The 70,432-nt window shown below is 39.9% G+C and overlaps 5 protein-coding genes across 9 annotated transcripts in view; 2 read left to right on the plus strand and 3 right to left on the minus strand.

The window, feature by feature from the left end:
* Positions 1-3,661: 3,661 nt before the first annotated feature.
* Positions 3,662-17,326, minus strand: LOC140306856 (uncharacterized). Its single transcript, XM_072385469.1, has 4 exons — positions 17,088-17,326; positions 5,876-10,049; positions 4,431-4,493; positions 3,662-4,320 (listed from the first exon to the last, which is right to left on the minus strand). Exons 2-4 carry the CDS (start codon positions 10,014-10,016, stop codon positions 4,199-4,201), a joined length of 4,326 nt encoding a protein of 1,441 aa, XP_072241570.1. The 5' UTR covers positions 10,017-10,049; positions 17,088-17,326; the 3' UTR covers positions 3,662-4,198.
* Positions 17,327-32,546: 15,220 nt separating this feature from the next.
* On the minus strand, positions 32,547-40,391 carry slc41a2a (solute carrier family 41 member 2a). The gene is made up of 10 exons (XM_072385177.1): positions 40,053-40,391; positions 39,316-39,423; positions 38,767-38,838; positions 38,480-38,624; positions 37,921-38,067; positions 37,560-37,707; positions 36,908-36,987; positions 34,046-34,177; positions 32,807-32,955; positions 32,547-32,723 (listed from the first exon to the last, which is right to left on the minus strand). The coding sequence occupies exons 1-10, from the start codon at positions 40,341-40,343 to the stop codon at positions 32,547-32,549; spliced, it is 1,449 nt and encodes a 482-aa protein (XP_072241278.1). The 5' UTR covers positions 40,344-40,391.
* A 3,486-nt stretch (positions 40,392-43,877) lies between these two features.
* On the plus strand, positions 43,878-56,301 carry washc4 (WASH complex subunit 4). Of its 2 annotated transcripts, none has more exons than XM_072385470.1 (33): positions 43,878-44,009; positions 44,895-45,034; positions 45,143-45,196; positions 45,286-45,351; positions 45,527-45,572; positions 45,674-45,741; positions 45,828-45,910; positions 46,722-46,764; positions 47,788-47,891; positions 48,828-48,948; positions 49,104-49,227; positions 49,331-49,458; positions 49,549-49,709; positions 49,841-49,967; positions 50,510-50,635; positions 50,722-50,829; positions 50,931-51,077; positions 51,167-51,246; positions 51,523-51,628; positions 51,741-51,857; positions 52,397-52,565; positions 52,686-52,840; positions 52,916-52,990; positions 53,072-53,176; positions 53,270-53,404; positions 53,627-53,735; positions 53,825-53,891; positions 54,003-54,089; positions 54,330-54,477; positions 54,566-54,662; positions 54,746-54,942; positions 55,094-55,190; positions 55,347-56,301. In XM_072385470.1, exons 1-33 carry the CDS (start codon positions 43,949-43,951, stop codon positions 55,409-55,411), a joined length of 3,516 nt encoding a protein of 1,171 aa, XP_072241571.1. In that variant the 5' UTR covers positions 43,878-43,948; the 3' UTR covers positions 55,412-56,301. The 2 variants fall into 2 exon arrangements, with proteins under 2 accessions (XP_072241571.1, XP_072241572.1); XM_072385471.1 differs by having other exon boundaries at positions 55,350-56,300.
* A 974-nt stretch (positions 56,302-57,275) lies between these two features.
* Positions 57,276-66,404, minus strand: cnot2 (CCR4-NOT transcription complex, subunit 2). 3 transcript variants are annotated; one of them, XM_072385474.1, is made up of 15 exons: positions 66,340-66,404; positions 63,649-63,774; positions 63,496-63,568; positions 63,227-63,374; positions 62,933-63,115; positions 62,724-62,803; positions 61,522-61,647; positions 61,232-61,356; positions 60,967-61,084; positions 60,449-60,605; positions 59,138-59,199; positions 58,943-58,992; positions 58,749-58,849; positions 57,933-58,077; positions 57,276-57,829 (listed from the first exon to the last, which is right to left on the minus strand). In XM_072385474.1, the coding sequence occupies exons 2-15, from the start codon at positions 63,760-63,762 to the stop codon at positions 57,743-57,745; spliced, it is 1,569 nt and encodes a 522-aa protein (XP_072241575.1). In that variant the 5' UTR covers positions 63,763-63,774; positions 66,340-66,404; the 3' UTR covers positions 57,276-57,742. The 3 variants fall into 3 exon arrangements, with proteins under 3 accessions (XP_072241575.1, XP_072241573.1, XP_072241574.1); XM_072385472.1 differs by having other exon boundaries at positions 61,510-61,647; XM_072385473.1 differs by lacking the exon at positions 66,340-66,404 and adding an exon at positions 66,048-66,318 and having other exon boundaries at positions 61,510-61,647.
* Positions 66,405-68,238: 1,834 nt separating this feature from the next.
* Positions 68,239-70,432, plus strand: part of lrrc10 (leucine rich repeat containing 10) — a 2,526-nt gene continuing 332 nt past the window's right edge. Inside the window, exons 1-2 of one of the 2 annotated variants that reach the window (XM_072385178.1) lie at positions 68,239-68,390; positions 68,601-70,432. The exon at positions 68,601-70,432 is cut by the window's right edge and continues 332 nt beyond it. In XM_072385178.1, the coding sequence (XP_072241279.1) occupies positions 68,751-69,575 (825 nt within the window). In that variant the 5' untranslated portion in view covers positions 68,239-68,390; positions 68,601-68,750 and the 3' untranslated portion in view covers positions 69,576-70,432. The remainder of the gene's footprint in view (positions 68,391-68,600) is intronic. The other variant, XM_072385179.1, reaches the window with a different exon arrangement.

Raw genomic sequence — 70,432 nt, forward strand, 5'->3', positions numbered from 1 at the left:
TTGCACTGTCGCCTCATGGCAAGAGGGTTACAGGTTTGAATCCCAGCTGGGGGCCTTTCTGTGTGGAGTTTCTTTTACAGAGCTGGCACTCTCTGTGCATGTGCCCTGAGACAGGTTTTTTTTAAGTATTTACAAAAAACCCTCCCATCTCTTTTCATTGGTACATAATATTACTCTGACTCTGTGATGTACTGCGACCTGACCAGGGTGTACCCTGCCTCTCGCCCAATGATGGCTGCGATAATAATGATAATTATAATAATAATAATAATAATACATTTTATTTGTTAGGTGCCTTTCATGGCACTCAAGGTCGCCGATAGGCTCCAGCCCCCCCTGCAAACCTCAAATTGGATTAAGTGGGTATAGAACATGGATGGATGGAAGTCATGGGTGTAGACTAAGTGTGAAGAACAAATGGCCAGGGGTCACAAGAAAGCGCCATGCTGTGTGGGAAACAGACAACATTTTAAGTCTCGTATGAGTATGGCTCAGGGTGCCGGACGGTGCCTCCTTTTGCCAGGTGTTGCCAGCACTACAAGGATTTGGGTGGCGTGGGGGAGGTAACAGACATCTGGCTCTCTCTGGCTCATACCATGAGGGTGAACGTGTGAGGGGGGTCACAAGAATGCACCATACTGTGACACTGAACGGACGATGGGGTGTTTATAGCAAATAGAGGTAGGTTTAAATTACACACAAAAGAATTTAGAAAATGATAATAATAATAATAAAAAAAAAGGTTACCCTCTTAGTTTGCACTCATGATGCATCTTGGCTATCATGTATTGTTACCTGACTGGCCATTTGTTCTTCACACCCATCTACACCCATCCTACGATTAGAAACAGTTGTATTGATTCTGTTTACTTGTGAAGTAAGACGCAGGGTGTTTCTCACCCAGTATGGTGCATTCTTGCGACCCCCTGCAGTTCAGTCTCATGGTATGAGTTGATCGGTCAGAGAGAACCAGATGTAAACTTTATGGGCAACCTGGTCTATTAATGAATTCTCTGTAGATCAACCCTTGATACCAAATGCACCATGAGTGCAAACTAAGAGGGAAACCTTTTTGTGTAACTTAAACCTACCCCTATTTGCTATAAACACCCCATCCTCTGTTCAGTGTCACAGTATGGTGCATTCTTGTGACCCCCCCCTCACACGTTCACCCTCATGGTATGAGTTGATCAGTCAGAGAGTGCCAAATGTCTGTTACCCCCACCCACACCCAAATCCTTGCAGTGCTGCATTCTTGCGACCCCCCCACACATCTAATTATTTTCTCATCTTTACCTTACAGGGACCGGTCTTTGAAGCTGTTAAAATGTTGACAGCTTCTACAACTTAACCTTTTCTATTAACCCTAACCCTTTCTCTTATTTAAACATTCAACTAATATATTTCTCACAACCGCCTGACTTTAGCTGTAATCATTCTTCACCCTACCCATAAACTCCCCCTTCCTTAGATGTCAAAGGCCTCCTGAACAGATGGCTGATCTATGTCAAACAAAGGTCACACGTCAAAATAGCTTGATCGATCGATAAGAGGTCAAAAGTCATATGCCCAGATGTCAGCAAACGGATGTCAAACAAAGGTCACCTGTCATATTAATTTGATTGATCGATAAGAGGTCAAGGGTCACCTGTCAAAAAGAGTTTGATCGAAGGGAGCCTATTTTCTCTCTTACTGAGTCCCCCTTTATTTTCTAATGGCTCCTGTAATAGTCTGGCACCATATTGGGTGACAGCACCTGCTTCCCATTACCAGTAAGCATTTGTCCTTAATCCATTATCGCTACATGAACATCTGGTCATTGATATTCCCTCTTTATCTCTCTTTCTTATGAGCCCTTTTGGCCTCGAGCACCACATCAGGATTCCCATGACAAAGTTTAACCATCTGTACCTTGTCAATCTTCTTAGATAAACAACTTTTCTCTCTCCCCGTAGAGGAATGGAGTGACAGGTTTGGATGAATACATACAATTTACTTTGAACTTTGTTTCCAGAGCCTTTTCTGAAGGTCTGCAGCTGTATTTTACACCTGCAATTATTTTCTTTTGTGGTCAACCAAGTCTTTTTATCAGTTTAACTTTAGATATTGTTGAAAAGGGAGCTGTTGAATTATATCTTTGTGGTATTCAGCCAAAAAATATCACAGACATTTCATTAGACCTCAGAAATTGTGTGAACTTGTGAAGTAATTAAGTAAAAACTGAATAACAATTGACAAAGAGTAACACCCATTGACAAGATTTCTTATTAAGTTCTTTCGGGGATTTAGAATTAGACTCCACATTATGGTGACAGACACGGACTCGTTTGATCAAACTCTTATTGAGCATTTTCTCTAGGTCATTTTCTCTAGGTCATCTGCTAGTTTGGACATCAGGAATCATCAAAAATAGTTGTATCAGAGGTAGATGTGGAATCAGGAGACAAAGATGAGGCAAAAATGATCTTCTGAAGACAACAATGTGCAAGCAGGGTGCTTTTCTGTAGCCAATATTAGAAATACAGGCCAAACATGCAGTGAGACCAACCCTGTGATTGACTGACTCGCTCTCTCTGGGTTCTTTTTTTTATTCTCTAGGGGGCTCCTCCCAATCTCCCCCCTTGCCTTATTATTTTTGCAACTGCCTGTGACCTTTACACCATTATAAATCAACCTTGAATTTTAACCATGTATTCTACTACATGAATTTTTTTTAAAGGCCACCCTCACTATAGCATGGTCATAAAGGGTATCGCTATATATCATCTTCCAAGGACATTCTTGAGATCATCATCTTACAAAACTATCATACACTTGAACTCTTCTGTGATTTGGCTAGATTTACATGTACGTCAGTTAGAGAAGGCCTCAAGCAACAGAATGTTTTGATCATCGTCTGGGAGTCCACAGCCTTGTTGAGAATGGACCCATCTGTAATACCTTGTGTACCATATCTGGGAAATGGACAAATGGACAAATAAAGACTGAGTTGAGCTAATGAGTGTTCACCCTTAGGATGGCATTGGACAGATTACATTAAGTTAATAATCAGAGAAGTTCATTAAGGAATATGGAGACGCGGGGCCAGTAATGAACAGAGAAGACAGTAATTAAAATATATGAAGACACTGGCCTACCTAGCCTAAGGGTTTGGACACTCAAATGCTTTTTAAAAAAGAAAAAAAAAAGTAAAGTAGGTGAAAGAAATACACGGATATATTCTCATATTAATTTAACGTTATAGGAAAGTAACTAAGAAAATGGGGAGAGGGGCAGAAACAAGGTAAAGCCCTGGGAAAAACTAAGGGGTTGTCTCACTGTATGTTTAGCCAGTTTTTATTTTTTATATTGGCTAAGTGAATGCATCCTGCTTGCTCACTGCTGTCCTCATCTTATCCCCTGATTCTACATTTGTCACTGATACAACTGAACGACTTTTGAGTACTTTTAGAGCCGAAATTACTCCTCCGATCCTGACCGACTGAGGTGATCAAGTTGTTGTTTCCTACAACAGCATCCAAATCCAACATATGGCTGACACTACACATGAGTAAAGAGCTTAGCTCTGCTGCTAACTGAGCAGAGTGGAAGCAGATAGAAGGGTATCCCCCTGCCATTCCTGTGTTATAATAATAAAACACCACACACAAAGTCAATGATTAACTGTAAACTGATACATTTATTTGCACATCAATAAAGAAAATTACTGCATATTAAATAAGACTGCCCTTTAAAGTTTGAACATAAATCTAGAGACAAATGTATCTGTTTCCCAGAAGCCTCCTCAGTCCTACATGAATGACTCACGAACTGGGAGGCAGGAAGTTCACATTAACAAAAAATATAAGTTTAAAGAAGGAAATGAAAACTTAAAATACAATAAAAAAATAGATAATCTCTTGGTATAAAAAAGTAAAATAAAAAAATGCAAATATTGCATAACATAATACTGATGTTGATATGAAATATAGATACATAGCATATTCAGGTCCCAGTCTCAGTGTACAAATTGTGTACAATTTTTTTTGAGACATTAGTAAGTGGACCTGAAGTGAGTGAAACTTTTACAAAGATGTAAACAATTTTCAACAACTTTATCCAAAACTGGAGCAGCTTAATTTACCTCCTGTAACAATCTTGGACATTTACATTCCAAATAACTACCTAAGTAAAGAAAACCTCATTTAAAACCGCAAGATTATTCATCTGTGGATGACGGGTTCTTCTCCTTATACATCTTCTGATACTCATGGAAAAGGCTGATGGTCCTGGGAATACATGTTGGCTGATGCTGCTTCTCAGGAGGAGGATACCAAGTTCCTAGTGTAGTGTGCAGTATGTACACAATTAGTATTTGGGCATCAGCTACAGTTTCATTAGAAAAAAAAAAACAAAAGTCAAATTCATGTTTTTAGTTTAGTATTTGCTACCTTTAGATTGAATGACATCTTTGTTCGAGGTTTGGTCTTTTTCTTCCACAAGTTCTGGCTTATCTTAAAAGGGAACATTGAAAAAAAAAAGTAATTAAAACAAATCAACATTCATAAATTATTTTTATGACATAAAAAGCTTCCTCTGTACATACAAAACCTTCCAGATTCATGAGTTTATGTATTGGGATAAAGCATCTGCTTTTGTTCTTCAAAATGTCTTTTTTTGCAGAAGAATTCAGACCTAGAAATAATGTGTTTAGCCATGATTAGCCACCACCAAATTTGGCAGTGCACAATCATATCACCCTCAGATGCGATCTGAGCCTTCAGATCTGAATGCTGTAGTCTGCGGTGTCCATTTGAGATCCAATCATGAAGCACACACGTCGGTACCAAACGTAAACCGTCTCTCAAAGCTGCTACACACTGTAGCCATCATGCAAGTTCACCGCAAGCCACAGTGTGAAACAGGCCTTTCTGATAAACTTGGATACGACATGTTTGATGTGTGCAAACTGTACAATCATGCTTGCTGATTTATAGTAGGTGGCAACTAAAGAGCGCCACACAGACTAAGCACCATGTTAATGCAAAATAAGTTTTTTGGACTGGCCCAGTTTACTACGGTCTGTACTAATACATTCACTGGTTTGACACTCGCCACATTTTCCCAGTGCTGGATTTTTCTTGGTACAATCATGGCTTAAGATGAAGAACACTGCTGCCACAACTGAACTAAATTAATTGTTTGAGTTATACCCCAATTGCCCTTTAGAATTTTACACATTGGTGCCATCATAGCTTTGATCAATTCCTCATTCCATGCCACATTCCTATTGGATGGTTCGAAGACACAGGTCGTAGCAGGAGTCACACTCAAGAACAACCATACCAAATGTCTCAAACTGTCAGAAATTTGTTCGTAGCCCTCTTGATCGCAAAACTGTGTCAAAGGTTGTCTTTCAACTATTTTCATTGTGTGATGTAGTACTACGGATACTGTTACGGTTACGGTTATATGGCAAAAAATATCACAATATCATTTTCTATATTGATTGATCCAAATAAAAGTATGGATCACAAGACTTGTAGATGTAAATCATGTCTTTTGCAATGAAATATGAAACTACTGTTTAAATCTCTTTGCCTCGTTTTGAATGCTTGTCATGTGGGGTGGCAGCCACAGATGATGAGATGATGCTTCTCTGTTTGATGCACCAAGTCGAATCAGCATTTTCATACTTTCTGCACAGTCGTTGGGGGTGATACCTTTCCAGGTAATTTGTACATTGTATTAATCTATTCTATTCGTTTTATTGAATCCAAACCAACAAATTAAGATTTAGCACTGGACTGAAGACCTGGGTAACATTGTGGTGGTGGTTTGAATGACATGTTTCATATATATATAAAAAACACAGCTTTTCACTCTCAGTATTTACCTGTAGCAGCATCAGCGGTTTCATTTCTCCCACGGGACCCATCTTTGAAGTCAAAGGTGTTGGGTAGCACACTGAACTTCAAGACTATATTCTCTTGGAGAGGCATAGCACCCTGGCTTTCATTTTGAGTGTCACTTCTCTCTTGATCAACAATCTTTTCAACCATGACGCTGTACCTCCTCCTCTTCCCCTCTCCAACTCGGAGCCTGTTGGAGAGGAAGTTCCTCTTATTCAGCCTCAGGTGGGACTTGCTACTTGCATCAAACGCTCTCATTTCAGATGAAACTGACTGTTTCTCCCTCCTCAGACTCCCCCCAGATAGAGGGACAGAAAGTTGTCTTTGCATTTTCAGTTTGTTTCTGTGCCTACCTACAACTGAGAAACTCTCTGTTGGAACACTTTTCCTCCATTTTTCATAGATCAACTGTTTGACAGAGTATCCCCGTGTGGGAGCAGCTTTAGTGGAGTCACTTTTCCAGGAGTCAAGATTCACAGAGAGAACTTCCGGAGGCCAGTTTTTCTCAGAAGACAGACTCGTTGGAGATGAACAATGCCTCATTCTGTTTCCAGATACAGCAGACTTTGCTTGTTTTGGTGTGCCAAACAGAACCAGTTCTACAGTTTTCCCTCCTGTGGTTGAATGTTGAGCTTTGGGCAGCTGCTTTGAGTCCAGCTCAACAGGAAGTTTGCATTTCTTTGAATCCTTTAGAGGCGGGAAAAAATCATTAAGACTTTTTTGTCTCTTCCAAATTTTTCCAAGGTTTTTGTGTTTATCATAGTGACCAGAAGATGCCTGATGGGTAGTCTTTCCACCAATTTGAGTTTCTTCTCTGGTTTCTAAAGTTGACTCTGCCTTATCTTTAGATTTTAGATGAGCTTGTCCACAATCCTCTTTCTGGTCTGACATCTGGGGACCAACTTCAGTTTCAGTGCTGTATACATTTGGAATTTCTGTTTGTTTGCCACTGCTGGCTGAAGTGCTCAACTGCAAGGTTTCTGTTGATTTTAACTTTTCTTCTGCACATTTGTCCTCAGATTCTGTCATGTCAATGACAAGATCTGGCATCTCATTGGGAAAGCCATATTCACTGTTGGAAAGGTTTTCATTCTCTTTGTCACTTATGCTGACAACATCTGACTGGCTGCTGTTGCATATCTCAGAAATGGCCTTTGGCTCTTGATCAGAATCTGAATTAAGTTTGTCCTCATTGTCAGTTAAGTCAATGATTTGACAGAGTTCACTGCAGAGCTCAGGGCCACCTAATGTTATAATTTGACAATCAATGTCCTGCTTGCTCTCTGTTGGTTCATCAGACTCGGGGCTAACGGTCGTGTCAGTACATTCAGTAAAACTTTGCTCCTTTTGGCACAGGCATTTCAGAGCTGGTGTAGTTGGTCCAAAATTCAGTTCTACCAGCCTGGCAATGCAGCAAATTTGGTCAATTTGATCAGCTGGTCTCGTCGATCCGATCAACTCTTTCAGTGAGTCATCTATACCCTTGGATTTCTCGCTCTGTACAGAACTACTCGCAACTGTCTCTTCCTCACAAACAGTACTTTGATGCATCTTTTTCTGTACTTGGTCATAGAGAACTTTGGCTTCTTCTGGAGGTAAAATCTGGATTTTAAATGAGTAAGGTGAGTCAATGGAATTGTCCCTTTCGGATTTATTCGGGGAGGCAAGTGGAGTTGAAGGCGTCTTGACAGACTGTTTTTTTTCTTCAATCAAGTTAACAGATTCAGGCTCCGTCTGTGACAAGACTTTGTTTGGCACCTCATTTGCGATTGGCTCAGCAGCACTATTACCTGTTTTTACTCCATCCATCTGGTTATCAGTCTCAAGCATATATTGACGTTGCTTCAAAGCCCAAGGGAATCCAAATTCTTTATCTATGTCATCTAGCTGATCATTCACATTCAACCAGGAAGATTTGTAAGGCAATTCTGAATAGACTTCACCGTCCTTGAGGATATGGAAGTGTTTGAGTTGGTCACTAAAACCCAGCTTAACTTTTGACAGTATAACAGTATCTGGCGTAATGTGTGTGCTGCAGAATTTTTCAACATGTGAGAGTAAATCCTTTTGACAGTTTAAGTTTGATCCATCAAGCAATGTTCTGTTTTTTCCAAGAACACCTTTTTTTGCCTTTGACTGAACTTTTTCATTGTCCAGTATTAAATTAGTTAGAGCTTCAGCTGTCCAAGGGGTTGTTGGGAGGGAATTGAGGTCAAGAGCAGGTGGTGATGGAGGTGTAACGTTTTTATTTTGCCGTTTAGGACAGCTTTGACTTGCTGGTACTTCTGAGGCTTTTTGTACAGTTGGTGCAGTATTAATATCCTGCCCGGATTTTCGAGTTGAGTTTAAATGTTCTGAATCTGAAGCAAGCAAAACTGGGCCATCATTGGACATCGCTCTCTTGGACTTCGTTTGATTAGAGTTTTCTAGGTACAGATTTGATTCTTCTCTGAAACAAGCCTTGTCTTTGTTTTTTGCCACATCAGGTGAAATGCATTCTTTCTCTGCGTTACTTGCAGATTCACAGGATGTGCTGTTAGAGGAGGTTTGGCAGTGCTCCTGTGACAATGGCTGCACAACAGCAACAGCCTTTGGGCCTGGATGACCAGGCGTAGAGTGAGCAAAGCCATCATTTTGTTTGAAAGACGGAGGCAATCCATGTGGAAACGGATGCTTTTCTGCAAAGGATTTGAGCTCCTTTCTTTGTGATGACACACTCACTGGTGCTTGTAATTGAGAAGAACTGTTTAGTGATCCAACTGGACTCCCTTTTGAGGTCATGTTACTGTTTGGAAGAAATACGTTGTCTGCTTTACCTCTTCCACTTGCATCTGTGGCTGTAGTGACACCTAAGGTATCAGGGAAAGAGTTTTGTGGAGGTGGCATATTTATAGGATGCTGTACTCTTGACATAATACTTTGGGGCAAAGACTGTCCAGAGGGGAGTTGTGGTGACTGGCTGGTATTCAAGTTACAATTTTTGAAGGACACTGATGTCACAGGTTGCATATTTTGAGTAGACACTCTGGGTATGGTGACAAAATGCTTACCGTTGTAAGATGGAGGAATATGCTCATCAAAGCCAGCAGTATTCGACTTTCCTAAACTGTCTGGGCTCACCCTGTGCCTGAGCATCTGCTGTGGTGCAACGGTAGGATTTTCAAAAAAGTTTACCGATTTTGTGTTGCTAGAGTTCGTGACATTTCCCCATGTATTATATGGTGAGCTAAGTTGAGCTGTATGTTGCTGAGTTTTGTGACTTGCATTGGAAAAGTACAAACTCTGTGCATTTGATGGCTGTATTGTCATGCTGTTGTTTCCAAAAGACTGAGATGTTGCCATAAGACAACTTGGAGGGTAGTTTGGAGGAAAGCTACAATCGGTGCTGTTTTGTCTGGAAAACTTGTTATAAGCTGTCTGAACAGGCTTTCCATTGTGTGCAGCTGTAGTCACGAATGTGCTGGGGTTAAACACTTGTTCATGAGGAAGTGAGGCAGTTGCTGTAGTGTAACCTGAAACAACTCTTTTTAAGCTCTCACTTGCATAATGGGCTTGCTGAATCACATTTTGTTGGGGAAAGGGCACAGTATTTCCACTCTGAACATCAATTGGCTGTCTGTCATTTACTGAAACTGATTGGTTCCAACAAGCTGACATTTGTTGCTGGGGGTTTGTGTTGATTGGGCTCTGGTTTGCTGAGTTATGCCGAAAATTTTGTTGGGTGGTGGTCGGAGATCCATGAGTAGTCAACAGAGAAGAATTTCCACTTTGTGAGGTAGTTGGTGGGTTTGGCAGATGGCGAAGCAGCATTCTGAGAAAATGATTGTCCATCCGCTTCGTGCTTTTTTGCTGTGAATTCAAGGCCTGATTAGGGCCTGCAGAGTTCTGCAAGTTTGCCGTGTGTCTATTCAAGTAAGCTCCATTGTGCAAGGCAGCATTACCATTTTGTAAGAGTTGGACTCCTGACTTTGTTTGAACATATTGATATGCCTCTTCTGTAGACCAATTTTGATTTCTTGTTGCATTATGAGCAAGCAGAGAAGCAGCTTGTGGGGCTTGTTGGGGTGGTCCAACTTGTTGATATTGTCCATTCATCGGTGCAAAAGAATGCATTTTGTCCCCCATCTAGCCTTGTGGGAGGTTGAGGTGGTAATGTTCCTGAAAGAGGGATTAAGAAAAAGATTAAAATATGTTACATCTATAGGTCTCTTAGACATACCCACAAGACTATTTTCCTTCGGTCCATATGAATGCGGGTAAGTTGGGGTAATTCCAGACAGCAGGTTCAGCAAAATGTTTTAGTTTGTCAAGTCTGAAATGTGTAAAGCTGAGTTTTCACTTCATCAAATACAGGAAACAAACTAACCCATGCCAACTGACTCTGAAAATATCAGGATGAATGAAACAGCTAAAGGTTTTCAACAAGTTCTCTTGAACTTAGACATTTCATGTACATATGTGTGAACCAACAAACGTTCAAATTGAACAAATCTGTCACTTGAGATGCTGCTTAATAGAGAGTCTTTACTTGTGTAGTGATTACACTGATGGGACATTCAAGATGAGCACTGTGTTGCAGCTGAGACAAATTCACATCACAATTCAAAATTTATCCTGTTATGTAGCAGAAAAAAAACATATTTATCATTACTACTACTATCAAACCTGGGGGTTTTCTTGCTGGAGTTACAGAAAAAGTTTGTCACATATCTGGTGCCAAATCCTGATAAAACAACTCCAACAACATAAGTCTCCACGCTGTCGGTTTGTAATAATGCAGCCGACACAAAAGGAATAATACTGCTTCGTAATTTTTCAAAACATACTGTACCGACACCATCAACTTATAAAAAAAGTGAACGATTCTTGACAAGTTTGTTTACATCATCCAACTAAAACTTCATCTAGTGGGAGAAATCTCAAACCGAGTCATGAATTGTGAAGAAAAAGAAGCACTGGCCTTTAGTTCAGCATCTGAGATTGTATTCTCTGCTGACACTTCATAAATATCTTCTAGTTTTCAAATATATGGGGATAAAAACAGAAAAAGATATTATCTTGTGGGACTTTCAGATCCAGACTGATACACTTAGTGATGGCTAACCAACTGAACATTGTGGTAGTCAGAAAAAAACTACAGAATGGATGTAGCATTCCAAAGAGACAATGCCATCAAGAAGAAACTCAAGAAGCTTGGAAACTACAAAGGGCTGACAGAGGCATCTTAAAAGTGTGGGAAGTGAAAGCAACAGTGATACTAGTGATAACTGTAGCACTTGGGGCTGTGATCCCCCAAACTGGCAGAGTGACTTTCACAAATTCCAGGTACAACATCAGAGAGCTCTGTCCAGAAGAGCAGAGTCCCATAAACAGCTATGATACTATGTAGAATCCTCAGGTTCCCAGGCTTGAGGCAAAGGACATGAGTTTGAAAGTGAGAACACCCATATGGGGTGTGAAGTTTTTAGTTTATGCCATCAGATGCCCAGCACCAGTAAAAACACTTGTCTAACGGGAACACTTGTCTTATCTTTTGATCTGGGCCATCAGGATACATCTACTGAAATTCAATAATGATAGGAGTCAAAATATGTACTAACATTTAACATTAATATTTCTACATTTGCTGTTGTAGATTTGGGATTCAGCCACCACTGTTGTCTACAAAAACCTAACAGGACCCTGTTTTAACTGTCCCAGTCCCAGATCAGGAACAGCTTCTTCCCCAGACCTGTGAAAGCAATCATTCCCCTGTAATGACACACATCCCCCTGCAGAACACTCCCCCAAGCCCCCTCCCTCCTTCAGTCACAAATCTCACACTCACTTCTACCCCCAAACTGGGACTCGCTCTAAGTGCACTTTATTCTTCCAACTATTCTATTTTACGTGTACAGTTTTGTTTTTTTTTTTTACTTTAAAGTGTGCCTTTAAGCCATGACTCTGAAGAGAATTTCATTATCTTGTATAGTGACAATAAAGACTCTTGATTCACAGCTCAAAAGTTATAGGAAATCTCTGAAGTGATAACTGTTAGGGTTTTTAACATTTATCTCATGATATACCCTGTGTTACAATTACCTTACTACGCTTTAATTGCATTTCCTACGCTATACCATATATATATCCTATATGACATATACTGCATTAGTTCCAGTCATGTGGCGAGGAAATAAGGGTGCTTGTGAACAAAGGAAGATGCCTCAGGACGGAGTCTTCCAGAGGTCAACCGAGTTCACCCGAGTTTACACTACAAACCAACAATGGCTGATTCACACTAGTTTATCGATGTATCTCTTTGTATGATTGTCGTCAAGGTCTCACACTCTAATTGGCAGATGTGCCTCCATACGTAAACGACCGACATTCTGAATTTTCTATGAAACTCTTTGTTTTGTAAAGCTCTTCCCCTTTTCTTATCTCTGAATAAAACCAGGCTGCTGCAATGAGGGAGTCGCAGATTGCTGGAGGTTGCTTAGACACATACAAACCTGTGGCTGAAGCAGCGACGGTTCTCCCCTTTTGCAAAAGCTGAACTTTATATTGATCTCTTGTGTGGTTCTTTCTGTTTAAGGTGGGACTTCGTTAGTAAGAACGAAAAACCCCATCAATAACTAAAAAAGATCATCTACAGAAAATGTTTCATTTGCTTACACCCAATTAGTGTAACAGTCGAAAACTGGGGGGAAACTGAACTGAGCTCCTCTGTGTCTCTTGCTGTGCCAATAATTAAAGCCTTATACCAAAAGCCTGAAGAGGCCAAAAAGTCAGTTGGTCCCATGACCCTCACTCAACTTGGTTGGATGTTACAAAAACATTTGGGAGGATTCCAGACAAAATTACATCTGCAGACTTTCAAAAAAGGCCAAGGACTTAACTGAGATGCATTTATTATGCATCAGAGTACAACACACGGGGCAAAACAAACGCAATGAACCAACCCTGGTAGACTGATCTCTGTTCTGGAATGGAAAATTAATTCTTATATGCATTGTATTGAGTTTTACTGTGTACAACCTGCAGATGACCTCACTGTAAGATACCACCCTGTTTTCTTAAATTCCTCTTCACAATGGCGTGCTTGTTATAATGATACAGCTGCACTTTAAGGGTAACAGGGGTGAAGGTAATATTTACAACTGTCTGGGTAACCTCAACTGTGGTTGACGTGACAAATGGGCAATATAACTAAAGTGTCTTTGCCTCAGTGGTCAGAGCAACTCTGTATTTTGTACTGTGTGGTTCTCTCTTGCAAGATGCTATTAAAGGCATCTTATAGCCTCAAAAAATAACTGACTCTGTGCCTAACTAAAATCTCCACCACAGTTCTTTGGAGCTTTGTCGAGTAACAAAATCCAGATCAGGGCCAGAACATGACTGTGGAATTATTTGTAAGCTCTAACAAAAAAAAAAAAAAAAAGCTTTCCAAGAGTAACTAGAGTCCAAAAAAAGCATTTGGGATAATCTAAATAATAGAAATTCTGAGCTATTCCTCATTCTTTCATAAACACCAAGTCCTAATGATGGAGTGTATTTTGTCAATGAGAACCCCTATAGCAGTGTTTCTCAATTCCGGTCCTCATGACCCACCGCCCTGCACGTTTTTGATGTTTCCCTCCTTCACCACACCTGATTCAAATGATCAGCTCATCACCAAGCTCTGCAGTGGCCTGATAAGGAGCCATTCATGTATGTGTGCATGAACACTGAAATAACAGAAAAAATTACTTGAACGGAAAGAAAAAAATTTAGAACTTGAGCAAAACATTTTGAGCTGCAGGTTCAGGCTCACTTAAGCATTTATCTTTATTTAATTTAGAAGCCTTTTTCTGATCTTGCATTATTTTGGTTAAAGTTCTTTAGGACTGCATTTACTTTAAATTTCTTTAGAGGAATTCCATAGTTTATATAATTTTGTTAAACTCTCTGCGTTTGTCAGCAATGTTCCAGATATTTTAAGTTTCAATGTTGTTATTATTCCAATCTGTCAAAATAACCCATTTTAGAGCTGTAACTGCAAGGCAAAAATGCACAAATGGTTGCGGTTGAGTAGAAGTATGTGTTTTGGTATTCAAAAACAGGAAATGACCTCTGGTGTGCAGCAACAGGCGAAGAAGAGTGGCAAACAACGAAATGCATCAGTAAGAGGTGGCTAAGTCAGCAAGTTATATTCTTATGTGTCCCGTGTACTTTGCCCACCTTCGTGTAACACTCCACCTCTGTATGTACTGCCACAGTATGCATATTTAATGTGCATATATTAGCAGTTGTATGTATGCATAAGTAAGTGTGTGCGTGCAAATGTATGTGTATAAATATGTGGGGCAGTATGTACATATCTGTACGTATGTAAAGTGAATACAATGTGATAAAAGAAATGGGTCAATAAGTGAGTATAAATGAAGAAGTGAATGAATACACTCACTCCTAGGGACAAAAAAATAAATCTGATTTAGTGAGGAAATTAAATTATTAAGAAATGTATGATCATATCTCAGACTAGCTTCTCTAATTAGATTACATTAATGTCATAGAAGCAGCATCTGTTTGCATTCACTGGTGGAGTGATTTTGCAATCCACAGGGCTCTGGCTACTACTCAGCATTTGACAATAAAACAGAAATCTTAATAACAATTACACTTCTTCTTTCTTGCAACCCTCCTACAGAGTTAAAAAAAATAATCTGTTGTGTTTGGTGGTCTCACTTCAGTAAGCACAACCAGAATGATAACTGATAACAAAATGTAGTACTTCTGTAATCTAATCACGCCCTGGGACAGAGATAAGAATGTTCTAGTATCTGATGCTGTATGACTTTATCTCTACCACGCAGATGTCCAACTGAACGTTTCCATTGCTTCTACAGCCACAGGCATGCATAAATATTGAGTGCAGACTCTGTGGCTGAGCATCCCAGTGCTCCATATTGTGTTGTTCTCTCTTGCTAGATTAAATAGACTTTTCTTAACCCTGTAAACCAGGGATGTCCAAATCCTGTCCTCGAGGGCAGCTGTCCTGCAAGTTTTAGATGCTTCCCTGTTTCAGCACACCTGATTCAGGTCAATGCATCATTAGCAGGCTTGTGCAGAACTTAATCTTTTGAAGAAATCTATTTGATCCAAATCAGGTGTGTTGAAGCAGGGAAACATCTACTTGTGAATTTCAATCATACTTGCAGACATAAAGACCTGACTTATACTTAACTTCTCATGCCTCATTTTCAAACCAAAAAATATTTGCTTTTTATATGGCCGAAGTCAGTAATTAACAATAGCTGAAGGTTTTTCCTCTAAATTGGTTTCAAAACAGTAATTCTAATTTCTTTAGACACTGAGAAACAAAAGGTTTGAGAGGGCTTCTAGGTTTTCCAGAAAACTCTGGTTTGTCTTTTTTAAATCTAGAAAAACACCACAAGTCTTTTTGATTTTTTAGTATTTGCTGAGGAAGCTGTCATGGCATGTATTAGTGCCTCAGTTTGCAATACCTGTTAAAGCTACTGGACCATCAACTGCTTAATTCAGTAAAATAGCTGGAAAGGTTTTTGCAAATTCTGAGACTGTGCGTGTATCATCCAGCCATCCTCCCATTTTCTATACCCGCTTAATGCAACTCAGGGTCGCGGGGGGCTGGAGCCTATCCCAGAGTCATTGGCGAGAGGCAGGGTACACCCTGGATAGGTCGCCAGTCCATCACAGGGCCACACAGTTATAAATGAGACAAACAACCATGCACATTGACACTCACTCCTAGGGACAATTTAGAGTCACCAATTAAGGTAGCATGTCTGTTGTCTGTTTTTGGGCGGTGGGTGGAAGCCGGAGTATCCGGAGAGAACCCCACACAGAAAGACACCACTGTGCAGCATATATATATATATATATATATATATATATATACATATATATATATACTAATGCACAAGAAATCAAGTTATTTAAAATTTGACCCAGTAATAATGGAAGAGAAATATGTCTGGATGTCCCCCTAAGAAATACCAGAACTGGTCCTGAGGAGGACGAGCCTCACAACATGAGATCAGCCAGGAGGAATTCAGTAGATTGGATTCCAGCTGAAACGCAACCAAAAAGGAAAAGGCTAGGCTTCACCACAAATTAAAGGGTATATAAGCCTGCACCATATAGCATAAAACAGCCCTTATTCAAGTAACTGTGAGGGCGATTTCTCAAAGTGTTGAAGACCATGCCCTGAGTCAAATTCTGGCCAAGTCTGGGACTTCATTTAATTTTCCAACATTATGCAGGTCAAGTCTCCCGTTCCTCACACTCTACTGCAGCTTAGTGAGAAATTAAAATAGTAATAAATGCAAAGCCTCAGTCAGTCACACTCAAGTGAGTTTAATCAATAAAATGTGGTCCAACACATTCAAATCAGCTTGTGCCATCAGTCTCACTGGCCAATGAATTTGCAGTATCCCTGTCCATCTACTCAGCTCCAATAAACGCCACAGTTAAAATAACGAAGAAAACATACAGCAGTAAATAAAGCACTAGAAAAAAAAGGCCTGCTTATCTCCAAGGTAGAAATTTACAGGTGTGATAAAAGTTTTACTTTTGTTCTCATGTGTAATCTGATTTGTTTCTGTTGTTTGTGAAAGGGACGGGGTGCGTTTCCCTACAACCTCCATCCACCTTAAAAAGAAATTAAGAACAAGGTTTTTCAGGAAACGATTTTTTTCTCTCAAAACAGACATTTGGGACACAAACATGTATGAACACATTTTAAAAATTGCAGTGCGAAGGGACTGTGGTCATTAAACAACAATAAGGACATTAAAAAATGTACTGTGAACATTAAACCGTCTTCTTCCAAACAGGCTCAAACTGTTCAATTTACAGACCCGCGGTCCCCCATATAAGGTCATATTATTTTACTTTTAAACTAGCTATTTAATGATATAAGACTGTGTTTAGATTATGTACATATCAGATCCTACTAATCCCATATAGCCAGGAGAAATTAAAAATTATTAAGAAATTAAGGCACAAGGTTGTACCGTGTAGCTCCAACAGCTTTACAGCATGTGAAAAGCAGCAGTCGCTTCATAAGATGATCAACCACAGCGAGCTTTAAATTAAGATACATTTTCATATTCACAGACGGGAAGGCATAATAAAATGTGACGGCTGCAGACACCGCCCTGCAAAATATACTGAATATTTAGCCGGTCGACTTACTTTTTCACGATAAATCCCACTGTAAGCTGCAGCGGTTTGAATAATTTGGAGTGTTTGTAATCAGCCCGTCTCCCTTTCCGTCATTGTTGTCCATTCGCTCTCTTAAAACGTGTTTTAGATCCATGCGTCAAGCATCGCGAATCTTAAGCGTCCGTTAGTGTGTCCTCGGGGCGCCTGGCAGAAATCCTGCCCTGGCGCAAAAATGAGTCCGCTCTGTTCAGGGGAATCTGTGAAAAGTAATTTTGTGCAAAACAATGAACAACCCAAAGAGGGGGTGGAGTTAGTTTCCTCCTAGTTTTGTTTTAATGGAGGTCTTCTGGCGACGTCTTGGTGTGCTGCCGCCACCAGTTGGAATGCAGTGTGTACTGAGAATCAAACCAAAAATGCAGTTCAATTTAATGAATTAAAACGAAACCTATTCACAACAAAAGTCACCTCAAGGCAACTAAAAGAGAAAGTAAGTCAGTAAGTTTGATACAGGTCCACTTAAATTATACCTAATTATTAAATTCATTAAACCTAAAGTTGATAGCCTTGATGTTCGTCCCATCTCTCTGGAACTTATTTTGCAAATATCCTGAAAATCCTGAGAAAGTAATTTAATTTTCAATATACACACATTAGTACATTTTTGACAGGTAAGTCTGGGAATGGTTATTATATGGATGTGTAGATGGCACAGGAAGAACTCAACTGGCACAGACTTGGTCACAGGGGTGTGGCATCAAATTCCCCCGTGACATTTTTGTGATGTGACAAAAAAGTCAACTCAACTTTGGATGGAATAGCCTTTAGTCTCTCATTCTAATTAGGCTACAGCCAAACATAGGCTACAGTAAAACACAGAGCAGAACTTTAGGGAAAAAAATATATAAATGTGGGAGCCTAAAAAGACCAGTGAAGGCGGACTAAACTATCTCGTGCAAGGGGTGAGGGTGGCTGCACTCAGACACTATATGTAGGATTAGACACTAACAATTCATCAATCAACAAATCAGATCTATTTACCCAAAACATTAAATGTACATTAGTTAGCAACATTTACTATGATCTTTTAATGATATTAACATTCAAAGGAAAAAGAATTCCAGACTCCTCTAACCCCCCACCACTTGGGGCCCTGGTAACTCCGTCCCACTTTTCACCCCCCACAATAATGCTCCTGCTTGGCTGAACATAGAAATCTTTTATTGCCAACCAGGTCCGTACCAGAATTAAAGATTGATGCATCAAATCTGGAGAGATCTTCAATTCAATTCAATTCAATTCAATTTTATTTATATAGCGCCAGATTACAACAATTATCATCTCAAGGCACTTAAATAATATAGTCCAATTCAAGCCAATTGGAATTCAATTCATTGTAATCATAATCCAATTAATTAATATAGAGCCAATTCAAAAAAATAATATCCTAGTTAAGGAAACCAACAGATTGCACCGAAACTTGTCTTCAGTCCAATCTCCCGTCCTGAGCGCGCCTGTGGCGACTGTGGAGAGGAACGACTCCCTTTTAACAGGAAGAAACCTCTGGCAGAACCAGACTCAGGAAGGATGGCCATCTGCCTCGACCAGCTGGGGTTTGAAAAGACAGAAAAGAGTCCAATGCAATCTCTCCCACACTGGGCGTGCTTCTCCCCTTAAGTAGGGTAACACTTTCTCATATTTGGTAACTCTGTAGATGCTTCGAGTCCCCGTCAACAGGCACATAGCCAGATTATACAGTAAACATATCTGGTGAGCTTCCCCCAAACGCACTTAACTGAGAAATGTGTTTACTCCAAATGTTTATGTTTTACTGTTGTTCATCTCTCATTTGGACACCCCTTCGCCCTTCTGAACCTGTTAAGTATCAGACACGTCACTCTCTAGATGGACTTAGGGGAATAAGATAAAGAGGCACCAGAAATTACTATGAAGTAAAGATAAAGAGCTATGAAGATAGTGTGCCAAGAGATGCTGATAGCGTTTTAAAAATGCACGTTGGTCAGAACGTGTTAGAGCTAATGGTTGATTTATTATGGTGTATGAAAGGGTGAGGTGGTGGTGGTGGTGACTGGGCGGAGCCTCTCTTAGAGAATAAAAAGCAAAGCCTGAGGGAGCTTCACAGTCAACCCTGAGGTTATCTCATCGCATGCTTCTCTGATGTTGGCTAAATAGATGCACCCTACTTGCATTTTGCTCTTTTTGGCAGATCATTGTAAAATTCTTATCCTTTATGCCACATAATAATTTTTACTTCTGTGTAACTGCCTATTTTGCAAATATGTACCTGTGTAATAATTACATGAGAATAACAGCTGCACCCGGCCTTGACACAGAAGTCACAACTCCCTGCTGCCAGTGTTGTGACTTTCTATCGACGTTCAATTTACCTAATATGCTATACTCAATAGTTAAAGATGAGAAGTTGTGGTGTAAGTTTACCGGGCCCTAAAAGTAATAGAATAGGGAAAAAATGCTTACGAAAGTAAAGGCTGGAAAAACCCGATATGAGGCCATGGAAAGTACCAAAGTCTAGCTCTGTGTAATGTCGAATCAATCATTAATGCCATGGAAAGTACCAAGGTATAGCCACGTCAAGCAGTAATAAATGCATGTGTAATAAAGATAGTAAACAGGAGATATGGATGTAGAGGGGAGGTCAGGAGTAGTGGATTACATGAATAAAGGTTAAAAAAAAGACAGGACAAAGGGCCCAGCCACGGGTAAACTAAGTAGATAAGACATAATGGTGGAAGATTAGGAAAAACACGCCATATGAAGGGAGGGGCCCGGGGAGGAGCATCCACAGGCCCAACTTGTATAAAAGAGGGGAACTTCCAGAAGAGACTTCAGACTTAGCCCGGGCTACTTCTCATGCATGGTCATATTGTAACACTGCAATAAACCATCATTGGACCGCGAACCAGCTGAATCTGTCTCATCTTTGATTCTTCGTGACTTTGTTGTGACTTTTTCTGGAGTTCAATTTACCTAAAATGCTATACTTAGTAGTTAAAGATGACAAGTCACAAAGTATCAAAGATGAGACAGATTCAGCTGGTTCGCGGTCCAATGATGGTTTATTGCAGAGTTACAATATGACCATGCATGAGAAGTAGCCCGGGCTAAGTCTGAAGTCTTTTCTGAAAGTTCCCCTCTTTTATACAAGTTGGGCCTGTGGATGCTCCTCCCCGGGCCCCTCCTTTCATATGGCGTACTTTCCCCAATTTTCCACCATTATGTCTTATCTACTATGTTTACCCGAGGCTGGGCCCTTTGTCCTGTCTTTTTTTAAAACCCCTTTATTCATATAATAGTCCCTCCTACTACTCCTGACCTTTCCCCTATGTCCATATCTCCTGTTTACCATCTTTGCACTTAGCGTGAACCTGGACATATGGCGCTCAGTTATCGCACATGCATTCATTACTGATTGACTCAGGGCTACACATTGGTTTTTACCATAGCATTAATGATTGACTCAGAGCTACACATTGGTTTTTACCATAGCATTAATGATTGACTCAGAGCTACACATTGGTTTTTACCATAGCATTAATGATTGACTCAGAGCTACACATTGGTTTTTACCATAGGAGTAATGATTGACTCAGAGCTACACATTGGTTTTTACCATAGCATTAATGATTGACTCAGAGCTACACATTGGTTTTTACCATAGGAGTAATGATTGACTCAGGGCTACACATTGGTTTTTACCATAGCATTAATGATTGACTCAGAGCTACACATTGGTTTTTACCATAGCATTAATGATTGACTCAGAGCTACACATTGGTTTTTACCATAGGAGTAATGATTGACTCAGAGCTACACATTGGTTTTTACCATAGCATTAATGATTGACTCAGAGCTACACATTGGTTTTTACCATAGGAGTAATGATTGACTCAGGGCTACACATTGGTTTTTACCATAGCATTAATGATTGACTCAGAGCTACACATTGGTTTTTACCATAGCATTAATGATTGACTCAGAGCTACACATTGGTTTTTACCATAGCATTAATGATTGACTCAGAGCTACACATTGGTTTTTACCATAGGAGTAATGATTGACTCAGAGCTACACATTGTTTTTTTTCATTGTATTACATTCAGGGATTGTTAGATACCCTGGTAACCAGACACTACACCAGAAGCGAATATCCCACAGCTTTGGCCCAGTAGTCACTCCTGCCTACTGCCAGAAGGGAATATCCCACGGCCTTGGCCCAGAAGTCAGTCCTGCCTACTGCCAGAAGGAAATATCCCACGGCCTTGGCCCAGAAGTTAAATAAACAACTTGTATCAGTACATATGCAGGCCTCTGTCCATTCTACCTTAGAAAGGGTTCCTGAGAACTCTGTATCTCTAAACATTTGCATCACTGCCTCTGTGTGTAAACTGTTCCCTTGCTACAAGATAATTAAATGTCCTATACTTGTGAAACTCAGACAGTATTCCTGAGCATTCATCCATTTTCTATACCCGCTTAATCCGTGGGTTGGGTCGTGGGGGGGGCTGGAGCCTATCACAGCGGTCATCGGGCGAGAGGCGGGGTAAACCCTGGACAAGTCGCCAGTCCATCACAGGGCCACACAGAGACAAACGAGACAAACAACCACACACACACACTCACACTCACTCCTAAGGACAATTTTAGAGAAACCAATTACCTGACATGTTTTTGGACGGTTTGAGGAAGCCGGAGTACCTGGAGAGAACCCACGCATACACAGGGAGAACATCCAAACTCCACACAGAAAGGCCCCAGCCAGGAATTGAACCAGGAACCTTCTTGCTGTGAGGCGACGGTGCTTCTTCTTATTCTTATTCGTTTTCCTAACATAACTAAAGACCGATTTTTGGGAATTCTTGAACCTACATTGTTCCCTGAGATCCAGACTGACTGTGGTGACTCAGAGAAACTACTGTCCCATGACATCTCATAGCACTTAAACATACATGGGTGGAACAATTCCAGTGATGGACGAGTATTCACCACAACGTCAATAAAGATTATATTTTCAAATACCACCAGATGTCTTTCATCAATGAAATGCATGGATATTATCACACTTCATGACTTGGAGTGCTTATGTGTGCATTCATATAACCACTTTTTGTTTGTATAGCCATTTGAAAGTTCCAGGGCTGGTTTGGGGCCAGTGCTTAGTTTGGAAGCGGGTTTTCTGTTTCCACTGACAAAGAACTGGCTCTGGGCCAGAAAAAATGGTTCCAGGGTAGCACCAGCTCTTTGCTGGGCTTGAGGAAAGAACTGCTTACATCAGCAGGTTTAAAAATCGCCAGCAGCCTAATATGTTTGTGAATTTGTTATGATTCCAGCCGGGGCATAACACAGGCTAACGTTAGCTCATAACAAAGGCTAACATAACCATCTCACATTCAGTGTAAGTAAGAGTCAAAACACACGCATTTCAACAAGTTCTCACACTCACACGCCACACGTGATATTTCTCACGCTGAAAAAAAAGTATAATATAAATTTCTCTGGCGCGCCGCTATCACTATGGAAACGGCAGGAAACAAGCACGTCTCCCATGAGTCTGAGCAGAGTAACACTAACAACAACACAAATAACAATATAAGTAATAAAAGACCAGTCCTTGATGCAGTGCTGGGTGTCCAACTTTGGTGTGTTCCCTTACATGTTATGTGCTGAAATTATATTGCTTGAATGGTATTATGCACTGTAGAGAGAGAGAAATGTTCCTCCTTTGCAATCATTGTTCGAGGAATATTGTTTTTAAACATTTCAATGACTTTCTCACACATTTGTTGAGCCTTTCATGGATAAATAATATCAAATCATGTTTACAATCACCTGTTGAGTCCACCACCTATACTTGAAAAATCATCATTATTATTTTTATTTTTTTAAATTTCACAAATAGCCATAAACGGCCCCTTTCAAAATTTATTCTATTTGTGTGTTTGGCCTGAAATGTAAAAATTGACAATTTCATAAGAGAAAACATGAAATAACAGAGAATAAATGAACAGGACCTTTAATCAAATTAGTTTTGATATGTGACCTTTGACCTGCCTTTTATGAAACTTTGTGACATGTGACCTTTGACCTCTAAGAGCATATCAGGAGGGGGTGGTTACGGTTACGATTAGGTCAAGAAGTTGTGAGAAATATATGCGATGAATGTATGGAAATAATTGAATGGTTAATTTCAGAATAGGAAAGAGTTAACAGAATTCTTTCTTGTTTTAACAGCATCTTATATTTTCTCCTTGTAGTTGGCACAAGAGTAAAAAACAGTTTTAGTGTCTTTACAGTCCCAAGGATCCTCCTCTGTTTTAGGGGGGGAGGGGGACAGCTGCTTTTCTTATAAGAGTTGTAAGAATCCTCCCCTGTTGTTATAGGGGGGATATGAACAGAGAAAAAAAAAAAATTGTAAGAAGAGTCCCGTGAATCTTCTTCTATTTAGGTTTATAGGTAGCCAAAAAAAAAGAAAACTGGTGAAGTGAAATAAAATGAATTACCTGCAGAAGGCGGTTCGTGGTTTTGGAGAGAAATCTGACAATACTTTCTTTAATTTGTAGTGTAGGACAAGCTAAAAATGGTTTGAAAATCTATTTGAGCAGATGCCCTCAGGACCATGATATCTGGCATCCCTTCCACCAACCTATCTTGGTTCTTCCCAAAGAAGATGGTAACAAAGGAAGGGTGTGTGCATGTTAGGTCAAGAGCTCACGAGAAGTAGGTTCCATGAAGTTGTAGGTGATGCTGAGATTTAATGGAAAAGGACATAAAATGGTTACTAAAGAAGAGAGAAAAGGACAGTGTTGGATCATGGAGACTTTTAGGCAAACGAGAAATCTGTCACGGTGGGATGGGTATTAGCTAGGAGGCACCAGTCAGGTCAGAGGACAGGAAACATATCACTGTCAATCAAATATCAGACACTTGAACACCTTTACTGTCAGAGAGTTCATTTCCTCCTCTCAGAAGTTTCCGACAGATGTTATTTCTTCTCCACCAGTCCCTGACTAACACATTGTTTCACTTTCCTTTAAGGATCCTCTCATGCATATCAGTACAGAGAAAGTCATCACATAGTTCGACCAGAAATATCTCAAACAGCACGGGATATAAAACAAACAGACATGATATTATAAGTTTTGCTTCAACTTCAACTTCTGCAAAAGTTAAAAATATACATCAGAAGTATTTTCTGGAGACCAGTTCTAACGTTAAATGTTCTTCACATGGAGCAAAGTCATTATTTGAAAAAACACTACCAATGATTTGAAATACAATTTGAAATATCAAATGATATTACATGATACTAATGATGAATTTAAAAGGTAGAAATTTTACACTATTTATTGGTGGAAACTTAAGTTTCTCTTTCCAGTGAACCCTGGTGGAATTCGCTTACAGCGTGAAATGCTAATCACTTCCTCTCCTCTTGTAATCCAGCCAACCAAAGAGAGGAAGTGACATACCCTGCTCGGCATCTGTGTAACCACAGCAGGGCGTTGTAGTCTCTCACTCTCTGCCGTCTTTTTGGTAATGCTGCATTCATCTAGTGTACAGAGCAACATGCTGGATAGCTCGTTGCCTTGCCTGCTGCTCATACTGGCAGCTTCTTGTGAAAAAGCAATTAGGTTAGGACTCCACAGTAAAGAAAGAAACACCAAGAGTGAATAGATTTGGTGTTACTCTGTTAGCCTGATTCTTTCATTGGAAACCCCAGAATAAGCTGGAGAAATCTTAAGTCAAACAAAGTATTTATTAGTGGTCACATATAAAGTATGACAGTGACAGAGCTCCTGCAGGAAATCCATCAGCCCGAGCCCCGATATCCGGAAACATTTCATATTTATGTTCACCTTTATCTCACAGAGGTTGTACTTACACTCGACTGAGTATAATTGGCCAGTTTTTAGTGGCATGAGCAGGCCAACCACCGTCTTCGTCATGTTGTTTGGATGTGATGAACAATGTGCGTGTGTGAGTGTTGTTTTAGGCGTATCTAATATACCAGACCTATCTGACCCGATAGAGACGCTTTATCTGACCCAGTTATTTTGTCCAGTTATGTTATCTTAAAGTCTTGGACCATTCGAGGATATATATTGTGTTGTATGAGCAGAGTGGAAAAGTACAAACTAGGCACATAGGTTATTTAGTAAAAAAACAGAATATGAATACATAATGTCTCAGAACAAAGCCAATTATAACAGCACCATTGTTTGTTTTTGAAAGTCACAGAAAGCCACAGAAAGTCACAACATTACCAATATGCCTCATAATTACCTACTGACTGTGAAATAGGAAAAAGGACAGTGTGGTGTATTGGGGACGGTCGCCTTCAAACAGCCTGTGTGTAGATGATGCAGGAAGAACTCTGCTGACACAGAGTTGGTCGAACACAGAAACCTTTATTGTCAACCAGGTCCGTATCAGAATTACAGAATGATGCATCAAGTCTGGAGAGATGTGTCAAGCCCGGATTCCCCAAAATCTCTCCTTACTGAGGGTGCGGTCTTCATTAAGTAGAATCTGCCTGTTCCTAGTGACCTTGAAGATGTTGCATGTTCCCATCACTAAGCACAAAGCCCGGACATGGTGCGTAATTTTGAGCCTATTCTTGGACAAACATACTGGGGTGTATTTTATTCTCAAGATGTCCTGATTTACCCATAACTCCCTTACACAGATGGCAATTAACAGATTTCTTATCATTTTCCAAAGGCAACTTTGCACAGGTGGTAAACATAAGACACTACAACAGCTCAAGCATCATTTTAAGACATTCCATGGCGCTGTACGTGAAACTCCTGGGGCCTCATGTACAAAGACTTGCGTGGATTTCCTACTGAAACATGGCGTAAGCTCAAACCAAAATGCCCTCCAATGTACAAAAATATTCGGATGTGTCAATGTGTGCGCACGCATGAATCCAAGCACATTTCTTTTGTTCGTACAGTAACTAGTGCAGAAGTGCGCCGGGGAAAAGGTTGATTAAGACATTTCACACTTTACGCACAGAGTTATTAACATTTGCACACACAGACGATCAGGGGCTTGTTAGAAAGATCTTAAGCTGTAGTTTAACCAGCAAAAAACAGCAAGTTACTAACTTTAACACCAACTATGATGCTGTGAAGACGGGATAGAAAGTGGGGGCGAACATACTCAATGCACGTCACGGGAATAATATTAGGACAATTACACGAATAAAGTTACTCACCAAGAAGCCACCCATCGCGCACAGTGCCAGCTTGTAGTCTGTTCCCAACATTTCTGTTACTGAATGTATGAATCATGCGTTGAACCAGGCCACCCCCACAAAGCATTTGCGCATCACATACGATCTGTACATTGATGGAATGAAAATGTTTCCTGTTGATATACAAATTCATCATGCGATGGTGCTTTTATAGTACCATGTGTGCAGTTGATAGCTCCAATTACATTAGGAAAACCGGCTCTTGCTTCAAATTGCGCTTCAATGTTGGCTTGACTGCATTGTGGGAATTTTATATACCTGCTGAGATGCAGATAATTCAGTCCCACTCCCACTACATTATGACTATCGGGCCCCTCTAGGGCCACGCAGCATATACAGAATTATCAAATATGGGAAGGCTTTACCCTACATAAGGGGAGAAGCACCCCCAGTTTGGGAGACATTGCAGTGGACTTTGGGACTTTGAAGATCTCTCCAGATTTGATGCATCAATCTGTATATCTGATACGGACCTGGTGGCCATTAGAATACTTCTATGTTTGACCAAGTCTGTGTCAGCAGAGTACTTCCTGTACCATCTACACATCGGCTGTTTGAAGGCAAGCATGCCTTATACACCACAAATGTTAGCCAAATTGTTCAGGATCCTTTTTGTTTTTCCTTTGATATAAATTGGGCCTTTAATTGTGCAGTTCAGAGCAGCTCCAAGCAGCTCATAGATCTCAGGCTCCGGAAAAAGAACAGGCATATAGAGAGGGTGACATGGGGACATTCAGGCTGGCCAGACAGGACCTCAAAAAGGCCAAAGAGGACAAAAGAGTATACTGGACTATACTGGAGCATGATTCAGGCATCAACGACCCTGCAGTTGTGTGAAGTACCCACTTCGTCACAATCGTCACAAACAACAAAGGTAGAAGCGCTGTGATCACCCCCTTCCCCGGACGAGCTGACGATCTAAACACCTTTCACATCCTTTTTGTTTTTCCTTTGATATAAATTAGGCCTTTAATCGTGCAGTTCAGAGCACTGTGCTTTACCTTACTCAGAACAGCTCTGCCTTTAGTATATTCTGTTTTACTTAAGATTAAACAACTCAGGTCATTTCTAATGTAACTTTTCTATTGAATCATAACACATAAATAAAACTTTTCTTACAGAATATTTCATTCATCCCATTCACATCCGTCCACATTCTGCACCTCACACTCACTCTTCTTTCTGTCTATAAGAATACGTTTGGATTATTTTTTATATGGTTTTTATCCTTATTAACAAAGTCCTACCTTAAACAGAAATTAACCACACAAGAGATCAATATTTGTTTCAGCTTTTGCAAAAGGGGAGAGCCGTCACCGCTGTATAAAACAGTAATGATTTCAAGCAACTCCTCTCTGACTCTTTCCCTGCAGCAGCCTGGTTTTATTCAGAGATTAGAAAAGGGGAAGTGGTTTACAAATCAAAAGATTGCATAGAAAGTTCTGAGCGCGTAACCTTGTCAAATGTAAGATAATGAAAGGTACTTGAGCGAATTCAGAGCGTGTGACTCAGTCAAATATTCAAATAAAGAGATACTCATGCACATTGGTTTGAATCACTTTTGCAGGGGTGCATTGCTGTTTGTTGGAAAAATTATATAGTTATACTATGAGAAAAGCTGCAAGAATAAGAGTTCTGTGATGGGGGGGAGGTTTCCTCCCCAACTTTTCTCTTCTCATAATACTATGTATCAAGTGTTATAATTGGCTTTGTTGTTAGACATTATAAATTCATATTCTGTATTTTACTAAATAACCTATGTTCCTAGCTGGTACTTTTCCACTGTGCTCATACTGCTCAATCGATGACCTTAAAAGGGTCCAAGACCTTAGAATGACATAAACAACTGGGTCAGACAAAACATCTCTAGTAGAGTAGATAGGTCTGGTACATTAGATCCACGCCTAAAAACAGCACACACACACATTGTTTATCACATCCAAAGAACACAACAAGGACAGCAGCTGGCCTGATCATGCCACTAAAAACTGGCCAATTATACTCTGACAAGTGTGAATACAACTTCTGTGAGATAAAGCTGAATATAAATATGACATGTTTCCGGATAACGGGGCTCGGCCTGACCGATTTCCTGCGGGAGCTCTGGCACTCCGAGTCCAGCGCTGCAATATACTCTACTTGTGACCACTAATAAATACTTTTTTAATAAACGATTTCTCCAGCTTGTTCTTGGGCTTCCAATGAAAAAATCGGGCTAACACAAGCAAAAGTGTTTTGACTGCATGCACTAGTCTTTCCCATAATATTAAATGGTGAGAAATGCGCCTTTTTCCATAACATTGAATGTCCCTTCCCATAATAATGAATGGCGAGAACTGCCTTTTCCCATAACAATGTGTGGTCAGCAAACATAAACAATATAAATAGCAAGAGCACCAGACGACTGACAACTCTGAGCCAGCTTCCTGACATGTTGTGCGGACTTGTCTCCTTCTTGCAAGAAATAAATGTTTTGTGTTAATCATATCCAGCAACTCTGAGCCTAATTTTGAAGAGAATTTTTCTGACACTGTTAAACTTTGTTGAACTCTGGAACACTCTGTCCTGTTCCCTTTGTCTGTACGCACATACATTTCATATCACATGAGTAGAAAAAATGCAGCATATAATGTAAATATGGCACATGGTATATCATGAGATAACAACTGAAATCTCTTTGTCAAGACACTATCATCCCTAACCCCCACCTGTTTCTCCCCCCTGTATCCTCCTGACATATTCACAGGGGCCCCAAGCTCCTCATCACAGCATGAGATATTCAGTCAGATGCAGCCAGATGTAAACCCTAACAGAATGCCCTGTCCCTTACTGAAACAGTAACAATGTATGCTTGTACAGACACTAGGATCATTATTAACTATCCTTTACTCGAAACCCCTCCCCTGTCCACTCATTGGCCCTCAAAGCCACGGATCAAACAATATCCCCCACATCTAATTATTTTCTCATCTTTACCTTACAGGGACCAGTCTTTGAAGCTGTCGACAGCTTCTACAACTTAACCTTTCCTATTAACCCTTTCTCTTATTTAAACATTCAACTAATATATTTCTCACAACCTCCGTCAAAGGCCTACATCCGTCAAAGGTCACCTGTCAAAAATAGTTTGATCGATTGATAAGAGGTCAAAGGTCACCTGTCAAATTAGTTTGATCGAAGGATGTCTTTTCATTTTCTCTCATGTAAACTCAATCATCATGAAGTCATCAGCTGTTTTGTTAGATAGTGTACATTTCTCAATATAAAACCAATATATATATATTTTACTTTACCAGTTGTTGTTGTAGTTGAGATAAAATTTGATTTACCAAGTTAAGTTAAATGTTGAACCTGTTACAAATGGATTGATCTACCGTTTCCAATCAGAGCAGCTCAGACCTCTAATTATCTAAAATTTTCTAAAACCCACTCCTTTTTACAGTTTGTTAATCTGGTTGAGTGGCGACAGTGTAAACACATTTCATTTTATTCAATGTTATACTGTTTGATTTAATTAATATTTATCTGCAGGCTTAGAAACTGCTAATAGTATTGATTTATTGTTTCGCTTGTACAACTCTCTGGTCCACTGTGGCTGTTTTTAAATGCCATGAAAACTCATATGACTCAGACTCGCTGCAGATGTCTTCAAATTTCTCTGAGTTTTCCTCTTTAAGAAAGCCATTGGGAATATCTGACTCCCGTAGCAGATTTTATTTCTTTGTTTTTGTTAATATCCTCATAATCTAACTCACTTTAAACATTTCTGTAAAGCACGTTTCTGCTAAATAGTTAAATGATTTCATGAAATCAAATAAAAATACTGATGATACTTACACACAAAGGTGGGAAATGTGCATGGAACAGATAAGATTCTTACTTACTGACTAAGTCACCTCAGGTGCACAACCAGCCGATGCAACCAGGATATTTCTTTTATAGAAAAACTTTTGTAAATCTTGTGAAAAACACAGGATGAGGCACCCGTTGTTTGTAAGAGAGAAAAACAACACCCCACACATTCCTATGGCGGCGCAATACATTTTCCATCACACAGTACACCCACAAGACACCGCAGCGGTAAGCAAATACATATCTGCAAATCAGAAAGGAAAAAGAAAGCATTCAAGCATGCATATTTAATTGCTCATCACAGCAAATAAAAGGGGTGCTGCTAAAAATAAGCATAAGGTCAAATTTAATTTTTTAATTGCTCATCATAACAGTGTGATGAGTTAATGTGATGAGTGTTGTAATGGAAAATATCTGTTCATCTGTCATTCACTTGTGTCGTACTGATGATCTTCGCAAAGATTATTAAAGAAAACTCGCTCTGAAAAGTGTGTTGTTGCAATAAACAAAGTGGTGCACTCAGTTTTGTTGGAAAAGGTACATGCAAATTTGGTGAAATATAAAACTGACTGTAAATGCTTTGCAAAATGGATGTGAACAAGTGCTGTAAGTGTATGGTATGTTACATAGATAACAGAAGCAAGAGACGTGTGTCTGTGGACTTGTTGTGCCTCGTCTCCCATTGGAAATAATACAGTGACACTCCAGGAGCACAGAGCATCTCCAGTGTCCCTCAGCAATGTCTAAACAAATTTTGTAATTAGGAACTGCTGTCCAGTTTCTGTTTAAGAAAACCCATTCAGCATCAAGTTGGACCATGGAGGATATCAGAAAACCCAGTGGGGGGGGGACTCGTACTTTTACTCTTACTTTCTCCTTTCCTCCTCCAAAATAAACACAATACATCTATGTTACTCCTCCTCTCTTTAACCTTTCATGACTCCTTCACACACACACTCACACATGTTGTTTTATATATATATATATATATATATATTCTCTCTGGATGCTTTAAAGAAGCTTTTGTCATTTGACTCCAATTATTACTTTAAAGAAGCTGTTTGGTAAATATTGAAGTAGTCATGTTCTGCCAATATGCTCCATGATATAACACTGTAACAACTTTATAAAAAGGACCATTTAAAAAGTAGATAAATACATGAATATAAAAAGATCATTACATTTATTATAATACATCTGACTGCCGAACAACAGCTAAGTAATCTAATTAACTAAATAAACCTCTGGATTATTCATTATCAGTCCGATTACATTTTGAAGAAAGAATGAATCTCATTTCTGAACAAAGGCGCATACAGATTAAAAATCTGATTAAATTGTAATGAGAGAGTAAAAAAATTATCAATAAAAAATGTCACCACAAAGAGGTAAGTGTTTGTCGTGATGGTATCTTAAACATCAGAGAGGACTGACCCAACACAACAAACTGCCTAAAGAACCACATGTGTCAATGAATGTGTCGTGAGGTCATGTGGAAAGATTGACAGCATCCAGATGTTTTCAGCTGTTAACATGAAGCAGTCCCTCTCACCCTGACATGTTGCTGGAGGGTTTGAGGGACCATGAGAAAAAGGAAAGTGATTAAGTGATTTATAACAAAGAGGTGATTACTTTTTTTGGGATGTGAGGAAAACAAGACTTACTCTCTCCATCCTTCTATTTATTGTTTTATCACTAGTAGCTGTGTTTCGTTTAACTTATTCTTCGTCAGTGTCGCAATGGGTGGTGGAGAGAGGAGAAGAATCCAAATGCAGACACAGATAAGGCAGCAAGTTGTTGTAAAACTTCACTTTATTTATTAAGAACTATAACAAAAAGCAGGGCCAAGCCAGCACACCAGAAACTAAACTAAACTGTAAAAAAAAGCAAAGCCTAAGAATTGACAAAACCTGACTGAGACAAAAAACTTGAACATGAATTAGAAATAACTGAGACGCAAACCATGGAATTGTTACAGCAAGGGTCTGACAAAGACTGTGAGAAACCAGGGAGCTTAAATACTTGAGACACATGAGCTTGGACAGATTTATTCTAATGACCAGTCAGGAGGGAACTGAGGAAAACTATGAGAGAAGGTGAAACAAGAAACAAAGTAGAACTAAGACAAGACCAACTGACCCAAAGTAAAGCTAATAAAGACAAAACACGGGAGTAACTTGAAAAGAAACAAGTAAATACGAGAATATAAAATGAAGAAAACCTTACAACCAACCCAATAACTCAAGAACACAAAACCGAAACAATGAATCCAGAAAAACCAAATTAACAAATTTACACAAACCATAACACTTTGGGCATCAATTCTTTTCTTTTCTTTTCTTCTTTTACAGACTGCCAGAGTCACTGATGCACCACAGAATGAGAAATGCAAGAGAGAGGAAAGCAGTCCCAAGAAGGTCTCCAAGGGCTGTGAGGTAGGGTATTGAGTAACTATCAGGGTCTTTGCCCCTCCGCCACAGACAGTGGACCAAACAGTCAGCTATACACAGCAGGAAGAAGACCTGAGAAACAAAGAAAGTAGAGTTAATGTCACCAGACCACTGCTGAAGTCTGCAGGGGGAATATTACAGCACAGCTAACTCACCTGGAGCAGGGAAGCAGACAAGAAGAAGACAGTGAGGAGAGGACTGGGCAAAGTGAGACCTCCTTTCATCAGGTAAATAGAGTGTAAGAAGATCAGCTGACCAGGAAGGACCAAAAGAAGTAGGACCTGAGCAGACCGGTGGTTTGCTCCTGCAAAGACAAAGCTGAACATAAGATTATGTGTGTGGCATATGGGTGTTGAGTTAGAGATGCTCTTAGTAAATTATTTGAATATCTCTAGAATCCTTTTTACCTTAGTCAAAAACCTGCAAACACTCGCTAACATCTGGCTCTCTCCAGAGCAATGTAAAACTTTAATCAGCATTAAGTCCTGTGTCAAATGACTTTGCAGTAAGGGATGGTTTTTACTGGCCCCAACTTAGCTTGGCAGTATTTGAACACAACACTCAGGTGCACATGCTAATTTTCACTAGACATCGGAAATTGAATGTCCAGTATGGAGGCATTGAAACTGATCGAAACGACTCATGGACAAAAGGGGAATAAATTTATATACTGTATCTGACAGACTCTGGGTCCCGCTGTCTGGAGCTGAAGTTCACGGTTCACTGAAAGATAGTAAACTAACCCAATATTCTGAGAAAGCTATGCTGTCTAACACAACATGTATGCAAAGCTGTCACATTGGGTGGTTAAAGTGTGCCACAAAGGGCCTCACGGTTGACTTTGTATTTCTGATTTATTCATGCATTGGACATAAATGCACTCTTTCACAATTTCAGGACACCTAATCTGATTATTCCAAAGGAGAGAGTGAATCAAACTTTAAAGACTTTGTGCTGTAAATGCCTATGTACTTGGCGAATAAAGCTGATTCTAAGAACTTTTAAGACCATAGTTTGAACCTTCATGTCAGTTTGATTGAGGTGAGGTGACGACCCACTACACATTGCACTGATTATTTGCATTTGAAAGAATAGAATCTCAAATTCATAGATAAGATGTTCAGAATGATGGCAAGTTATTCTCCTTATTAGAAACCATGCAATAAAAGTTCATTTTCTCCATGTTACATGTTTCATGCATTTGTACATGTGTTGTCTTAGTTACAAGCTTATCTCCTGGACTGGTTCGTAATACAGTATAACCTCAAAGACCACTGCGGATAAACCCACTACTACAGACAATGTGAAAGGATGTAATCAGCTTGATTTGGTGTAAGTGCCCACAGCTTAAAAACCCATTTAAACACATTACTTTTGATGTTAATCTCGCATACCTGAACCAAAAAAAGTGTGACAGGGATTGAAGCAGGTTTTACGGCCCTCAGGCACCTCTCCAGGAGAGTAATTCAAATGCAGATTAGTTGAAATGCGACTAGACTGTATGGAGACAAGGTTTCCTCCAACACCTGATAGGGAAAGAAAAAGCAAAGGAATGGTTATTTGAATTACTTAGCCAGCTGTGATGATAACGACCATGTGTCATAACTAAGGAGGAAGACTGTAAAAGTTGGCAGGGACCAACATTGATTCCACAAGGTGCACAATACCTTTGCCAACAGTATGCAGTAAAACACCGTATGAAGCAGACAAACAGTTCAGTACCAAGTTGAATACAGAGATCAATGGAATGCAGGAAAGACACCTTTAAGTTTTTTGGGGGTTTGTTACGTTGATGACAATTGCCTGGTTGTCTGGAGTCAGCAGGACACTGGTATGAAAAGATCATCATTTCCACATTAAAAAGAAAAAAGTTGTTAGATCAATGAAGAACTAATTTACACCTCACTTATAGTGAGAGGAGGCCACCCCCTCTATAACGGAAAATTTTATTTAGCCTTATGCTTGTGTCTCATCATGTTTAAATTACTTGTGAGACTTGGTCTTCTTTTCTCAAGCACAATGTGGTCCAGTAAAACTTTTCTTTTGTTCATTGTTCATTCTGTTTTGCGCAAGGCCGTCTGCAGAAACCAGACGGTTTGCAGAAACCAGAGATAAGAAGAGGTTAGCTTGCATAGTCTGGTACTTTTCTGGTACATTTTTTCCTTCTCTTGTGTTTGGGTGTAGAAAAACATGCTCTGAGCTACACTCTGACACAGGTGCTCTGTGTTGAAGTCTTGCTCTCTCTTGTGCAAGAACAATTCAATAAAACTGTCTGAGCACTTTTCACCTTAACAGTACTTGGATAATATATATTTTTTCCACCACACCATCCAACCCCCAAAGGCCATGCAGATACTCCCAGCAGAGATGTGTGGTTCCTGGCATCTACTGACTGAAAGGTCTAATCCCAGACAGCTTATGTATCTTGACTTTTACTTATACTGGTATACCTTTGTAACTTTATCTAACAGTTTGATATTATGCAATCATACAAACCGTTTAAAGTGTAACTGTTATTCTGAGTGGTTTGTTCCCAAAATCAGCACCTAACCACAGAACAAATTTTCTGGGCAGTGTTGACTTTAGCCTGTAGCCACAGCACCACCTTGTGGTTTCATCTGGTAAACCTCAGACTAGCAGATGCTGGTAAGATACAATCAACTAAGAGTTTCAGATTGGGTCATCAGTTAGGAACAGGTTGTCATGTTTCTTTTTCACACAGTGATTTGCCCTACAATCCATTGTATTGTGATGGAAAATTAGTTCTTATATGCATTGTATTGAGTGTTGCTGTGTATAACCTGCAGATGACCTCGTCGTAAGATACCAACATATCTTGTTTTTCTCTTTCCTCCTGAAAACATTGTGTGCTCATTATATGATAAAGCTGCACTTCAAGGAGGATAGAAATGAAGCAGGTGCTTCTGTGTAACCTTGACAGTAGCTTGGGAGGAAATTATAACTGAATTGTTTTTGTCTCAGTGGTCAGAGCAGCTCTGTACCTTGTACTGTGTTATTCTCTCTTGCAAGATATTATTAAAAGCCTCTTATCTCTTCAGAAAATAATCGACTCTGTGCCTTACTAAATCCTGACCATAGCTGTAAAAATGATCAAAGTTAGGTCTGTTAGTGAACTAGTAACAAAGCATGATTTTTTGTCATATCACCAAATGCAATATTACTGAAAACTAAGAGAGAGACCTTTTTATGTAATTTGTGCTTATCCCTATTTGCTACAAATAGCCATGGCCTCTTTCTGAAACAGTAACAAAGCATGATTGTCGAGACACTGATGCCCAATATTAACTGTTTCACCCCCCACCCCAAATCCTCGCAGTGCTGACAACTCCTAGGTCGAACAATACCCCCCACATCTAATTATTTTCTCATCTTTACCTTACAGATACCGGTGTTTGAAGCTGTCAAAAAGGAGGACTTTCTAAAACTCAACCTTTCCTATTAACTCTAACCCTTTCTCTTATTTAAACATTCAACTAATATATTTCTCACAACCTCCTGACCTTAGCTATAAACCCCCCCTTGGATGTCAAAGGCCACATGTCCAGATGTGAGCAACCAGAAGTAGATCAAAGGTTACCTGTCAAATTACTTTGATCGATCGATAAGAGATCAAAGGTTACCTGTCTAATTACTTTGATCGATCGATAAGAGATCAAAGGTCACCTGTCAAATTAGTTTCATCGAAGGGTGTCCATTTATTCTCTGGCAGGGTGCACCCGGGACTGGTCTTCAGTCCATAACATAAATTTTCCAGACCTTCATTATATCTGGGATCGAGGTAAGATACCAGATGTTACCCTGTGAACCTATGCATTATATGACAACCTCGCACACAATATGATGGCATGTTTGGAGAAGCCTGACTTGATTAATGCTTCGTACCACACTGGGATGGTCTAACACTGAGATATATGAGCTTTATTTTAGATAATAATCTGTTGATGTATGTCAGCAGAGCACCAGAAAGCCTAAGAGACCTTTAAGGAAACCACATGTTGAAAAACAGAACCAGAAAATTAACTTGTTGTTGTAAATTTGTAGCAGCTTTAGCCTTTAGGTGATGTTAATATGATCTGGTTAACTTAACACATGTTTCACTGTGTATATATTGTGTTGTATTTCCACATCCTACAACTGTAGTGTTGTAGATTTCCGCTGCTGACATTTGATTGATGTCGTCTCAAAAGATGAAAAAGAATTAAAAAAACAATATTATAATGAAGACAGCAACTTACCATTTATGACTGGAGCATAAACTATGATTCCTGTCAAGTTTGGATCTGACACAGTCTTCTCTAGAATAAGTCCTCCAATACTAAAAGACAAGAAATAAGTTTTAAAAATCTAAAATTTAAAAACTTCTGGTACCTCACATGCTAATAAACACGCTCACCCATACCTCCCTCCTCCCACATCATCAACATAAGAACTTTACATGAATTTTCACTTTTAAACTAGTTTAACTCTGTAAAGTTTGTCTGAATGAGGGTCCTTTCTTGTTCATGAAAATAGGTGATTGGTAGGTGGTACTGACAACTTTTTTATTACTGCATATGACTGCATAAAGATTTTAATCATGCCAAAATGAATAAAATCTTGATAAAGTCTCGATATACTTTTACGAACACACAGTTAATTATTTTTGCTGTCTATGACAGCTCCTGCGCATAGATCTTCAGATCTTCTTGTTTAAAGAATGACTGAATTCTGTAAGTGTATGAGCCAAATTAATTTGACTGTAAAGTTTATGCTTTAAAGTAGTCCGATTTTTACTATGCATGAATTATAAAAAAGTATCTGTACTTTAAATTTCACACTAAAAATATATGCTCAAAATGTCCAGGCTTCCAAAAATATGTGCAACTTGTAGATGGAGCCAGTGAGTACCTGCTGATGACCATCGCTGTAATGATTGGTTCCCAGCCTGTGCGCAGCAGGATGTGACTGGCTGGGTGTTTGGAGGAGACAACGACCCAGACAGGTATCAGGCATAAATATGATAGATTGACCAGGTACAACACGTAAGGATAAAGTTCTGTGAAAAGATATTGTTATTATTAATATTTTCTTTCATTACCAGGATATCATTTAAAACTGTGACAGGTCTGTGAGCGTTTGAATACTAATCAAGAATCACAGGCGTCATCTTCTGGCCAAAAGTGTAAAATACACTCTAGTGAATAATTGTACTGGCTTGTAGCATTTAGATTGGCCAACCAGAGCATGTCATTATTCTCATTTCACTCACCTGCAAGGGAGTAGAACCATTGACTGAAGCAGGCCAACAAGGCCAGAGTGATGAGATCTCCAAAGCTGGCTGCCATTGGCGTAGCCACGTTGTCAGGGTTGATCCCCAACCGCTTGGAGCCGATGATTATTCCCACCACAATGACACCTGAAGGAGGTTTAAGATAAGTCCTTTGCATATGAGTGATGCATAGTCCTGAAGGTGTTCATACTAATGTAATATCTACTTAATGAGCCAAGAAATCCTTCTTTGGGATGCAGACATGATTCTTGGATACCTCCAAGCCTCTATAGCAGATACTAAGAACCAGAAATAATACAAATATTTCAATGATGACACCTCAGTTCATCCCTTCAAAAAAAAAGCTTCAGCTACCTGAAGTTAAAGAAGATTTTCTGCAAAAGAGATATTTTTCTGTGCCAAGAAACTTGGCTAACTTTTTTTTTTTTTTTTAAAAGAGTGGTGTCATTTATCAAGGTGGGTCTAAATGATGCAACATAAACTCAGGGTTAGCCAACATAAAGAGGACATGTATTGTGTTTTGCACATGTGTTGTTACCTTGCAGCAATGAGGACACGAAGGCAGTAGAAACACTGGTTGAACATAGCAGCACTATGTGATCAAAGGGCATCTTCCCCTCTGCCATCCAGCCCAAGAGAGTTGCCATGAGAGAAGCTAACAGGCCCAGCACTGTGGCTTGTAGCTGTAAAATGAGAGAAATAGGAAAATAAATCATAATTCTTGTTAGTTGACATTGTAAAACATATTTCAGAGATTAATGGGTTTATGTTTTATTTTGAAGATTAAGCCCACAGTAAGATTTATTTCAAATGAAAACAGCATACTTGCTTAAGCGCCAGGTTGCCAACAATCAGCATCCACTTTTCTCTGGCAGTTTCCATTCTCCCTGCATTCACCTGTCAACATAAGATCCATATATTTCTTTCAAATACAGCAGGATATTGTACTGTAAGATGATCTGCTGCTGTAATCTTCACAAGTCAGTGAGGAGTTTCACACCCATGGTGGAGGACAGCAAAAATATAACTCTGGGAAAGCGGTTATTGTAAACCAGTCAGTACTATCATTCAGCTTTGATTCAGCTGTTTTTCTGGTGTTCCCAATGATCCCAGAGATCCCAATGTTTTACTACATTTATTCAGCTTTTTTTGCTAGTTTATTTTAATGTCACTGCATGCTCACCAATTAATCTCTTTCAAAATGCCATCCTCTGAATGTCTTGTGCTATTCCACTACAATACTGTTGAAATAGTTATCTAACAAGTAGTTTTAGAGCATTAAAGGGTCAGAACTTAAACACTTTTGGTCTGCAACTGCATTCTACACCATCATTTTGTTTTTTTATGTATCTGTGTTTGCATTTCAACACTCACAGCAGTGGAAAGTCTTGAGGCGAGCGTCATTTCCAGGTTTCCCTTCATGCCTAAAACAGCAGGGACCAGAATGAGGATCTCTGTGATTTCCTGGAAGACGTCCCAGCTCTGCCGCAAAAACACACAGAGAACAGTACACAGGTGTAAGTAAGTTATAGATGCCATCACAACAAAGACACGAGAAATCATTTTTACAGAACTTTCAGTCAAGAGGATTCACAGTGTGTGAAAGAGATTTTCATTCAGCAATTTTCAAGTCTAAACTTTTCTCTTTGTCGTAGTTTCAGTGTTTATTGTTCAGCTGATCTCAGAACAGAACACTCACACCAACAACAACATGACTCAATGCAATGAATTCTCCCCATAATGGTTTTCCAAAGTGTCTGATCCATAATGTTCCTCTAGTCACACACACCTTTTTCAAGCTTAACTGAAACCCAATTTTACATACGATCTCCTTGATTGATAGCACGTTTGGAAATGCCGGTCTGGATTAACCCTTTTACCACATCAAGATGGTCTGAAGCTAACCTTAGCTATATGTTTGACAGCCAGAACCAAGAAAACCTGAGAAAAAATTATAGAAACTGTATGTTTAAAAAAAAACAGAACTTTCATTTACATCTTGGTATTTGTCCCTTTGCCTCCCGGTACTGCAGACATCAGAATATCTGCCGCATGTAACAGGCTTGTCCTTGGAAGACTTGAATAATAACACACACTGGGTGTTTTATTACCTGAACTAATTCAAGTAGCATCCCAGCGGAAACTGTCCCAAGCCCAGCCAGCAGAAATGGCACCAGAATCTGTAGCACCATGGAGCGCATCGATTCTGTACCTGCACCTGAGCCCTCTGCATCCTTTGCTCTCGTGGATCCACTGACTCTAGACCCGCTATAGAGCTCATTGGGGAGCAAAGAGTCTGTCTCAGTGTATTCCTGAGGATTGCACTGGAGACTGGTGTCACCTGGTGATATATTTCCACTGGAGCTCAAATGTTTCTTATCTGGTGACTTTGGAACAACCATGGTGTAAAGCTGGGCTCAGCAGGATGCAGCTCCTCTTTCACTGGGTACTGGGTCAGTGATCACAAACCGCTGGCCTGAAAAAAAAGAGAGAGAGAGCAACACCAAAAGGGATTTGCTTTAAAGAGAAGTGATTGATCCGTTTCTACAAAGTCTACAAAATCTCCTTTTACTGCTGTATATTGCATCAAAAGCCATACATAATTTGAGAAAATGTCAGTAGGTGATACAACAGGTTCGTTATCCTGCTTCTCTAATTACTTTTAAAAAAAAAAAACATATTTTAGAGGTTAAATGACTAAAGAAACAGTCAGCATTTGCATACATACAATCATTTGTTCAACACTTTTCCATCTTCACTCACCCAATGATGATTAATGTGTGCATTCATGTAAATCCAGGGTTTTACATATTAAAAACACAGAGGCAAACGTGTATCTGGAGGTTAGGGGACATGTTGAGATGAGAGACTGTATGTTTTATCAACAACACATAGCGAGGCATAAAATGATGGCGTGTAAAGGGGGTCTGAGATGATAATGGTAGGGAATGGTACAGGGTACATAATGTTGCACAATTACTGTGGATTTCACCAAGCAGGTTCAGCTGTAGTGGGCGACCTTCAGTACTTCTGTTTTTAAAAAAAACCCCATCTTAATAGACCTTTAGACCTTAAGAAGAAACATTGAATTATACCAATAAGTTTTTACCTTGGAAAATTGCAAAAAAGGAAGTGGGGGCTTAGAAAAGTCTGACACGCTAACCCCTACTGAGTAAATTGTTAGCCCGTGTATGGCACCACCCTAGATTAACAAATCCACCTTGGTTATACTCTGCTGTCTCCTTACCCATTCTTGAAGGTCTAGAGCAGCATTTATCACCATCATTTGTGTCTTGAAGCTTTTTCTTAGGCCTCCCTAAGCTAACAACTAAAACTTGAAAATTATCTTTTTTTTTTTTCCTTTTTAAAAACAATTTTCTGAGATTCAACATTTGACACGTTGTCTTTGTACTTTGTCTTAGTTCCAGGTAGCTTTGGGCTTTTTTTTCACGTGTCACTGAACTCTTCCCGTTTAGTTTGACACAGCTTCCCAGCTCATTTGTAAACAGAGTTGCAGAAAACATGTTTTTTTTGCTGTTTCAGAGTCACCTGATGACACGGATAATCTAGATTATCATTCCTCATGCCTCTTTCCCATCAGCAGCACTGAGGCTGCGTTGTCTGACATAAACAGTGTGATTCATTAGAAATTCCAGAGAGATGACCACGCACTAAACAGCTAGCATTATCAAGTTAGAAGAGAGGGATCATACAAAATGTGCAACTTCGTCATAAACAGAAAAAATGTTGTCAAACAAATACCAACATGTGTAAGAAACACAATCCACTTTGTCCTGTTAAAAAAACCTTAGTGTATATCTAATCTTTGGCTAAAACTACATTTTTGCAGTTGAGGAACTCCAAAATCTATCAAATATTTCAATATAGTGTTGTGTATACAAAATATAATGTCATACATCTAATTATTGATAATGACAAATAGGACTGATTGAAGAACTTCTTAAAATCAAACCCTCAAAATGTTCCCAGACGTTACAAACTTTACACTGTTGCAACCAAAAGATGAATTCATTAAGCTGAGTGGTTAATGTTATCAGGAGTATGTGAAGGAAGGCAGGTTACATCAAATATTCTAATTACATTTACTGTAAGGTCTCCACATAAGAGGACTGAAGACATAAATAGAACTCAAGATAAAGTTTAAATTCTGTATGAAATCTATTTGAAACACCCTCTTTCTCTTTGTGTGTGTCTCTCCAGCTTCTGATCTAGAACACACACTCACTGATTAGTTTTGATGACATAATGTGATAACTACTGGTTAAAGGAAAAAGTTTCTCACCTCAGCAACACCTTTGGAGATGGAAAGGCGTCTATTCTGCTACTCCGCTGCCGAGCATGACTGTCGTCTGAATGGTGTGTTGAGTCTCCACTGTGACATTACCCAGTGCCACACACACACTCATAGCAGTCACATATCTCTCCTTCTCTCTACCCTGTATGAGACAAACAGCAAGATGCACACACATTCGACAGCTGTTTGTTAAGAGTGCCAGCTTGTGACTATACAGCTTAGTTGTATTAGTTGTGAAGGGACAAGCAAGGTCTATACACAGTAATGCAAGTAAGTGAGTAAATTCCCTCATATAAAGTTCTTAAGCACAATTATAAGGTACCTGTTATTGAGCATTTTAACTTTATGCAGCCATCTATTTCAACATCATGTCTCAGAGCAAAATGTTGTAGTGTTGGACTCCACAGTGGTGTAGTGGTTAGCACCGTCGCATCACAGTATCTAAGGTTGTAGTTTGAATCTCAACTGCTGCCTTTCTGAGTGGAGTTTGCATGTTCTCCCCCTGCATAGGCAGGTTCCCTCCAGGTATTACAGATTAATCACACAGTCCAAAAGCACACATGTTAGGTTAACTGGCTATTCTAAATTGGTTATAGAACATCCACCTTATCTCAGTGTTGGCCCTGTGATAGACTGGAGACCTGTCCAGGATGTACTTGCCACTCACTCGGTGACCCTGATTTAGATTACACAGGTATAGATGTGGATCAACGTTGCACTGTTTTCTCCATTTATTTGATTGCTGAACTTACAAGTTACTTGTAAACTAATGGAACAAGTTATTCAATATTTTTCAGGATAATTCAGAACCTACTCTGTGAAAAGTGGCAAAACGCCTTAAACTGCAATCAAAACAGTCAGCATTATTATTGACTAACGTCTTTCAAGTGTCTACTGGGATTTTGGACCATACCTTTTTTGGAACAATTTCTGTCTTGAAAGTTGAAAATATTTGCAGACTACCTTGTGTTTAGTTCCCTTACACTGTCTCTGGGTGATAATCAGGCCTGGAGTAAAGATGGTAGAATATGGTAAAATATAGATACTGTTTTCTTTTAACCATTTATTGTTAATTTGGCTGTGTATTGATGGTCACTGTCTCAAAGGAAGCTCCCAATGCAGTCTGCTCTTTTGAGGATGGTCCAAGATTCAATCACCTGTAAGGGTGTCCTGGTGAACTCGGGTTCAAACCAATCAAAGGGGTAGATTGTACAAGGCTGATGTCAACCAAAATAGATTTATTTGTCTTGAGAAGGCACTGGTAAAACTTGAGAGATATTTTCAAAAGGACAAAGAGGAAACTTTTGGTCGAGTCATATGAAAATGGAGTTGCTTGGAAAAAGGGACAACATTATCCATTTTCCGGAAGAAAGGGGACTCATTCGACCCAAACAACTCTCAAGTAATGGTGCGGTAACTGGAATCTAATCATTTGGGCTTTTATGTCAGTGTGTTGGTGAAAAAACATAGAGTAAACTGTATCATTAGAAAGCAGGAATACGGTAGAATACTATAAGAAAACGTAAGATAGTCCGCGGAAATACTTGATTTCTGGTATGTATCGATGGCCAACTTATATGGACTTCATTTCCCATGAGCGCTAGCAGCTGAAATCACAAGGTCCATCATGGGATCAGAGCTCTACTTTTTAACTACACTGTGTTAGGGCTTTTGATCATCGTTATTTACATTATGGCGGTGGAAACCATTGCACCTGACTGGGAATTTGACCGTTTTGATGATGGGTCACAAAGTAAGTGCTCCAAACAGCCCCGGCAAGCGGAGACAGACTGACGGAACAAACGTTATCTGCATTTTGCACCCAGGGCTAGCTTACGTTGTTAGCGAGATGCTTCACGTACTCACCAGAGGGAAACACCTCTTATTGTTCAAAGCAGACATTTATTACTTAAACAAAAACCTTTGGAATTGTTTTGTATGTGGTTACAGTGGGTGTCCTGCTGTCAACTTAAACGTAGAGTGTCAGTTCATTAAATTAAGAGCTAGCTCTGGCTAAGTTAGCCAACGTTAATCATGGCAGCTGATCGGTTTGACAGCTTGTTGTGACAGCAGCATCCGTGATGATATTATTTCCTCGCTGGTTTGTCGAAAATAGTTAACAACTGTGTCTTGTCTTTGGGTTTCGATCTTTGCTTTGTGTGTCTGCTGCTGCATTGTTTCCGTTTCTCTAAACTGATATTTAAGCTAGCGATGATTACACATTGACCACCTGCTGCCATTTTCAGGCAAAACAAGAAGACACGTAGCTCAGCATTTCATTTTCCTAATGTACACCGAGTAAAGAGATGCCTCCTTCAACATATATCTTATAATTATGCTTATTTACTTTGATAATTGCTTTGTAATATCATGTAAACATGTGACACCAGTTAATGACAACATTTATCACAAGCACAAGGTTGTTGAGGTACTATGCCATCTGCTTTTGGCTCAGTGATGCCCTGAATAAGGATTTTTAAGCTCTGTTTTGTAAAGCTGGCTGTTATATACAATTGGGTAACTGAGGCATGCATGTTGCTCTATAGGAGTGGTGGAAAAATAACTATTTTCCCTGATATGAGGGATTTAAACACCGTTACTCTCAGTCTCTGACATTATAAAATCATCCACCTGACAGAAATACACACCGAGGTTCAACTGAAGAACTACAGCAAGTTTCTGGAGGAGTACACCTCTCAGCTGAAGGGTATTGAAGAGGCTCTAGACGACTCCATAGGAGACGTGTGGGACTTCACTCTGGACCCCATTGCTCTGAAGGTAAAACGCCAAAATGGAGTTGCTGTACATCCACCTGAAAAGGCCAAATTTGCTGTTACACAGATGCAACTTGTAATTTCCTTCCTCTTTCTCTCTTGTCTCTTTCAGCTTATTCCTTATGAACAGTCATCCTTATTAGAATTAATTAAAACAGACAACAAGGTAAATAAACTCAAATTTTGTCCTCCTTCAAACTAGAATGAACAGAATTTTATTCTTTATTCTATAGTGACCACTTTTGTTGTGTGCAGGTTCTGAACAAAGTTATCACAGTTTATGCTGCACTCTGTAGTGAAGTGAAAAAGCTCAAGTATGAGGTAAGCATGGTCAAAACTGTGTGTTCTCCACTATTGTGAAGATGGTTGTTTGTTTCAATAAAAGTCTAAAGCAGTGGTTCCAGTCACATTGCATTTATCCTCGATGTAGCAAACACATTTAAGTTCAGCTCCTGTTTGTTCTGTGGAACACTTTGTGAAAGAGTTTATTTTCCAGGCAGAAACCAAGTTCTTCAATGGCTTGTTATACTATGGAGAGGGAGGTAATCGGTCAGCTCTTGTTTAAAGTTATTGCAGCATTGACCTCAGTAGTACACTGAACTCTGATGCTATACGACTAAAACAAAACACATTTGTGTTGCAGTGTCGGAAACCAGTGTTGTGGAGGGAGAGTGCCAGATTCAAATGGGCAGATTCATTTCTTTCCTACAGGTGGGTAGTAAATGGTTTCTTTAATAACTTTGTACGCTGAAGTATAGAGAACATTGTTACAGTAGTTTCTCTTTGTCCTTTCACAGGAACTGTCCTGCTTTGTGTCGAGATGTTATGAAGTGGTGGTCAGCATTGTTCATCAGCTGGCTGCCCTCTACAACAGCAGCAAGTAAGCTCCATGAACAGAGGCCTGTGGTGTTCCACAGCCAATGCACCGCTCTTATTAGATTAACTTAAATGTACCTATTGTTAAGAGAGGCATTTTGTGCTTTGCATCCAGAGAAAATGACAATTTAGGAGCTACAATCAGCAGATGCTGAGAGTCAGGACATTGGCCAACTTTGAAATCTTCCCTGAACTTTTCCAACAGCATCAGGAATGATATGCAGCAGGCCTTTTTAGCCTCCTCCATCATACATTTGAATAGATGAACAGCAAACACAAAAGCACACACAGCCCTCTTCTTTTGGGGTTATGGAGTATATGATGGTGCTTTTCCATCATATATGCAATAGATATATCTGTTAATACTAAAATCTTTGCCTGTCCCATGAGAGCAAATGAAGTACATGTTATGATAATTCTGCTAAAATCTCAGTGCGTTGAGATTTCCTTATTATTATTATTATTATTATTATTATTAACCAAATAGTCTGAATATAAAGTTTACCACATTTGCTCCAGAAAGCTTGATGTTCTAACGTTTTACTGACCTGTATAATTATGACCGAAGCATAGTGTAATGAATGGGTGTTTGTTCTGTGTAGAGAAGATTTGTTTTTGTGATGTCTGCTTACAGCATGAGTGAGACAAAGTTAAGACAAAGGTCAGTTTTTGTATGAAGTCTCACAACTAAACAAGGCTGTCGTCTATTAATTGCAGTTCATAATTCTGGTACATTTGTGTTGTGTGAATTAAACATGTACTGCTTGTTTTGCTCAACACTATATGTACAAAATCATCGTTCTTTAATATTTTAGGGGTGCAACGAAAATCATTGACTCTTCAGGCGTCCATTTCCAGGTGAGTTTTAAGAGTTGCTGCTCTCCTAAGTCTTTTATCAGTCAGTATTTGAAAGGCCCAACTCCATTTCCTTCCCTTGGTCGTACGACTTCACCCTACCTCTCTGTTTTGCAGAGATATGGTGACCTTGTCTTTTAGGAAGCAAGGAATAAATTTCATCCAGCCATCCAAATGCTCATGAAGCTCATCAACTCCTCGCTTGATTGGCCTTTATGACCTCTACCCCTTGATCCCCAAAATAAAAGGAGCACCTTATCCCTCCAAAAAAGACGGGTAGACCCCAGTTATAGGAGTAAACGGAGGAGCTGTGATTAGCTCCAAGTCTATTTTTCCCACTAAACATGTTTACATGACACTATAAAAAGTTAGCTTTTGTTTTGGAGTGACCAAAACCGAATGCAAGTCTGACTGAAATGGAGCTTCTCAAAACTTGAATAGCACACCTAGATAATGCAGCTGGGGTTCGAATCACACGTGTGTACATCCTCAACAAAACTCAAGTGGGCCGAGGCATTGTACACAAAAATAAATCTTTTTATAAAAACAGTCAAACGTAAATGTTTAAAAGCAGTTTGACATAAAGTTTCTTTTGTCAGACAATAAACGCACGAGAAATTGTGCTTGAAAATCTGCCCTTTAAGACGCTGTGTCCACATTATGGTCACTTAAAGCATGACCAGACTGTTGCTCTGCTCTAATAAAATCCTGTTTTTTTTTTTTTTTTTTTAAATAACCGCAGTCATCTCACCAAACCACTTTTCAAGTAAATTAAAGATGACATCTGTGCAGTGACTTCAGTTCTACTGTAAAGGATGATGTTAGAAGCAGCAACGGGTCTCAAATGGTCTCTCATAGTTCCAGCATTGCTTAGTCTGACTTATTTTGGTTAAGAAGTTGATTTCCCTTCCTGTGCATGAACATTGGGTCCAGGACAACGGTTCGGTTAAAGTCTATCTTTAACTGTAGCTCATCTGAACTGTGCATGAAACTGTGCTGACTATCTGTTCTGCATCCCTTCTGCAGATCGTATATGAACACCTGGGGGAGTTGTTAGTGGTGTTGCTCACTCTTGATGAGATCATGGAAAATCACAGCACACTTAAAGATCACTGGAAGATGTATAAAAGGTTAAAACGCATACATAAACACCATCTTTGTAATGATTCATCCTCATGTTAGAATTGACAATTAAAAATACTTCTATTTCACCATTCTCTTGTCTTAAATCACATAATTTGTTCAGAGGGGTCTGAAAGGTACATTTGTAATATGCAGAATATGGGTAGCAACACTTGTCATGGTGCAAAACAAACGATAGACACAATATTAAATTATATGGACAGTCTAGTCTTAAATCTAGTCTTAAAAGTACAAAATACTGAAGATTGATTACTTATTTCTTATTAGTGAAACTATTTAAATACTACTCAATCCAGATGAGTTTATATATGCGGCTGTATATTTATATTATATATGAAGAACTAAAACATGAGTTAACACACACATGACTGACTAATGGAGACCAATGAATTATCATTCAGATGTCTTATTAACTCATTATTTGAGGCTTAAATATACTGACAATGACCACTAGATGGCAATATGACACCATGGAAAACTGAATAATTTTTTTACTTCCTAATTATGTCGTACAATCTGGTAAGCCGTGTCAACATCTTTCAATCTCATTGAAAACCTTAACTGACTTGTAAGATAACACATATATAAAAGCACATTTAACATAGTTTGAATAATCCAGATGACAATTAAGCCTCAAGAGAATGGTCCTCTTAGCAAGAGAAAACAAAAGGGATGAAGGAGATCTTCTATTTGTCACCTTGATATCCCTTTAGATGAGACGGGGTTGGTGTCAAAGAGTTCTTGATTTACATGTTTGGGAGGGAGAAGAAACATTTGGTCTGTCCTAAAGCTCAAACTCCCACTCTCTCATGTTTTAATCACTTCATCCAGCATCACTTTGTGTTTCTTTGCTGTTGTGGTGCCTCATTTACCCTCAAATGTTCAAGTTCAGTGTGCTCATATGTACTCTTCTTCTATAATAGGTTATTAAAGTCTGTGCATCATAATCCTGGAAAGTTTTCCATTCCCGAGGAGAAGCTGAAACCATTCGAGAAACTCATGTTCAAGCTGGAGGGACAGTTGCTGGATGGCATGATACTGCAGGTGACTCTCAGGTTTTCTTTCAGGCCTCTGTCATGTTATTAGGTCAGACTAACTCTATTTAAAGGGTATGAATTACTTGCTTAAAAGTCTGTCACGTTTTGAAGTAGCATGCCAACAAAGTACTGATGTGAGCATTAACATTAACCTCATGACAGGCTTGTGTGGAGCAAAGATTCGATGATCCAGGGGAGGGAGTGGCAGTTGCCAAAAACGGTGCCTTCGCTGAGGAGTTTGCCTTCAATATTCGCTCCATATTCACCAACATTGAGTCCAAAATTGGTCAGTTTGTCTCACCAGAACACACTAGTTTATTTTCCTCCCCGTTTCACTTTGAGATGACTTATGGCTTTATTTGTCCTGTTTTTTTTTTTTTTTTTCTCAGGTGAACCATCAGAGATTGATCAGAGGGATAAATATGCTGCGGTCTGTGGTCTTTTTGTGCTTCATTTTCACATTTTCAGGAGTGTCGACAAAAAACTCTACAAGGCGCTGCTTGATGTCTGTAAAAAGGTACAGTGGTCTTCTGTTTGACCATGAAAACCCTCACCTTACTCTTTTCTTCTCACATTGATGCGTTTTTGTGGCCACATTTACTCGTAGGTTCCAGCTGTCACTCTGATCGCAAACATCATCTGGTTTTCGGACACTTTCCTCATCGCTAAGGTCCCGGCTGCAGCTAAACTGATGGACAAAAAAAGTCTTCAGGCCACCAGAGCACAGAGAGACACCTTCTTACAGCAAAGAGCTCAGACCTTAACAAAGTCAGTACAGCCGAAAATCAGCCATATTTAAGCACTGTAACTAATCAGATGTTTTACAGCTTTAGCTACAGCCACTGCATTGAAATGTGATTTGTAGATAAAGAATCTATCGTGTGTATTCTTTCCTTCAGGGATGTGCAGTCGTACTACGTGTTTGTAACTTCCTGGATGATGAAGATGGAGTCCATCTTGTCCAAGGAGCATAAAAGTGACAAGCTGACAGAAGATCTGAACAGCAGGTGTAATGTGTTTGTGCAGGTAAGTGATGAAAGTTCATCTTCAGGGAGCTATTTTCAAAGTATCGGGGAAACGGGTTGAACCATCTATCACAGTTTTATCGTGAATTTGGAGCAGTCACCTTTTTAAAGCAGTTTTATTTATGTTAGCCAACATTTCTGTTGTCAGAGAAGATGTCGTGTAACTGTGATGCATAACTCGAAGCTTGCAAAGTGGATCTAGTTATTGTGATCTTGCTAATCTCATGAGAATCCAACTACTTAACAGAAAGATTAAAATTTGAGGACTGAGGAGACCTTTTCTACACATAATACTTTATATCCATATTTGACTGCACCTAATATGTATTTATTGTCTTCCTAAAGCAGGTACGTTGTTTTAATGATTATTTGTATTTATTTTTTAAGTTTTTATGGCTTTGCTGGTTTCCTGCGACGTGTACATGTGAGAATTTTGCATAAATGTGTGCGTATTATTGTAACTGTTGGTGTTTTGAGCGACTGCATGTGTTAGCCAGGACAGTATAATCATTTTGAGTCTCTGTGCTTTTCTGTTGCTCGAAGGGCATCCTTTATGCTTATAGCATTAGCACCATCATCAAGACCACCATGAACATGTACATGTCCATGCAGCGGCCCATGACCAAGACCTCTGTCAAAGCACTTTGTCGACTCGCCGAGTTGCTCAAGGTGTGTGTGTTTTCTTTGGAGTACATTATTTACCTGAGCATTTCTCAGCAGTAGAAGTGAAACCCGTGACATAACTCTGCCCTCAGGCTGTGGAGCACACATTTCACAGGCGGTCCATGGTTGTAGCCGACTCTGTTTCTCACATCACTCAACAGCTCCAGTCTCAGGCCCTCAATGCCATCGGCAATGCAAAGGTAAACGGGATCAGAAGTCACGTTATTGCTCTACACAGGAGAAAGTTAAATGTTTACTGTATATTATCTTTTTGCATTATCGTCCACCCCAACTCCTGAAGAAAAGAGTCATCTCTGACAAGAAGTACAGCGAGCAGCGGCTGGATGTCCTGTCGTCCTTGGTGCTGGCAGAAAATGCTCTGAGCGGACCGAGCACCAAAGAGCGACGCCTGGTGGTGTCTCTGGCTCTGTGTGTCGGCACTCAAATGGTACGTTGGGAGGCTTCATTTGGAAAAAGTATACACCAACCCTCCCTCTAAACCTGCTTTAATCTTAATTTCCTTAACTTTTTTCCTAGAAAACCTTCAAAGATGAAGAACTGCTTCCCCTGCAGCTTGTGCTGAAGAAGCTGGATTTGATTAGTGAGCTCAGTGAAAGGTGGAATGCTTTTATCTTGTCTTGTGAAGCGAATTTCCTTCTTGGTGCATGTCACAGATGATTTTCACTCCATCAGCCAGGAGCAGTAGAGAGAGCTTTTACATTCAAGGCAGCTTTTGTCTTCTTATGAAATAAAGTAGAGTTTGCCCAACAACCTTTTTTCTGATCATCGGGCAACTTGCTCATGTTAGAACTTGTCAGGTCAGCGAATAAGATTGTGGTGCTACTTTTAAGTTGCACAGAAAAGCTTACAGGCTGGGTTTCTTTGTTTTTCAGGGTCAAGCTGCAGTGTGACTGTAGTTTTCTTTACTGGCACCGAGCCGTGTTTCCCATCTACCTTGATGATGTGTACGACAACGCTGTGGATGCGGCACGAATGCATGTAAGCAGTCGGGCTCTGGATGCACATAATCCACAGAGCGGTTGAAATGCAATCATTTCTTTTTACACTGTTTTGGTCGTTAACTCTGCTGCTGTTTTGTGATGATTGGCAGTACATGTTTAGTGCACTAAGGGACAGTGTGCCATCCATGCTGCATGCCAAACACATGGAGTCATGCGACCAGCTGCTGGAGAGCTATGACAAGGAGATCATGGATGTGTTTAAAGAGGCAAGTACCACAAGTGAGCAGCCTTTAAGAAGAAACAGGCGAATTGGAAGAAATCACTCTTTTGTGGGGTGTTAATTGTTGCACCAGTCACAGAGAATGGGCCAGGGAGCTCGTTTTATGGGTGCTACACTTGGGCAACATCATTTTACAAAAAGTTTTCTAAGAAACTGTTCTTCAAAACTACAGTCTAAAAAAACAAGAAATTAAAAAGCATTTGAGAGTTCAAACCTTCAGCTTTCATTAGTAGTTTCATAATTTGCCCTCATTTAGTCATATTTTCTTAAAAATTAGAATAGTAAAGTTGAAAATATTGATTCAGGGTGTTAAAGAGCAAAGAAAAGTCCTTTTTGTCTCAATATTCTTTCTGTATGTGTGTGTGTGTGTATATATATATATATATATATATATATATATTATTCTTTTAGTGATGAGCTATTTAATTTAGAAGCTAATTCTTATGCAGTGAATGACCTTAATGTCTTTTGTGAGATGTACATTTTCAGTTTTGGATCATTCTTTTCCTTCCTGCTTCATCGTAGCACCTCCTCGATAAGCTCTGTAAGGAGATTGAGAAGGACCTGCGTCTCTCTGTTCACACGCACCTGAAGCTTGATGACAGGAACCCTTTTAAAGTTGGTATGAAGGACCTGGCCCACTTCTTCTCTGTCAAGCCCATCCGATTCTTCAACCGCTTCATTCACATCAAAGGTGCAGAACAGTGGCAAAACATTTTAGTGTTAAAGGTGCACATTTTAAGGCAGAAATGTGCTAGAAAACTGTTTGGGGTTGTTGAAGGTGACATTTTTTTTGTTTTTAATGCTCTTGCAGCCTATGTGACCCACTACCTGGATAAAACTTTCTACAACCTGACCACAGTCGCTCTGCACGACTGGGCCACCTACAGTGAGATGAGAAACCTCGCTACACAGCGCTATGGACTCACAATGACAGAGGCGCACCTTCCCAGCCAGACACTGGAGCAGGTCTGTGTGGTTACACCTAACACATCATAGCAGAGGAGTTTTAAATAAAGAGTTGACTAACTGTGTTCTCATCAGGGTTTGGATGTTCTGGAGATCATGAGGAACATTCATGTTTTTGTCTCACGCTACCTCTACAACCTCAACAACCAGGTAAGACTCTGCTGGCCAAACAGTCCACAACACAGTGCTGTTGTCTCTGCTTTGTGTGCTGAAATAAAAGCTTTCCAACAGATCTTCATAGAGAAGGCAAGTAACAATAAGCATCTGAACACCATCAACATCCGGCACATCGCCAACTCGATCAGGACGCATGGCACAGGCATTATGAACACTACCGTGAGTTTAAGAGCCGCACACATTGCTATGTCTACAAGTTCTATCAGACATGAATGTGTGAAGGGTTTCACAACTCTTCTCTTCTTTCATCAGGTGAATTTCACCTACCAGTTCCTGCGGAAGAAGTTCTACATCTTCAGTCAGTTTATGTACGACGAACACATCAAGTCCAGACTGATAAAGGACATACGCTTCTTTAGAGAAACAAAGGACCAGTCTGATCAGAAGGTAGGGTTTTTCTTTTGTCCACATTGAATTATTTTATGAAGAAGGATGCTAATCTAAAATAGACAGATGGGGACATTTATCAGTTTATATCTATGCATACCTCAAATGTGAGAAAATAGAAATCGGATGCACAACTTGTCAGTAGAATTTCCTGTGGGCCACATTTTTCCCTGTAGCTCTCTCAGCTATGGCCCAACTTTTAATTGTTCATTTTTTTTGTAGTATCCCTTTGAGAGGGCAGAGAAGTTTAACCGTGGCATCAGAAAGCTGGGCCTCACTCCTGATGGACAGAGCTACCTGGATCAGTTCAGACAGCTCATCAGCCAAATTGGTGAGGAAAAAACCTCTAGAAATATAACCTCACACATCCATCTGCAGGAGTAGGTGAAGGCTGCGCAGTTTAACACTGATTTCTTTAAGGTAACGCCATGGGCTACGTGCGAATGATCCGTTCTGGAGGCCTCCACTGTTGCAGCAGCGCAATCAGGTAAAACGGACTCGGTCAAAGAAAGGATCAGAAAATGTTGAGTGACTGTAAAAATGTTGTTTCGTCAAGTCCTTTCTGTTATCTCTCATTAAGTTATTGCATCCTCTACAGATTTGTGCCTGACCTGGAGGATATAGTCAACTTTGAGGAGCTGGTAAAGGAGGAAGGACTGTCAGAGGAGACCCAGAGAGCTGCAAGGTAACAGCTTGAGCAACAAAAATATGAATGTTAATTTATTGTTGTTGGACACCATGAATTAATAGATAAATAAGCCTGCAGTGTGAGCTTTGATTGTTGTGAAATATTCACATTGTGCACTCCAACAACTGTCCTTTGATTGGAGTGGTTTTCCATTATTTAGCCTGCAGGGGGCAGCACTACCATCCAAATGAATAACCTGTTGTTTACACAGTCCTTTACATTGTGTTTCATTCCCAGCGTCCTGGATTCAGTGCTGAGTGATCTGACCAGCAACTCTGCAGAGGGGACGGAGTACTTCAAGATGCTGGTAGCTGTGTTTGCCCCCGAGTTTCGCAGTGCAAAGAACATGCACCTGAGGAACTTCTACATGATTGTGCCCCCTCTGGTCAGAGCTACAACCCGTCACTCTTTTTTTCTGCCATGGCCTTCCTTTCAACTTTTGATACTTAATAAACAACACTTCTCACTTGCAGACTGTGAATTTTGTGGAGCACTCCATCAGCTGCAAAGAGAAACTCAACAAGAAGAACAAAACGGGGGCCGCTTTCACAGACGATGGCTTTGCAATGGGTGAGCAGGCAGGAGAGACGAAAGGATCTTTCAGAATCCTGGTTTCTGTCATGGGCTCACGACTTGACTCTCGTCTCTCTAAGGCGTTGCATACATCCTGAAGCTGCTGGACCAGTATCTGGAGTTTGATTCTCTGCACTGGTTTCAAGCCGTGCGAGATAAGTACAGAAAAGAGATGAGTGCGGTGGTGAAGGAACAGAACGTGCAGTCCGCCAGCCAGGACGAGAAGTTGCTTCAAACAATGAATCTCACTCAGAAGAGGCTGGATGTCTACCTGCAGGTACAGTGGGCCATTTGTCTGGGGAAAGCAGGGAATGTTTGTACATTAAAAGTTGTACAGCAACAAAGATCCACATTGCAGCTGCTGAAGTGTTTCCTGTGACTGGATTTTAAAGTATATTGCTCAGCTCTTTGCCTTCCTTTTATTGCAGGAGTTTGAGCTGCTTTACTTCTCATTAAGCAGCGCCCGGATCTTCTTCAGAGCTGACAAAACTGCAGCTGAGGAAATTCAGGAGAAGAAAGATAAAGGTTAGAGAGTGCTGTGGTCATTAATAGACTTCAAATGATGCAAAAGCACAGACTCGCCCACCCTACTGTGCTGTAGATACATTTTCTGATGTAAATTGATTAATGAATCATTAAGTCTGAGTGTCAGAACTCAACTTTGATATATTCCTCTTCTAGAAGAAGCTGCCAAAACAGGAGGTTCACCTGAAGGCTCCTCGTCCATCGAACTAGCCTCAAAGTGAGCGGCATTGTGAGATCAGCAAATCTTTACATTAGATTATAGCTCAGAGAGCGCTGCACGGTGGGAGGGATTCACCCATCAAAGGAAGCTGAAGTGGGAAATATGATGCACTGATCTGTGTGTACAGTTCAAGGTTAAAGACTGTAAATAGCATAGAATTATTAGAATACTTTTATATCCCACAACAGTATCTTCTTTAAAGACTGTTAAAGTAGTACAGGAAGTGTCTCTTTTATCCAGCCGCTAGCTTCAATAGCTAATAGCTCAGTTTTTGTTGCATTTACATGAACACCGGTGATTTGTGAAGGTCTGCTGGTGTGACAAGGAGACATGATCCCTTCCTCCTTTTCTAGTTTGAAGGAAGGACCGTTTTTACTCGACCGGGACAGACTGGTTTATCTTTCTAGTTTGAAGTCTCAGCAGTTTCTCTCCTCACTCTTACAGACTAATTTGCATCTTGGCTTTAACTCACCTGGTTAGTTGCCTCTTTGCTGGTCTCCAGTGCACTAAATGATTGTTTACCTCTGTAATCAGGGCCCATGAGAATGTTTTCATTGTATGATCTCATGTGTTGTGTGCCAGACTGAAGCATTGTCTGAATGATTGTACCTTTTTTTTTTTCTTTAAACTGTTTTGATAATCTACTCTAGTAACAGTACTAAAGTTCAGTTATTTTTCTTTACATGTTTTATATCTCTGAACATGTGGCACCTCTGAAGTGACATTCCATGAATTAATTTTGTTTAGAAAGTCTCTGAACGCCAAAAAAAAGCAATTGTATTTAATGACTTGTTGTGGGGGTTGTATTACAAGTCTTTAAAGATGCTAATAAAGGTCTGAAAGCACAGGTTACCTGTTCACTGAAAGTGTGAACTTCAAGCCCACGTGTTATTAAAAGTGTATGAAGTCACACACATTTCTACATTAGCTCTCTGACAAAGGTGTAATAAACGACACACAGCGGTTCAGGAAAGCCTTTTCTCCTTTAATACAAAGAAAAGAAGCTTTTTAACTTCAAAAAATACAAGATTGGTCTGGATTTTTTTTTTTTTTCTTCTCCGCAAATTGCCAGTTTTCCGTTTCCTATGAAATGCTGCTGTTGCCTGCAGTTCAAACAGCCTGAAGTGAAATATATCCCTTCTTTTGCTTTGGACTTGTAACCCTGGGGGTTTATCACATTTGTCTTTTTTTGGCGGCTGAGAATCGGGCCTTTCCTTTAATGACATTTTATTTGTAATATTTTGATGTAAGTGCCCATAGTGCCGTACGACACCCTGACCAGCAGATCCAGGAAATTTCTGTTACATCCACATATTTTATCCATGCTCGCCTCATTAAAAAAAAAAAAAAAAAAAAAAAAATGAGGTACAAGGCAGGTCAAAATTTCTTCCAAAATAGTCATATATATATATACCTACATATATGTATATATATATAGCAATCATATATACACATTCGTACATACATATACTAATTTATGTGATGCAAAGAAAAAAAATGTACACATTTCTTACAAAGTCGTAACAAAGACTGGAAAGTGTTTTGTTTGCTCTGGAGCAAAGTTGTGTAGCTGTTGAGCCTCTGTGAGGATTTATCCACATTTGTGGAAACCAAAGTAGTCTCCCAGATTTGTGTCCACGTTTGGTCGGCAAGGAAGTTACAGAGGGAGACAGAAAACAGGATGTTAGTGCAAATCCAGGACTTGGAGGAAATTATCTAAAATGAAGGAGAAAAAAAAAATAAAAAGATGAGATGAAAAGGACTGCATGAAGGAAACGGTACAAGAGCTTTCTGACCCAAAACAAAAGGCTTGAAAAAGGGAAAAACAGAATCCATAAAGGAGTGTTCACATAAAAAAGCACAAACAAATTTTGTGTTCTTTTATTACTAAATATAGTGCAACAATAAACATTGCATTTCTTTCACCCCTTCACTTGTGTCTGAGGATGTTAACTTAGCTTTTTTTCCGCCTTTTTTGTGTTCTTAACACTTGCTGTAAATATGAGGTGGAACTTTTGTTCTGTCACTGTGCCACAAGGTCAGCCTGGGAGAAAACAGGCTTCAGGTTCAGAGACGTAAACATAACACAGACCTTGCTCTAAACAAGACAAAAACGAAACAAAACAGAGGAACAAAATGAATAAAAACGGAACAAGTGTTGGTGTTTTGGGCAGCATGTAAATTCAGAAAGGCAGGACAGTTTTAAAGTTGACGACGACCCCTGCAGTCAAAGAGCCAAATCCTCGAGGAATAAAAACCAAGCTGTGTGTGCCACAGCGCCCCTCCTGGACAACAGTGCTGGGACAGCTGCGGCCTTTGGACTGGTTGGGCCTTAGAAGGCCTGCTGGGCTGGATTGTAGTTGAAGGTTGTTGGCACGTGAGGCCTCTCTTCCAGCTTGTCATACTCCAGGTGAAATTCCTTAGAGATGCAGGCAGAGTTTTAACATGACAGCTCACATCCACAACAAGAGTCAGTAAACTCAACAGGGGGGGGGGTCTTTTCATCACATAACAACTCATACCTTTGCTACTTTCCTCCAGTTAAGACAATCGAAAAAGTAGTAGGTTCCTCTCTCGTAGTTGTTGGTCTTGAGTGTGGGCTCCATGCCAGGTGCTCTCGTTATCCAAACCCGCTCCTCTTTGTGGTACCTCCAGTCCCGGTTGAAGCTGGTCGGTGAAAGGAGTAAGACAGAAGGGGAAGTAATCCAGTGGCTGACCAGTGACAGTTACCAAAAACATCAAACACCACAGGGATCGAAATTTGTGCTAAAAATGCACTGCTGTGTAACCACTGCTGATACAACTTATTGGCAGCATTCAAAAGCTTTACAGGTTTTTCCCACAACGCTCCATGACGGCTTTTTCTAAGTGCTCTTTCATCTTTGTTGGTTGTGCCTGAATCTCTGTGGTTTATTGTTAATTTGGCTTCTTATTTATTGCAGCCGCTTCTTCAAATCAAAAACGTGTCTCGTCTCTTCAGCACTCTTTGACTTTCAAGCCAGGACTGACGCCACTTTGTTGCGCTTTGGTATCATGTGTGAAAGTACAGAGGCAGCGTGGTGGGAGTCGAAGTTGATCCGCTGTCGATATGCGTCGTGAGAGACGCTAATCTAACCAACAACACTCAGTTGGTTGTGTGACGGCGGCTTGATGTGCATCACCACGCGTCTGTCTAGCATGTGTGAATTACCAAAGAAACAGCTGGGCCCCAACCATGATGTGCTTTTTTAAGCCATTAAGGTGCAAACGATAAGTGAAGAGAGCTTTAGTGACTGTTGCTGCTCAGCATGACTATCCACGCCATTGGGAAAAAAGAAAAAACTCTCCCGAGTACTCACAGCTCTACTGCTGCCAGAATCTGTAGCAGGTCACCACCATTCATGTAGTACAGGTAGAACAATAGATCTTCACCATATCGGGCCAACTTAATCGCAGCCAACTAGAGACAAGACGGCAGAGCACAGGAAGAGTAAATATGATGCTAATACTTATCAAACACTCACTGTGGCGCCATTACTGAGCTCATAGTTACCTTGTCCCTTATGTGGATATTGGTTAAATACTCCGATGGAACATGGAAGTCTGAAAATGCAGGTGCAGATACAAGTTATGCCACAAGGTAAGACAGAGCCTTGGCAGGACAGAAACCTGATAAACTGTTACACTTTTGCCCAAAACCAGCTTCCTGCAGTACTGAACACAAAGGGCTGCACACTGCCTGTCTTACCGATGTCTTGAGGTCGACACGGTGATGAGGCCCAAGGAGACGCAAACTTAGGGTACAAGTTTCTGTCAGAGAGGCAAATTGCTCTGGTTAACATCAATATCATTAGCAGAGGATTTGCTAAACACATCTGAGATACAACAGAAAGTAATGTTACCCACAAAATACTAAGAATTAAGAGCAGCTCTAAAATGACTAAAAAGACTTTAGATGTTACAAATTTCATGTTTTGCATTTGAAGAGATTATACGAACGCCAACAGTGGCGTTAATTCATTTTAGTCAAATAAAGCACATTGTGAACAATATTTTTGGCTATTTTAGACCCTGAGTTCAGTTTAAAAACACTTTCAATCAATAAAAGAAAATGATTTCCGTTGGCTTTCTCGTATCAGGAGCTTCATCTCAGACTCCACAGACCTCAGTTAGCATGTTAAATGTTAAAGTTCAGGACAGTAAAATTAGAAAAGACTGAACACGTATGGTTTGTTTGGACCTGTTGGCCCGAGAAAGCCTCTTGAAAAACACGGCATGGTTTTGCAAAGATTTGGGCTTCTTTTCACCCTGGCTGTAATTCCTAATCTTACCATTTTCCATTCAATCTATAATGTGAGCTGCACTAAAACTTCAAGTCTCATGGGGAAGATGAAATTATTTGGATTCACATTATGATTGCTTCAAAATAGTTGGCTCATACTGTTAAAGATTTCTAAACTTAATGCCTAGTTTTCTTTTCTTTTTTTTTTTTAAATCTGTTAGAAAAAAGAAAAATGTGTTAAAATTTAATTTAATTTAAAAGAGATAAATTGTTTCCAGCTTAAAAGTATGCTACACCGAGAACAGTTTGGTGAAAGTCGGCGTCCTTTGGAAGATATTTAGACATCTCGAGATCCATATAACGGAGTGAACGGGGCTTAGACGATGCAGCCTCTAAATAAGGCATTATCTGTCTTTATTTCACCAATACTTTAAGAAGAATGGATGAATGAACGCGCCATGTTTTTGATATCGGGGGGCTTATGGGGGCTTTCTACACTTGAAGTCATCCCACTCGACGTGTGCCGGATCTCGAGTAATTTAAATATCTTCCGAAGGACGCAGACTTTCACCAAACTGTTATTGCTGAGTAGATGAACATATTTTATGCCAGAAATAAGGTCCAGGTTAACAAAAAAAAACAAAAAACTTCTCCTTTAAGACCTCATTTGTACCTGGTGACTGATTTATCAATCCAATGTTCAATTTTCTCTTTACGAGGCTAAACTGATGATGAAACCCTAAAAGTGTCTGTATTTAGGGGAAAATGCCGTCTTACTCTGGTGAATTTAAGTTGAGTCCCAGTGTTGTGAGGTCACTTCCCAGTGCCAGATGGACCATCCCTGGATCAGTCTCTGCGGCCCTGATAAACGTCAGTAGACCAATCATGCCAAATTGGTCTGTCACCATTCCTGAGGGAATGTTCGTCACCCGACCTGCAGCGGCAGGAATATCCAGAGTTTAACGAAGCACAGGTCTACAATTGGGCTGTGATATACAGTAAATACTTACTGTCAAATCATCCCCGTATCTCTAAACTGTCATTTGTGCAAATACTGGAGAGCAAACCAAGCCGATTACTTTTTCTTTAAATTGATGATCAAAGGCAAACTAATAGAACGGCGATGATCTGTCTCACACTGAACATTATTCTTTGCGTCTCCTCACTGTAGCCTATCCGATAATTATCTAACCCCAAATGCAGGGTAGAGAGCCCAACTGCCTCACCCAAGTTGTGCGATTAAGAAGGGATGTCTCTGAGGAATTGGAGCGATACGATTGGCTGTGAGGTCTCACCATCGGGCAACACCTGGATCCCTTTCTTCTGGTTGTTGTTCTGTGCTGAGGCCGTCTTGTCTCCGGGGAACTTTGGCCCATCTGTGCTGGATGTGCTCTTACTTGTGGAGTTCAAGTTCTAAATGAAAAGAAAAAAGATTAACACAAAGAAAAAGCAACAGCATAGATATTGAATAACATCTTTTTCTGATCCGTACCCATGACACATATAAAAACAAACATCCTGCCAGGTTAAGCTGTCGGGCCAGCGGTGGCTCTCACTTACAGTTTTACTGTCATCGTTGTTCAATGTGGGGTCCTTATAGTTTGGCCCAGGCAGCGCAGGGAAGTCCTCATTATGGATGGAGAAATCCTGCGTCTGTTCCGTCGATGGCTTTGTCACCATGCCAACTTGATTGTTTTCCAAAAAGTGAGAGCAAAAGATTACAGCAAAAGAGTTTCATAAGCAATTGTCCTCGCAGGGATATCATGGGGATTGACACAAATCCTTTGTTGACATAATAAATGGAATGAAGAAGCTGAAAAGTCAGCATTGGGCGCTACCTAATGGCCTACCGTAAGGTGCCCGTCCAGCCAGCGGGTTGAGCACCGGTGTGGGGTTTCCAGTCCCTTCTCTCCGACTCCTGTCTGCTAACGCAGGGAAGTCTGACAGATCCAGTCCTGTTACATTTTCACTCCCGTCTGCACCAAAGTAAAAACACATAACATGCAATGACTTGCCGGTTGTTTTTAAAGGGGAGTCGTGTGGAGGACTTATACATGATATGTTCTCAGTGTGGAGGGACAGAAAGGATCCCTGGCGGCCGAGCCATGCTAACCTGACCTCTGAACGGAGATTTTTGGCCCGTCTAAAAAACACAAACCTTTAAATTTCATAGAGATTTAGGCCAACACTATATCTTGGATTTTTACACCACGTCACTGTTGCACCAGACGGTTATTTACTTGTTTCTGTCACCATCTTTTCTGAAAGCGTAGGACACAGTTCAGTCTTGATTAAAAAAACACAAGCAGTTCCATTAAAACAATCCTTTTATATTTATTCTGTTCTTGGGGTTTCATTATGGGATGATGCTAAAATAAATTAAGAAAGTGTAGTACATTTTTGGTTTTCAAAAGGATTTTGGGTTTATTTATGATTTTACTTTACTATTCTTCTATTTTTACTGTCACTTTATTGGATGCAATTCTGTTTTTTTTTCTTTTTACTATTGTTATCTATTTTTTTCTACTTTGTACTTCCTACTAACATATTGATGGGTAGCTTAATTTTGTTCAATGGGACAGGCTTAAATATAAGCATTACGCTTCAGCCTGTGCCTTTTTGTCACTTTAAAATGCTTTGATTGTAGTAAACATATTTGTTGTTTACTGTGGGACTGAATAAACAAATAAAATAAAAAATAAAAATAATTGTCAATAAGTTTGATAGCAGACCATTATTACACAGTAAAAATGGCCTTGCAGTGCAAAGGTCATTCTCAGTTTCAGGAAAGATAGTTTCATTTTATTCTTTTGAAAGAGAAAACCTATATTTTACCTACTTTTCCAACATCTAAAGGTTGTTTTGTTTCATGCTTAAAACATAATATGGTTAGCCTCTGATAGCAAAAAAGGTCTTCGTGCAACTATAATGTTTAAAAACATGTTTTTGGTAATAGAAAAAGAATTATTGATAAGATGCAGCTTATATTTTATGATCTTTGCAAACAGAAATACTGTCGTGATGTTTATGTAAAAGTGTCAAACACACCAACCTGTGCCATTGAAGATGTTGCTCGATAATGAGTTGTTCATCCCGAAAGCCTGATTGCGATTCATACCAAATCCTGACATGCTGCAGAAACAGAAGCGAACCAAAAAAAGAACATTTAACAGCAGTTTCATTTCTATACTACGAGCTGAAGAGGACACAACTGATCTCCTCACAGGAGTGAATGCGTGCTGTTACATTAACTGCATCTACCTGTTTATGGTAAATGGCTGGCGTGCTGGTTGCTGTTTGGGCATACAGATGATACTGGGTGAACTGCGGTTGGGGCTTCCCAGCCCTGAGCTGCCCATACTATTGGTCCTGCCGCTCATCCCAATGCCTTGACCGACCTGAGAGTGGTTCAGCATGTTCCTCGTATTCATTGGTAATGTCCCCCTATGAAAACATTTTGTCCCATTTAGTCGTGCTTACCGCTTTTATTTTAATTTGACAAGTATGCATCCAAACTGTGTATCCAACCCCATAAACGAGCAACAACACACGCACCTGCTTGGTGATGGTGGAGTATGAAGGGACATGGTGGGAACACCCGTCGTCGGGGTGATATGACTCGGTAGCTGCGTGCCTTGTGTTAGATTTCGGTTTAACTGAGGCGTACTGTTTCCCATGCCCCTGACCGGGAAACCGATTGCACCTGCAGGAAAACATAAGCACAAACAGAACAACAACAACAAGCGCTGTCAGACAACCCAGAAGGAATTCATTTTGCTTTATGTCCAAACAGCATCCACGTAATGGGACTAATTCATGCTCACTTTGTGGACCATACAAACTCGCACCAAGCTGCGACAGCTGACCAGACGACGATGGTGACGGAGAGGATAGCATCTGGAAGAAAACATTTCATTTACCGGATGAACTGAAAAAGTCAGTGCAAGAAAGAAAATAAATAAAGTGATAAAACTCACATCTTTGTCCGGTCGATGTGGGAACATCGACGGCTGGTTGTAGTACATGCTTTCATCGGTAAAGTCGTTATCGACTATCTCAACGAACTCAAATTTCTTTCTAGCACCAAACATGCCTTTTGTCACCTGAAGACAGAGACAACTTTGATTAAAGATGTGAAGCCAAGGAAAACAGGCAAGAGGTCAGTAAAGGAACTAAGAAAACATTTGCTATGACATACATTTGTCTTTTTAAAACTTTATTTTGTCAATCTCGTCACACGTTTCAGTAACTTACGAACAGTCATTGAGGCAAGATTACAAAGTAACTGAAGCTGAGAGCTGCATTGCAATTATTGTGCATCTACATTACAGTTCTTCAACGGACACTAAATACAAGATTAGAAGGTATTTCATTAACTTTTCTAAAGTACATAGGGCAGCATCCATCCAGGCAGATCAGATCACATGTGGACTGCTCTGATCATTGCAGTTTTTACAGAAACTGTAAAAGCTTCTCACTGAAACTGCACCTCTGTGACCCAAAGACTGAACCACTGAAAGTCTCTGCAGTTTTCACTCTGAACCCGACAGTGAAGAAGAACCTTTACGTGCAATAAACCATCATTTTACAACCTTCAATACATCCGTGGACTGTTGGCGACTTGTATTGAACAAGAAAAAAAGTTCCCCCTCATTTTGATGCTTCATGTTAAGCTCTGCTAAAGCAAGGAAGAGCATAAAAATGCAAGGTTAAGCTCTTGTTATTTTATTCTAGGGTTAAAACAGGAGCGATCCGAAGCTTTAACATCGTGCTTATAAATGCAGAATTAATCACAAACAAAGAGCAGAAGGATTTCTGTCAATTATACATTCATTTAGAAAGCTTTTTACAGAAATCTGAAGAGACAGAAAACACTGCAGTCTGCACCCTTTTATGAAAGCAGTACAAGTAAGTATGTGTGGAGGGGAGCAGGTGGTTTTCAACGTGGCCCTGGACACATTTCTTTACACTACTGTAAGAATGTAGCCCAAGCCTCGAATGTGGTCTTCACAGTCCTAAGTGTGCTTCCACCTGCACTAAGAGCAGTCCACCTGTGAACAGCTCAGCCAGCAGACATGAGCATACTAGAGACGTGTAAGATTAAATTATGACTATGTAATATCATCTTTAAACTTCTAAAGCTAATTGCTTATAATAAGGCAATTATGTTTTGCACAACACGTTTTTTTTAAACTTATTTAATTCGAGATTTAAATGTGCAAATTAAGCAATACCCATCATAATATGGACACATTTTCACACGGTTCCAGCCCTGAAATCTGAACACTGGATTATGTAAAGTTCAACCTTATGCTGTCTTTCTGTAAGAATAGTATAGACAAGTGCTTTATTGAGTAGACTTGAAAGTAGGTTTTAAAATACCATGAATCAGAAACAGCCAGTATATTCAGAGTATAAACAGAAATAAAGTTGGAAAGTGTGTCTGCAAGAAAACAGATATTATGGTTCTTGTTCTGACTTTTGTTTTGCGATAATGGCCTAGTTTTTTTTCTGGCGTTATAAATCAACCACATCCCCTTCACGGCTGTATGTTTGAACCCTTCTCTAAAAGCCCACACAAATGAGTTAAATATATGCATGATGTTTAAAATATACTGTTTATTATTGTGTTTAATAACTGTGATCTCAGTATTCACCAAAATAATCAGGATTAGAATTTTAGCCAACGAGCTGAAAGCAACTTTTAAAAACATTTGGAAACTTTAACAGCTATCACTTGATGGATTTCAGACATGTTATGTTGCAGTATCTGCTGGTTTACACGAACAAACAAACAGTAGTAAAAGTGAAAATCTAAATGTCTCACTGATGTCTAAATTTGAGATGTTTTCTTTCCAATTGTCAGGGGAAGTGTTAGGGGGGTTTAAAAAAAAAGAGAATCCAAAGTTGTTGCTTGCAAGGTCTCATCTTAAAACATATCTTTTCAAAAACAAGAATCAAGATGCATCATCAGGTGTAAGTTGTTTGTAACTCACTGTGACCTACTTTGAGTCTTCATTTTGTTCAAAAGTTTTGTGAGGTGCCTGTAAAACTTTGTCATAACGTGGACGAATATGAGATGGAAACATTGAACTTTCATAACAACATAAATAGTAGTTTGAGCTCGTATAAATAACTGATGAATAAGTCAGCTGGCAGCACAGCTGGCTGCTCGTTTGCATGAGTTTGACTGTTGATGTGTCTTCACCTCTGAATAGTTATCTGACGCCGATAAGAGCATTAACAGCAGCAGCACTGCTAAGAAGCTAGTTAGCTAACATTAGCGTAAATAGCTAACGTTAGCAAGCACTCGGCTAGCGAAGCTTAATGCCAGTTAGCAAATGTGCCACTCTAATGGGGTGCAAAGTGTGGCAACCTCCCAGTAACAAAAGACCACGATATAGCGACCAAGGAGCAGTCACTATCAGGCTGTAATGGGCCCTCTCTGCTTCCATATCTCCTCAGTCAGCTGTCCGTTTTCTCGGCTCAGTTTACGCTCCGTTCGCAAGCAGATGTAGTAGCAGCAGCAATCTGCTTGTGCTAAAGGCTAACGACCTGCTACTTATGGAAACGGGAGAAAACAGAGGGACAAAGGGCTCCAGCTGAGAGGTTAAATGTATGCCAAGCCGTTGAACGTAAGGAAATAATAATAAGTAAAATACCCTCACCGCATCAATTTCCCTTCGCTTCGTTAGATCCAAGATGGCTGTATGTACTCTCAGTCGAAAGAGGTGTAGCCTTTACCCTCTGACCTTAGAACCTGCGGAGCACTTCCGTACACAAAACCGAAAAGTCTAATATCAGGGACGAGAGCATGTCCCATCAAAGTAGTCCTTTCCAAAGCACATACACTGTAAATATTATGTAGACATTTCAGTGATACTCATTCACCACTGCCTGTGTCTCCCTGCTGTGAAAAGCAGTGAAATATTTACAATATTCAAGTCCTAAATTACTAGTACAACCATGTAAAAAATACTTCATTACAAGCAAAGGTTCTGCATGAAGAAGCTTACTTAAGTGGAAAAATAACAGGACTGTAAATATTCAATCATTTGAACAGTCAGTGGTAACCCCTTGTGAGAAGTTTGAAGGGGAAAACAGTGTTTGGTGAAGCTATCATCTCATAAACTGCTCTTAATAAAACATCTGAAGGTTAGATAACACTAGATTAATCTCTAATAATAGGTTGTATTTAAAAACCTTTATAAGTTATTGTTTTTGAAAAATCAGACTATTTTTCCTGGATACAGAGGAATGAAAGTATGAAAAAGTGTAGAATCAACAACGTACAGTATTTAGTTTACTATCAAAGTTGACATCTGCTCTTGACGGCAGAGGGCCCCTAAGCTAATTGTGATTTAAACAACGTAAAATATATTTCAGTTAATAGAATGCTAATATCTCAGGCCCTGAAGAAGAAAATCAAGTTTTATGATTATTGATTATTTTCATTTCAGTTTTGTGCTATGCTTATGCATGTTTAATCAAGATCGTACAGTAAATGTAAATACAGTGTGCATATAATAGACTGGGGGACTGACGGGTACCCTGCACTGTAGGATACTTGCATTGTTTGTAAATGAATCAAATGTCTTTTAGTTACTGAACTAGGAAAAAAACAGCTGCACACAAGCTACAAATTAGTGGTTGGTTCTAAAGCTTTTGACCGCGCATATGTTGGCCTTCCTGAATGGATATAGTTGTTCAGTTGCCATAGACATATCATTTAGAAGTTAGATTTATATCATTATATCATTGATATAAGCATCTCCAAATGAGCGACCTCTCTGTGCTGATGGAAGCTGCGAGGACATTTCAAGATGCCGTGAAGCGGGTCTATTATTGGAGTCATGCGCTGCTTTCTGTGTCCTTTGTCTGATTGACAGTGTGCCAGTGAGTGAAAGCAGATGAAGGTCAACCACTGCCCTTTCTGATAAGGAAAATGAAATTCCTTTCCATTTTATCTGGTTTGAAAATAGCCCTAATGAAGGTATGCAAGATAGCAGGGGCAGAATCACACCTCAGGCAGGCAGGGATGACATGCGACTTACAGTCAATTCAGGAGGAGGATTTCCCCAAGATGGATAAATAGAAAATGGTTTTCCACTTTGAACTACAAGCCTGTCTAGAAAATCAAATCAGAATCTGTGGTATTTTGGGGATTTTCAGAGTAGTTATGTCTTGACTGCACAAAGACCATATTGTTGAAGAAGGGATGCGCAGTGTGACAAAACTCAGATTTACAGAGCCACAAAAAAAAATAATCTGCTTCAGTACGGCTTAGCCCTTCCTAAATAAACTTTCTTAGACATCCAAAGATTTACCACAGTCTAAGGAAGTAACTCAGGCTAGTTGGTCTTGGTGGCACAGAACCAGAGCAGCATCCAGGCCGATTATAGCACAACGTAAATTACCTTTGCTGCACTTTCAGCAGGAAGCTCTTCTTCTTTTTCATGCCACCCTGCCCCTCCCCGTCTCTCTCTCCCACCTCTGTCATGTTGGAGAAGAGGGGGGAAAGTCATTATGTACAAATGGGGAGGAGAGAGCCAGTGGTTGCTATAGCCATGAAAGTCAGCACCACTAAGAGACAGTGAGGGCACCACTGGGGAGTGTCTGCACGGGGAATGTAATACATTTTCAGCTCATTAAGTTGGACAAACAAATGGCTTACTGTAGATGCTGAGAGTCTCCCACTTCATCAGGAAAACATTGAAAAGTAAGTTTTTTGATCACCTTTATGCTCATTATTATATTTTGTTTTCCTTCTTTAACACTTGTGATAATTACTTTTACTTTACATCATGACCTTTTTAATGTAAGATAATGTAATAGCATCATAATCATGTAATATCTGTGCCATGCTTCTTTGCAACATTGTTACAAAGATGTTTTAAGTCGCTGATAATTTGTTTTGTTTTTGTAACAGGATCAATAAATCCAGAAGGGGCAGTGGAAGAGCATTAATGGAACATCATGAAATTCACTTAAAGACATCAACAGCCCGCTTGAGTGCAACACCTCGTCTGGCACCGACTTTATGTGGAGGTCCAGCGTTGTGTGAGAGGCTCTGAGAAAGATGGGCAATGCTGTTCGAAGCGTCATCGCCTTCATTCCCTCTGAGCGCTGTCAGCGCTTTTTAGTTGGGGACCTGAAGGAGATGCCGTTGGACCGAACTCTGGACCTGAGCAGCCGTCAGCTGCGTCGACTGCCTGTTGCTGCCTGTGCCTTTGATGAGCTGGTGAAGCTTTACCTGAGTGACAACAACCTCAGCAGCTTACCGGCCGAACTGCAGGGCCTAAGGAAGCTGCAGCTCCTGGCGCTTGACTTTAACTGCTTTGAGGAGCTCCCTGCAGCTGTTTGCAGGTTGCCCCAGCTCAGCATCCTTTACCTGGGTAACAACAGGCTGTGTCATCTTCCCAGGGAACTGGGAGAGCTCAAGGAACTGAACACTCTGTGGCTAGAGACTAACTGCTTTACTGATTTCCCTGACGTGGTTTGTGAGCTTACAAATCTTAAGACCCTGCATCTCGGTTACAATCAGATACATAGTTTGCCTGAAGAGCTAAGATACCTGGAAGAACTACGAAGTATCTGGCTTGCTGGGAACTTACTAACAGAGTTCCCACCAGTGTTGCTGGAAATGCACTTTCTGGCTGTCATTGATGTGGATCGGAACAAAATACGCCAGTTTCCAAACCTTTCTCACCTGCAAGGCTTGAAACTCGTCATCTATGACCACAACCCCTGTATTAACGCCCCAGCAGTGGGTGAGGGAGTCAAAAGAGTCGGGCGCTGGGCGGACAGCCCGGATGATGAGCAAGAAGAAAATGGGACAAAAGCAGTGAGTGACACCACAGCTGAGGTGGTGGAGGTCGACTCTGAAGAGCAACACAATATTTAAGGTAGAGGAGCCAAAAGACCCTCAGCTGTGGCAAGCCCAGGCTGCTTGGCCTCTCACTTCAGTGGCATCCTGGAGCACGTGAAGCAGAGTGGTGTGTGGTGCATCAGACTGCTGGTATTTCATCCATATATGGTAAAGCCAATCACTCTTATATGGCCCACAAAATATCACATAGTCCCAAAATGCGTTCAGCGTGAGAGGCGCATTATGAATGCCAGTATGTTGCTTTATTAGTCAAACCTTGTATGCCTTGAAATGATCAGCTGCAACAACAGTAAACTGTTATTCATTTTCACCAAAATCAGATGTTGTTAATCTAAAGGTTTTTGGTATTTTATTTCATGGTGTGAGACACATTTCTTGCAGTATTTTTAATGATTTTACAAGTATTGTGATATATGTACAATGGAAAGATTGTATTTTCACTTGCTGTATGAATGGTGGTGTATTTGGTGGACAGAAATACACGATTTTCTATTAAACCGACTATGCAGTTGTTGCTGTGCCATCATCATGTCAGGATGAACCAGAATTATGTTGATCCCATCTCAACTCACTATTTGTTGTTATTTGTGGGAGTTCTGATTTAGTGCGGAGAATAAGACCATAAAAGACTTCAGTTCTTGTTTCAGTAGAGTCTGAAATAGTATCTGCACCTGCTGTGGCTAAAAACGTTTTTTAATACAAGTGATGGATGGCTTAAGTCACAGAGAGCACTCCTTATCCAGTCAAATGCATAATTCATCTGATAAATTGGGGCTGTGGCTTTGAACAAAGACTGCTAATGGGCCTTAATATCATCACCATAAGCTTCCGGTTTGAAAGAGATAATAAATGGAGCTTTGTAGTTCCCCAGT

Source organism: Leuresthes tenuis, unplaced genomic scaffold (assembly GCF_036924035.1).
Source record: "Leuresthes tenuis unplaced genomic scaffold, fLeuTen1.0.hap1 SCAF_5, whole genome shotgun sequence".
NCBI classification, from domain to species: domain Eukaryota; kingdom Metazoa; phylum Chordata; class Actinopteri; order Atheriniformes; family Atherinopsidae; genus Leuresthes; species Leuresthes tenuis.

Bases quoted from the DNA above. Each gene is read 5' to 3' on its own strand.
- LOC140306856 (XM_072385469.1), bottom strand. From the start codon at position 10,016: ATGGGGGACAAAATGCATTCTTTTGCACCGATGAATGGACAATATCAA. The intron at 4,494-5,875 runs GTAAATACTGAG...TTCCCTTTTAAG, and splicing joins AACCGCTGATGCTGCTACAG to ATAAGCCAGAACTTGTGGAA. The intron at 4,321-4,430 runs GTAGCAAATACT...ACACTACACTAG, and splicing joins AGATGTCATTCAATCTAAAG to GAACTTGGTATCCTCCTCCT.
- slc41a2a (XM_072385177.1), bottom strand. From the start codon at position 40,343: ATGGTTGTTCCAAAGTCACCAGATAAGAAACATTTGAGCTCCAGTGGA. The intron at 39,424-40,052 runs GTAATAAAACAC...TTTTTGCGGCAG, and splicing joins TGCTACTTGAATTAGTTCAG to AGCTGGGACGTCTTCCAGGA. The intron at 38,068-38,479 runs GTAACAACACAT...AACCTCCTTCAG, and splicing joins CGTGTCCTCATTGCTGCAAG to GTGTCATTGTGGTGGGAATA.
- washc4 (XM_072385470.1), top strand. From the start codon at position 43,949: ATGGCGGTGGAAACCATTGCACCTGACTGGGAATTTGACCGTTTTGAT. The intron at 50,636-50,721 runs GTGTGTGTGTTT...CTCTGCCCTCAG, and splicing joins GACTCGCCGAGTTGCTCAAG to GCTGTGGAGCACACATTTCA. The intron at 53,177-53,269 runs GTGAGTTTAAGA...TTCTTTCATCAG, and splicing joins CAGGCATTATGAACACTACC to GTGAATTTCACCTACCAGTT.
- cnot2 (XM_072385472.1), bottom strand. From the start codon at position 63,762: ATGTTTGGTGCTAGAAAGAAATTTGAGTTCGTTGAGATAGTCGATAAC. The intron at 61,648-62,723 runs GTTGGTGTGTTT...ACTTTGGTGCAG, and splicing joins CAACATCTTCAATGGCACAG to ACGGGAGTGAAAATGTAACA. The intron at 58,993-59,137 runs GTAAGACAGGCA...CTGCATTTTCAG, and splicing joins GTGTCGACCTCAAGACATCG to ACTTCCATGTTCCATCGGAG.